Source organism: Lepisosteus oculatus, chromosome 9, assembly GCF_040954835.1.
Source record: "Lepisosteus oculatus isolate fLepOcu1 chromosome 9, fLepOcu1.hap2, whole genome shotgun sequence".
NCBI lineage: Eukaryota > Metazoa > Chordata > Actinopteri > Semionotiformes > Lepisosteidae > Lepisosteus > Lepisosteus oculatus.
In genome coordinates this window covers 19,967,019-20,039,107 of record NC_090704.1, presented here as the reverse complement: position 1 = coordinate 20,039,107, position 72,089 = coordinate 19,967,019, and the positions used below count along the sequence as shown (strand labels likewise).

At 38.8% G+C, this 72,089-nt stretch overlaps 1 protein-coding gene and 1 long non-coding RNA gene across 4 annotated transcripts; one reads left to right on the top strand and one right to left on the bottom strand.

Moving 5' to 3' along the window:
- Positions 1 to 43,212: 43,212 nt before the first annotated feature.
- On the bottom strand, positions 43,213 to 47,929 carry LOC107078408 (uncharacterized). 3 transcript variants are annotated; one of them, XR_001479344.2, is made up of 4 exons: positions 47,822 to 47,929; positions 44,309 to 44,425; positions 43,547 to 43,661; positions 43,213 to 43,364 (listed from the first exon to the last, which is right to left on the bottom strand). It is a non-coding gene; the product is annotated as an uncharacterized lncRNA (long non-coding RNA). The 3 variants fall into 3 exon arrangements; XR_001479345.2 differs by having other exon boundaries at positions 43,547 to 43,658; XR_011190396.1 differs by having other exon boundaries at positions 43,547 to 43,622.
- Positions 47,930 to 48,025: 96 nt separating this feature from the next.
- stil (STIL centriolar assembly protein) lies at positions 48,026 to 71,828 on the top strand. Its single transcript, XM_006634991.3, has 17 exons — positions 48,026 to 48,280; positions 49,377 to 49,471; positions 49,803 to 49,910; positions 50,846 to 50,958; positions 51,545 to 51,732; positions 53,916 to 54,163; positions 54,991 to 55,074; positions 55,794 to 55,880; positions 57,954 to 58,101; positions 60,238 to 60,347; positions 61,305 to 61,419; positions 61,956 to 63,014; positions 64,949 to 65,117; positions 65,960 to 66,152; positions 67,061 to 67,235; positions 68,379 to 68,665; positions 69,288 to 71,828. The coding sequence occupies exons 2-17, from the start codon at positions 49,386 to 49,388 to the stop codon at positions 70,039 to 70,041; spliced, it is 3,924 nt and encodes a 1,307-aa protein (XP_006635054.3). The 5' UTR covers positions 48,026 to 48,280; positions 49,377 to 49,385; the 3' UTR covers positions 70,042 to 71,828.
- The last annotated feature ends 261 nt before the right edge of the window (positions 71,829 to 72,089 follow it).

The window sequence follows — 72,089 nt, the reverse complement described above, 5'->3', positions numbered from 1 at the left end:
GATGCATATTTTTGCACATAACCTTGTTACCTTTTTGTTGTTTTGCACATTGCCTGTTGTTGTTTTTTGCACATTGCCTGTTGTTGTTGTTTTTTTTGCACATCGTCTGTTGTTGTTTTTTCCACACTGCCTGTTGTCTCTGTCTTTCTTTTGCTACACAATTGTGTTGTTGTTGTTGTTTTTCTCTTTGTACTACTTATGTCCGAGAGCTAGCTAAATAGCATTTCGTTATACCATATACCATGTATATGAGTGTAATGACAATAAACTTGAACTTGAACTTGAACATTCATGCTGTGTATTTTCCATCCAACCCCCTCCAGCCTTTACCTGCTTGCTTGGTTCTGACCACCAGGGGAGAGAGGCAGCATGCTGCTGCCTGTTAGGGATTGATGCTGGTCAGGCATGCTAGGTTTCAAAGTGTTCCTTAGGAAGAAGGGGCATCTGAAAGGCTCAAATTTAAAGACCATCCTAATCTTTTATACTGTACTTACTACACCTTTCTCATGAATACTTCTGAGTATAAAGTATAAACGGAAGAATGCTGTATGATGTTTGTAATGTATATGGACAAAAGGCACATAAATGCTTTGAAATTACATTATATGTGTGATACAAAAAGGCTGCTGCTCCCAGGGAAATACAGTATCTGACCACAAAATCTGCAGTCTCACTGCAAGGGTGACTTCTTACATGCTGCTTTCATGATTGAAGCTATGAAACAACTCTCACCTCAGAATCATGCTATATCAAAACACCAGCAGTACTTTGGGGTTATTTTCTGCACCACTACCCTGTCCCCAGGCAGCTCTGAGTATATTTCAATATTCTCAACCTTAAGACAGCACCAAATGATGCCGCAAAGCCTAAAATTGCACAATCCAAAGCCAGAAACTTTTACATTTTAATGTATGGGAGTATGTGCAATGGCTCCTGTGCTGAAAATGAGCCTCAGTATTTGGCCCAGCAGTTGCTTGCTTTGTGAGAGCCAGTACATTTTTACCTAGCTGTAGACAGTGGTAATAAGAAGACAGATTACATTTAAAGCACTGGTGATGATATATCAGAGACAAAATTAGTTTTTCAATCACCCTTCTGGTGTGGCACATCCCATTTTTACCATGCCACTCAAATGGAAGTGCAGCTGCTACTTATTAGCCTTCCTACTCCTCTCAAGATTTGTCCCAAATTGTAAAAGAAAGACATCTCTCTCTTTTTCATAAGATAAAGATGTTACCTCTGGGAAGCTTAGACAGAGAAAATTTTATCTTCACAATTGTTCCTGTTAATGAATACAAATTTGCGCCAATGCTGTATTTCTCCCGAGGGCTAAGAAATACTATCCAGTCTTGGTTACACCAAGTTGCTGCTGTTGCACAGTGATTATTCGCAATGTGTCTCGTTATCTTTGGAGCATGACTCACACTGATGATAACCTCTAAAATGACATAGATCTAATTTGTATTCAGATCACCATAAGTATTTTGAACACCTGAATGGTGGTATCTTGTGATTTTTTTTCCCCGCTTAGGAGATAACTGCTTTTTTCTCGCTGAAAACACAAACACATTTAAAAAACAATAAGATCAAACTGCTTTCTGTCATGTATATTTATATAAAGCTGAGATATAAGTCATACAGACACCCACTCCCATATTTAGTCATCAAGTTAATAGGCACATATTGTGAAGATCACAGACAGACCACAAAAGTAGGGCAAAAGCATTTTAAGTTAGAAAGGCTGTAGGATATATAAAGTTGAACTAAAAATAAGAGACATTATGTTTCTACCTATCCATCCCTTATCAGACAGACACATTTTCTTGGTAACTCATCGCCTAGCCAGGAAACACAGGGCACCAAGGCAACTCATTACTTGTATAGACTACTATAATTCCCAATAATCACTAAATTCTACATCATTTGTGTTCCTTACCCTTGCTTGCCTAACTGCAGATATATGAATACTTAAAAATGTGTGGTACTTGGGTGAAACTGCTTACTGCAATGTTTCTTTCTTTGGATCATATCACCTCATTATTAAAAATGTCACAATCCCCATAGTTGACAGATTGCGGGTGATATCATCTCAAGATATTTACAGTTATAAAACAGGTGCAGTGTGACAAGAAACCTGTGTGAGTCCAAGACAAACACAGGAGCGAAAGCTGCTCATCAGTAGCCTGTGGCTGCTTTACGTTGTCATGGCTGGGCAACAGTCCAAAAGTCATTTGTGACAGAGGAGAGCCTGATTTGCAAAACATGATTGTCAGGAGCTCTGTTTAACACAGGCGTAAAGTTGCCGTGGAGCCAGAAATCACAGAGACAGATCCGCTTCAGGCCTTGGACAGCCTATAATTTACCCAGTGTGGCAAAAAACTCATCAGTAAATGGGTTCTGCTTTGATTTTGTACAGTCATTTGTGAGAAGAGACAGAAATCACAATAGAGGCACATTAAAGACTTATTAAGAATCATAAAGCTTAAATACCTTCACAAACCTGTAACAGTACCTTCTATTTTAAAGAAGAACCCGATGGAACTATTTATATCAGAGTTTAATTTAAATGTGCCAGCAGCTACATCACCCTGCAACTCACAACTGTCAACGTACTGAAGCTAAGCAGGTGTAAGCCTGGTCAGTACCTCAATGAGGAACCTCTGGGAAAATTAAGACTTTTGCTGAAAAAGGTGTTAGTGGGGCCAGTAGGGGGTGTTCACCCTGCATTCCATGTAGGTCCTAATGCCCCAGTATAGTGATAGGGACAATATACTGTAAAAAAAGGCACAGTCCTTCAGATGAGACGTAAAACCAAGGTCCTGACTCTTTGTGGTTATTAAATATCCCAGGGTGTTTCTCAACAAGGGTAAGGGTGTTACCCCAGCGTCCTGGACAAATTTCCCATGATTTTACCAATCATGGCCTCCGAATAATGCCCATCTATGAATTACCTTTATTACTCTGCTCTCTTCCCCACTGATAGCTGATGTGTGGTGAGTGTTCTGGTGCACTATGGCTGTCGTCGCATCATCCAGGTGGGTGCTGCACATAGGTGGTGGTGGAGGATAATCCCCATAACCTGTAAAGCGCTTAGAGTACAGTGTCCAGAAAAGCATAACTATAAGTGTAAGGAATTATTATTATTAGTTTTCCTTTAATAGTGCCAATACAAGTTTGGTTTAGACAATTCTTGATTTCAGGTAATCTTACAGAGAGGAGTTTCCGTCAGATTGCAGTACTTTTTTTAAAACAAAGCTACAGTAGTTGATGTTGATTTAGAAATACATTATCTATTGTTTTTTTTACAAAGCAAAAATAATTTATTTTTTTAATTATAGTCCTTGAATTACAGTTGCACACTCTCTATCCAGTGTAGAAGAATGGACTCAATGCGAAAGAGCTGTAGCTTACTATATGTTGCTGGAAGCTCTTTGGTAAAGTATATCACTAATGTTTTATATGAAGTAAAAACAAATCACTCACTTTCTGGGTCTGGGTTTCACAAAAAGGTTTTCCTGAGAATACCGACAAAAAAATAATTAGTGGCACAAAATCCCAATTACATTGTTGTCATTAAAGAGTGAAATACTGTATATAACAGATTATAGGACACAGAATAAACTCTATTAGTCTGTTCAATAATTTCACTTCAGAGGTACAGAAAGGTACAGTAGATTATACAAAAATGCCTGTTTAACTCTACTTTTAACATAATAGCATGTAAAAGCATAAAAGGTTTTTATGGCTACAGGATAATGGAGGTGATGGCTGCAGCATCTAGTGTATCATTTGTCTGAGTACACTGTGTGAGGCACACAAGTTGGCCCAAGGCAACCAGGCAGGCAGCAGTTTCCATCATAAGCTCTAGGTCCACACCTAATTGTGCAGATGGACATGACATCAGCTGTGGCTGCAATGGTGATTTTCATATTTGCTTTTAATTACCTTTCGGGTATCTTTTCTCTCGCAGGTAATTTTTCACACATAATCACCTACATCAGGACAAGAGGAGAAAGAAATGCCTGTGGTTTCTGGGTGTCATCAGAGCTCAAGTCCTTCAGTAAAAAGAGAATCTCCCAACAACATTTCACACACCTCAATGGTATAAAAAGGACATCTGTAAAGTCACTGTATATACATTAAGTAAATACTTAGAACCAGACTGATCTTTACAACTGGGATGCCATTTGGCAAGCATACAATTCCAATGTACCCTAACCCACTGTGTGGGATTGGGTCCAATGCACCTTCTAATTTTAACTTGGTAATTAAGGAAAGCCATCAACACACTAAAGCTCCCATTGGCATACTTTCCTAAGATCACACACACAAGAGCTTGTTTTTTACTTGAGAAAGAGAACCGTGTCTAAATTTCTGCAGTACTTGAGAGAATTTATGATAACTACAAATATGGTCTTTTTAAGAGCTAGACCTGCCACTCCAAGCTGTATTTGTCCTGCATTTATTCTTAGAAATCCTAGAAATTCATTCTAGAATTGTAGAACAGCTCTTACGTCCCCACTATCCCAAGGTAAACATATAATTCTTTTTTTTTTCTGAGTATTCTACTGCAGATTGAAATTCAAATCATAGATATGCTGTTTATGAATAGTATGTGACACTTGCAAATGGTTTGGCTAGAACTCCTCAGTTAACATACAATACAGAACTCTGATACCTAAGATATTTTCATGTGCGTAAATGGAAATACTCAGATAGTTCATACGAGGCACAACTAAATGTAGCTTATAGAAACAGGATTTAAAATAGAGCTTTATATTAAACATATAAAAAGGATTTAACTTACTGCTGTATGTTTATTTTTGGTCCTTATTTTTCCCTAGCAGGAAACAACAGTAAATTAGAAGAACACATTACCAACAGCAAACTGATAGTGTTTGAACTGTAAAACACACTACATGGAAAATATATTAATTTTATTCAGCAAATTGATCAAATTGATTTCTGTGTAAGGGAACTGGTATATTTGCAGTTTTATTTTTTTAATCTAAAATGGATTAAAAAACTACAGGAGGCATGAGGCATAACATAAACTGAGAATAGTAAAGCACAGTTAAAAGAGAGAAGTCATCCTTGGTTAATAGTCTTCTACATTCTAGGAAAATGATATAGAGAACACAGTGCAAGCACTGATTATTGTATTTTTGCCTCTGGGTTTCTGTAGTGATAAAAACAAGTCTAATAATGAAATGAGCACCAAGGATCTCTTGGCAAAAAGCATTTAGCACAGATATTGTTTTAGAAGGAAAATTCCAAGAAATATTTATTCTAAAATATAATTTGTGGATAATGAAGAGGGAAATGAATAATTACACTGAAATTAAATAACAATTCATAACCAGTAAGATTGCCTGTAAACTTTACACTATGTAAACATTATACTACATTGCAGTTATTGGGTTTTACAGTATTAACCTGGGATGAAATTCAACGTAGGGTTGAATTTAAAAATTTGCTGAGACATTGTTTATTCATTTGAGAATGTTTTACTTGTTAAAAGTATGTGATGTAATTGTTAAAGGATGTGTTGCTGGTAAAACACAGAAGTGCAATGCTATATAGAATTCAAAGGCTGTTAATGTATTAATAAAAAACAAACATATTATTCTGTGTTGATGTGCTGAGCAACATACCTATTCAAAAACATGACTTTACTAAGCCAAAATAGGACAGCAGTAACTATAGTATCAAAACACCTGGTGAGTACCAGTTACAATTCAAATTATCAGGAAGTGAAGGAGGAAGAACTGGCGGTATTTTTGCACGAGTGTCCATAACCCTACAGTTGTGAACTAGCAATGAGGCTGTGGGAATTCACTGAGCACAGGCTGCAACTGAACAGAAAATGTGGAGGAATTTTCATTGTCCTCGTCATTGTCATTGTTCTTCTAAACTGTCATTGTCATTGTCCTTCTAAATATGTCTAAAAATATACCTTCAATTCATAACTGTAACTTACACATTTTTCACATTCTACTTTAAAAATGTTTGATTGTATCTCTTTAAACAGGAGCGGTTTTCTAAAACATTAATTACATGATAGGATCTGGTGCTGTTTCAAGGAGTTACATAATGATAAAGCTGGCAACAGTCTGAAAGAATCACTGTACATCGTTAAATATGCAGGTGATTGCATCATGTGAAAAAGCAAATCATGGCACTTAGCTTTCAAAGTTTATGCAAATCTCTGGAAATAAATATGTATCTGTACAGCAAAAACAAGATTTTCCCTTTAGGAGAAAGTATATACTAATGCATACAAAAATACTTTGTCACTTGAATTAAATGATACCTACATAATACTGTCCTTCAAAACATCCCAGCCCCTGATTCACAAAGCCTCCACCTCACACCGAGGAGAATTCTGCTACACCAAAAGTCCAGCTTCACATCACAGGAGAATTCAAAACTATTGACGTTTCTGGGATATGACATTGCCATAATTGACTAAAACACTAAATATTACACATAGTTAACCTCCCAAGTCATTTATTTAATCATGGTCCACAGGCATGATTTAATTCAAATAATCATTTATTGTTGATGATTATACTGAATCACAAATTGGAAAAATAATTTGATCTCAACTGATAGTTGACACATCCTAATAGATTTATATTTTAGATTTATATCCATTTGCAATGATAATTAATAATGATGCCAAACATTTTAAAAGAGACATCTTGAAATACCAATATGGAGGGAAGGTTTTATAGGGGAAATAGTGAGCTAACCACCGCCCTGCTTCTCTCATTAATATTAATAAAAGGTAATGAGGTATTGAACAAGATATTGTGAAAACAGGCCTCCTTTCAAGTATGTGCTGAGGTGAAAGCTCTTGTCCAAATCCTTAATGAGAGGAGAGAGAAGTGACTTTGACTCTGTTGTTCTGATTGGAAAGGATGAAGGTGTATTGGATTGGGAAGACAGCACAGTGTCACAGATGTTGGAAGGGACGAACAATGGAATGGCAGGAGAGTGAAAAAGACCCACATGCGTAGCGGCGGAGTCATATGGAAACCAATGCCCTCAGGCAGCAGACATGGGGCGACCTGGTACTAGGCGGGTCTCAGGACATCCGAACGTCAATGCTGAGCAAAGGTGAATGAGAGACCCGGAAATATATAGCCCCAGAGAGAGAGACACCAGAAGAACAGCAAAACACAGGAAACTAGGGACAGGACAGAGTAGGAGCGCCCTCTAGCTGTAGAGGGCGTGACACACAGGTTGTCCATTACATCTTGTCAGTTCAGTGAGGTGCAACCATTTACATTATGGGAATGTAACCAGACAGGGCTTACAGGGGAACTGCAACTCTGTTTTTATATTTCAGGGTTACAAAGAATCAGCAGTGATGAGTGCATTTCAAACCACAATAAAAGTAACTTTGTAAAACATCCTATTAACATCACAAAATAGAATAAATTTCCAGGTTTGTGCAGTGCCATGTTCTTCAAATCAGAACGAGGCAACAAAACTTCCAGTGACGTGATGCGGCCCTTTTACATTGGTTTTACATTGCATTGTAAAAACTATTCACTTATTAACTCTGTATGCAAATTTAATATCTGTGCAGTGAAACGTCTGCTGCACAACCTGTACTGTACTTATTTGCTCGTACATCACATTACATTTGTCATTACAGTGACCAGTGAGCAGGAAGGCTGCATCATGTCGCAATTCATGGGAACTTGAAGTGTGAGATAACATGGCGAATTATAGTTCTTTCAAAAAGTTAACGATTTTGATATTCGAAATTTGAATTTTTTTTCTATAGCATCATTGAATTTAGTTTGTTTAAGATTTAATATAACTCTCACAAGTCTGAGAAATTCGGACTGTAGTTCCCCTTTAAGGGAATGCCGTACACTGACAGGCTGAAGGAAGTGAAACATTTTAGTCTTGAGCAGGGACAAGTACAAGGGGTCCTGATACAAGTAATTAAAAGGTCTTGACACATTTATTGCACTGGACATCCTCTGAATGAACCCTAAAATAAGAACCAGAGGGAAGTGGAAAATGTGGAACTGCATTTAAAACTGAAAATAACTTTACCCAAAGGGTTGTGAACAAGCTACCCATTCATGTTGTTGGAAGTTGATACCCTGGCTTTTTTAAAGAAACGGTTGGGTGAGATCAGATGGGCTTGATATGCCGAAAGGCATAATTTGTAACTGTTCTTATGTTCCTTGCATTACATTGCTGAAGTGTTAACATTGCTGTATATTCACAGAACAAACAACAGTTTTCAAAATTACTTTAGTAACAATGGAAGATTTCTTGGGTATACTGAATTCACACTTTTGACCTGCACAAACTGCACCCAAGAGCAAAAGATGCCACTTGAGAACAGTAAACTTAAGTGTATGTATTCTTTCAAACACATAATTATTCATAAAATGATTACACTGATGGTCACAGAGGTATCTCTCACATCATACATAATAATACTAAGTTAAAGATTTATTTCCCATTGGATTATTTAATGTACCATATACATTTAAATACTAAGATGGAAAAATGTTTACTTGAGACTGAGATTGTTCAGTGGCCATTGCACACACACCTGCCCTTTGATGTTCCCCTTCTGGGTACCCAACAGCTTCATTATCTGTCTCAGAGTGCAGGATGCTCTGCCAGTTTGTTAGTGGTCTCAGAGGGAGTGTTGCTAAGCAGCCCAGCCTCATTATCCATCTTGCTGCAACAATGTGGTTCCCACTTTCATGATCTCTTCAACTTTAGACTTTTGCAACATATTTAACCCAATGGTGCTATGAATCACTTTTTAAACTTGGTCAGTGGTATTTCATAATGTCACCCACACCTTCCTTTTGATAGGTTCTGTGTGGCATTGATTTACTGTCTCAATTTAGATAGCCTGAATTTAATTCTGCCATTTGCATGTCCTGTAAATCTTAGCTTAGACCCCAGAAGGTATTTGTCCATATCATGACGTTAGATTTCCTGCCTTGGTTGAGGCTATGTATCAAATTAATCACAAGAATCTTTCAAGCAAAACTAAGTTGGATCTATGAGCCTACTGGTATTTCAGCTGGTAACAGAGAAGGTGTTTTAAAGGGCAACCAAGTTACTCTCTGTTCAGAGAAGAAGTGTATGCACCTTCTGTTATAGTTACCGACAATAGCCTGACATTCCATATCTGCTCTTCTACTCGTATATATTTTAACCAAGTATTAAAATATAAAGGGGATATTTATTAAGAAAATAATGCAATTTTGTCATTAAAAGTTGCAGAGATTATCATTTTGTGTTTTCTAAAGATAATCTTAAATTTAGTTCTAGAAGGTAAATTAACAATTTATTGCATTTACTGTATTTTTAACTCTCAATTTTGTATACATTGAACTACATCAAAAACTTTACATCCACCTGCAGGCATATTACACCGCAGATATACGGACCCTACAGCCCAAGAACAGATCTTTTAGTTTTTGTGGTGGTAGGGACCTATAATTAAAACCCAAACCTCATTGATTGATATGTAAGATCAGTCTATTCCATTTGGTTTTAAGGATATAAATAATCTAAGATTAGCATAAATCTTAAGAGCAGAAAAGGGAGAAGAATAGATCCATGTTGAACAACACTGACATCTAGTGTAATGCTTTGTTTTGTCTCCTGATGATATTCACAGAGAATAAAATGTCTTATTTTTACTAGCATGTAGTAGCTCTAATTATTTTATCAGATGAAACAAGGAGTGTGATTTTTTATAATAACTTATAATCCAAATTTTCTACAGTGTACTAGGGGTCCTTCTCATTTACAATAATGGAATAAAAAAAAATTATATTGATGTTTCTGGATACATTTGCATAAAAGGTGATAATCTAATAAATAGGCATTAAAAAGCTTAGCTGTAAAATAAAATTAATTTAATAAAATACAATAGAAGTTGTTACTTCAAACAACTGATTTTTCGCAAATCCTAGATGCTGTGCTCTATTCCTTCTAATGGGTCTTTCCGTTATTCCTAGTACTACAGAGGTAGGTCAATAAAATGTATTTACTTAAAATGATGCTACCCCATAAGGTCTCTCTATCACTAATTGTCTCTTCCAGAAAAATAGAGTTCTTCACATTTTTTCTCCAGCCTGGTCTACGTGAATGCCTTCAGGTATCAATCATTTGCAAACCTTGTATCATTAAGGTAATAATCACTGTGTGTGTGTAATTCAGCTGCTTGATTTACTAATGATGAGCACCTTATAAAAAAGAGAAACACATTTTTGAGTTCTTATGAGATTATAGAATCATGAAATGTGTTCATTTTAGACTAAATGTCTTTTCGCTTTATGTTCTAAATATACGTGCCCCATGTGGGAACTATGTGTAAAGTATTGTTGAATCACACTGTCACTTTCTCTTTACCCTTACAAAGTAGACATTATTTATGTAGGAACAAGTAATAGGTTTATTCCATGCTGAAAAAAAGAAGAAAGAGAACACAATGTTTCGGCCGTGGAGCCTTCTTCAGGTGTTATTTATGTATGCAATTTAAATGTTGTGTATTTTCCAACTCCACCAGGACAAGCTGACCAAATATTTGCAAAGAGTTCCTTAATAGGAAGCTAATTGATAGGGAAGAAATTGCTTGAGAGAACTGAACTATTTTAAGGTAGGAAATTGACTTTATCCAGGCCAATTACATAAAAACACAGTTCTCATCCTGTATTAAATGCTCTAGTCGTTAGGGTAAGGTGACAAGAATCAATTTGCCGTCATTATAAAAGTTATAAAAGGCAGAAATGTAAACCACTGCATCACCATGCCGTCTGGAAGCATTAATCAAAAGTAATAAATAATCCAATACTGGTGAAAAACTAGAAGCTGAAGTGTGGTGTGGGATTATTTGGAGATTTTGCCTAATGGAGCCAACATGACAAAGAAGTCTGAAAGATATTCAGGGTAAAGGATGCAATACAACAAAATAATTAATACAATATTTAGAAGTATTAAAAAATGAGACAGCTGTGTCTCCAAAACAGCTTAATTGCAATGTTCTATGTTTGATTCAAACCATATGTTAAATAAGCAACACATGGTGGTTATTTTTACTGATATCAGGACTCTTCTGTAGCAATCAGTGTGGAGATATGATAGTATATTCCAGTTGTGGGATCTCATGGTGCTGCAATCCATAACAATGAATCTAACTTTAGAATGTAAAATATATATGAATTAGTCAACAGCTTTTTCAGTTCATCTCCTGACCCATCTGATAATGTCTATACCTGTCAAGAAAGAACCATCCTTTGTTGGTTTCCTTGAAATATTTCATGATATTGTATATGTCATTTCTAAACATCATACCTGTCTTTGAGATATGCTTTTGGATTAAGTTACTGTTGGGGTGAGATGGACAAGACCCAAATTCTAATAATCTACCTACCTGTCTACCAGTACAGAATTCTACCGACTATTTAAACCACAATGGTTATTATTAAGAAAATATGCAGGCCCTGCTTGGCTGTCATTTCCAGTTCATGGACATTAATAATGAATGACCTGGAAAAGTACACAGTGAAAAAATGACACAATCCACAAAATGGCACATTATTCCCAAAGCTACCCTGGGTGATCAACAACTAACTGTTCCAGTGATATTACTGATCCAGTTCACCTTACTGCCCTGGGTAATAAAAAAAACATAAGATGATCACACAAAAACTAAAGAAAAACCAATAATAATCTGAGCAGAACAAGAAAAGCCATTGTGTTCGTTTGAACATTTTGAAAGTAGATGGAACTGTAACGAACAGTTCTTTCCGGACCCTATGCGGACGACACAATCCGAAGAAGTGGGAAACACTAGGAAAAAGTCATGCAGGGATACGTGGCTGAAAACAGGGGGGGCGTGTCCAAAGTGCTCTGGTGCACGGGGAAGGTGTGGCCGAGGCAAACAATCCAAAAGTAATCCATAGAGGGAATCCAAAAACACAAGAAAGTCCAAAGCCAGGAGATCCATCCAAACAAGGAATTAAAAACACGAATCGGCGGACAAGGAACAGGAACAGGAACAGGAACAGAGGTTAAAACCTTAACGGCACCAGGCTCTTCCAGGTCCCGGACTCGCACGGTGAGGAAACCAGATGCAGAGCCAGGCTGAACGTCAGCGCCTGGCATTTAAGGTGGGCTGGGAAAAGGGGTCAGGTGCACAGAATTAAGTCTGAAGTGAAAAAGAGGAAACGATATAATAATCCATATTGTTATTATCTATTCTTTTTCTAACCTCTGTCAAATTTAGGGTGACAGGGGAGTCAAAGTCTACCCTGGCAAGCAACGGGCAAAAGGTCTATCACAGGGCAGACAGACACATGCACACCTAGACCATTTTTCACAAAAACCAATTAAAACAGAGCAACTTAAAGAAACAGATGCGAACATAGGGAGAACATACAAACTCCACACAGATAGCACCCCAATTCCAGAATTTAACCCAGAGCCCCAGCGCTGTGAGGCAGCAATATTAACCACCAAACTACTATGCTGACCATAATACTGTTATTATTTCCATTTTAATTAATAATTGAATTGTTAGCAATGCATTAGTATTATTGCCATTAACATTTTAATAGAATATGATTTGAATCGGGACGACATGGTAGCGCAGTGCTGCCTAGCAGCTTGTGGGTTTGAACATGCATTCTTATATATGTACCCTAAGCTCTGTAGAAAACAAAATTATTTCAAACTGCACAAGGCCTATCAGCAGTCAAATTGACCATACCAAACTTCAACTGAATTTAATTGAATTATGTTCAATTCAAAATAAATGACTTCTTCTTATAGTTCATTCTCAAAGTTTCAATGCGAAACACTAAACATATGTACTAAACTCTACTTGTGTGTGCTCTTGGAGGTTATAGCTTGCACATGATAGGTTTTTCTGGCCTTATTATATATATAATATTATTTGAAGCACAGCATTTTTACCCACAGGATATTACTTAGAAGCTGATATTCAAAAAGAGAGCTTCTGTGAGCTTGAATGCTTTGATTAAAAGAAAATTAAACCTTCAAAATGTAAAATGAAGAGCAAATGTTAAAGTATTTTACATCCAGCTGTTTTGTTATAGTTTAAGTGGCATGCTGCCTGCTGTTGCCCTTCTAACAAGAAAATAGCCAATAATTTAATTGTCATTCTTAATGACAGAAAAATAAGGTAATCAGATGTACTCTGTTCTGTGTCACCTTAACTTAAATTGCTACTCAAGATGTGCATTTCCTAAAAGTATAGTGTAAAGCAGGTATGGAATGATCACAGAGACAGAATAAACTATGAGATTAAATGAAGTATTCCCAAAAATAATCACAGAGACAGAATAAACTATGAGATTAAATGAAGTATTCCCAAAAATCAGATTAAATGATTCAATTTCTGCTGCTTAGATCCCTGTAAAATAAAATGCTAAAAGAAGTTAGAAAAATTACATGGTAGTTCCTTAACATTGTCTCAATGGTTTAAACTGCTTTCTAACATTCATAAACATGCCACTTTCATTCAGAGATATTCCCTTTCTATGTGTCATTTTTTTCCAAACAGGTAATTATCATCAAAATCATTGACTTACTCCTACGTCTGTATGAGGGACAGTAGTTCAACATCTAAAAAAATATTTTCTCGTTTCATTTTATACTTTTCATCATTGCAACAGAATGTTTTCCATCAAGCATATCTTTCATTTTCCATTTTTTGTCAATGATGATAATTATAGAGCTGGTAAAGCATAAAGCAAATAACCTTTTATTGTTGTCTTTCCTATGTACATGACATTTACAATTAAGAAAAAAACACAATCTAGACATATGGCCAAATCCTACAACCCCAGCTGTGAAGCTCCCACCTGGTAGTGCTGTGAAAATCCTCCTTGTCTAACTGAGCTGCACATCAACAGGGAATGTGACCTTTAGATGCATTTTATGTAAGCCTGCTTTCCTCAGCTCTAACTCATTTCTGTTTTGTGAATGAAGGAAATTAGATCTTACTCATGCATGTAAAGTCTATTCAATTAATTCTTCACAAAAATGCGTTCATCAGCCCATGCAAACAGAATAACTGTGTTCTTGGTCTAACCTCTGCTCTGCCTTTACTCTTTTAATCTAGTCATGTTACTTAACCTTACCTTGAAAAAATGTTTAATATATCTTGAATATATGCAAAAAACACAGGAAAAAAGATTCTCCAAGGCATTCCTTCATTTTCCAAAGCTACAACTGAAAAAGAAAACTCCAGATTTTTTAATAAATTGTAAGAAAAAGGAAAATGTTTACACATGATAATGGTCACAATCACATTCGTGCAGTCATTTAATTAGTAATACATATTCATTAGGGATAAATATAGTGATGTCTCAACATTATCACTGAATTAAATTTAGTTATGTCATTTATTCACAGTGTCTAGAAAATCAGTGCATTCAATGAAACCAAGCATGGTGTAACTAATCAAACTGAACTAAAAATGCTTAATCTGCAATCTTTTTTTCAAAAATTGTTTTTTGTGTTTAGGAAAGTTTGAAAAGGATACATTAACCCTTATTTATACGAACAAACTACATACATTTAATGTGAAAGCCCATTATTTTTCTTACTTTACTTCGCTTTATACGATACAGGGTTTCAGGGTGGCCGGAGTCTATCCCCGCAACCAACAGGCACAAGGCAGGATGCATCCTGGACAGGACACCAATCCATCACAGGGCACACCATACTCACACCAGGGCCAATTTTCTCAGAAGCCAATTAACCTACCAGTATGTCTTTGGTCATACCAGAGCACCTAAAAGAAACCCACACGAGCAAAGGAGACCATTAAAAAACCATGCAGATAGCACCCCAGGAACTGAACCAGGGCCACAGTGCTGCAAGGCAGCAATGTTTGCCACTGTGCTACTGTGTCACCCACAAACTCCAAAAACAAAATCCATCAACACAATGTAAGTTATTTTTTTTTCAAGATTAACATCTAAAACCAAACTTACATAAAATATCAGTGAGTTGTATCAGTCCATTTTAAAATAAGTAAAATTAAGTATATGTTGGGAAAATTATAGTTTTTATTAACCAATACAATGAACAGCAAGTAAATTTATCTTGCACGCAGAAAAAACCTTTGAATAGTTCCAGGTTGTAATATTAATCATTAATAAGCTTAGAAAAGCTAATAAGGTTGAATTGTGAGGAACAGTGTTAAACAAAATGAAAATGGAGTTGAGAATAAGAATAATATAGAAAGAAATTAGTAGAATCGTATCTAGCTTAAGTAAAGCGGTGGATGAATGTCAAACCTTTGCACTTTAATATCACCAAAACAGAATCATTCCTCATCTGTTTCTGTGAAATGCTTGCACCTTCACTTGTTTATGGGCATATTATTCTAGCTCAACTAAATGTACGGACTGCAGGTTCCTGTCACGACCACTAACCGGCCCAGACCAGCTCCGAAGAGGTCTAATCAGTCCCAGCAGCTGGGTGTTAATTACAAACGCCGCCGCACGTGTTAATTCTCTTCAGACGTCTTACCGTGCGGCAGGCTGTATTATTTAAGCCGCCCTTACCCGCATATCACTGCTCGGTATTGAGTTCTCTACCTGTGGCTCTATCTAGCGTGTCTTTCCCTTTGCCTTATCGGATTTTCTGACCTCTTCGTTTTGCCTTTGGATTTCATTTCTCGTCTCGCCCCGTGGATTGTTTGCTACCCGTGACTATTTTTGGTATCGACCCTGTTGCTCTTGTTCCAACCACAAACCTGTCTCTCGTTCTGGATTGTTCGCCACCAGTGCCTTTTACTGATCTCGACCTACCTTTCGCCGTCGGATAACGACCCAGCTCCTGGATAGCTCTGTCCGCCTACTCACTGCCCCAGTAATCCTGCATCTTCATCGGATCCTTTTCATCACAACCCAGCCTCGTTACAGTTCCAAGCTCCCACTTGAGTCCCACATTCACAGGGTGGAGATGTTATTCTGTTCCTGATCTGTACACATTACATTACTCTGTGACATTTTTATAGTTGAAAACTTCATAGAGCTCAGAATGCTGCTACCTGACCTCTAATGCTAATTTTAGACAGTATGATCATATTACCCCTTTCCTGATTGATCTTCCCTGGCTTCTTATCCAGTTGAACACAGACTTTTAAATTCAAACCTTGATCCAGAAATGTTTTCACTATTTAGCTCATTTTTAGTCTTGGTTCCTCAAGCTCCAGGTCCTCATCTTTCAGGTCATTAGTCACTTGGTGATTATGCTTTTAGTTTCTGGATTCCTAAACTCTAGATTTCACTGCTTTACAACATTAAGAGCAATGTTTCATAAAATTTGTAAATCTAAACTAAAGCCATTAATGCTTTTAATGTAATTGTAGCACCCCAACCTTTAAATTGTTTTTATTCCTAAATATATTAACTGAAATGCAAGCTAGTTGTTTAATTGCTAGTTGTCTGTATATTTTTACTTTTGGTACATTGGAACATCCTTTTGGAATAATTAATGTATACCTCTAAATAAAAATAATGATGAATAGCCTGTCTATTTATTTAAATGTGGAAAATTCACAGGCTAATTTAACATTTACAGTGTTTTTTTAAATTATTTTTACATCTATTTTAACGTTGTTTGGTTATGAAACTATAGTTTTTCAGTGAAGTAAAATGCATTCAAATGATCTTCTTTGGTTATCATATTTAGATGTGCAAATGTTACCATGATTTTTTCTGAACATTTCGAAGGCGTTGATTGGGGCAGCGCTAGTATTCTTGACAATGAGCAGATGGAGCCCCTTGTAATATGTCAGTCACATATTTGTGCTTTGCATTTGTTCTGATTTAATAAATGAGATGTAGATTTTATTGGAAAGAACAATTAACAGAAAAATGTTTGTTGTCTGAGTAGGAGTTTGGAGGTGTTTTAGAATCTTGTAATGTCTGGTTCAGCTCTTTAACCATTTGTTGGTTAAGAACAGAAATCTGCAATACATAAATAAGTGTTTTCATTTTCTTTACAACAAATATTACAATATTAATATGGAGTCAAATACAAATTTAAACAATATTAGTCTTTTATGCCTGTTTTCTAGTCCTTTGGAGTATTTAGCCATGGCAAATTACAAGATCATATATTGGCAATAACATAAAAAGAATATAATTCATCTTTCTCTTCTAAGACATGTACAGTACTTGTATTCCAAACTAACTATATCTGAAAAATGAAAAAGGTATCTGAAGGTAATTTTGGTATAAGTGCTTTCAGTAATATTTTTTATAATGATAATATGACATATCTAAAGCAAAATACACATTTTAAAAAAAAGCATTTTCTCTAATTTTACTTACATAGTCTTGTCAGAGCTATCATCATGGTATTATAGCTTTAAATCATTGCACATTGCCTCATTAATCTGTACATTATGTGGATACTATTCTAACACAATATGTAATTTGCATTTGCTTTGTCACTACTGTATAATCCTTCTGTCACGTCCTCTACAGCTACAGGGCGCTCCTACTCTGTCCTGTCCCTAGTTTTCTGTGTTTTGCTTGTCCTTCCTGTGTGTTCCTGTCTGGGGCTATATATTTCCAGGTCACGCTTTCCTCCTCGGTCAGCATTGAGGTTCGGATGTCCTGAGACCTGCCTAGCACTAGGTCGCCCCACATCTGTGGTCTGAGGGCATAGGTTTCTTTACGGCATTTCCTGAAGAGCTGAACCCGGGCTAACCCCTGTCCCGCCACCATGCATAGGGTATTTTTTTTGCTCTCTTGCCTTCCGACATCCATGACACCTTCTCACACTTACTTTCAGATGATTCTGGCCTCCTATGTATATCCTTAACAAGACATTGTTCCATGAATGACCAGACTTTTTGCTGTGAAGTTCCACAACTGCTATGGTCTCTTTCTAAGACTATCATAACCCTCTCCTGCTGATGCTTATATATCATATCTGTAAACATTCCAATATATTGTATTTTAATAACAAGAAATGTGGTGCTATTTTTATTGCCTATTGGTTTTTATGAATGTATTTACCCGGCACCCTGTATAGTGTATGCTTGTTTTTAGTTCATACTGAAATCACAGGAATTAACTGAAGATACTATATGTTTGTGATGCTATTTGTCACTCAAAACTTGTTCAGGGGGGCATTAGATGTACTATCGGAACATTTCAGTTTTCTGTTCATCATTTGTGCTCACCATCAGCATCACCAAAAAAATAGTTCTTATAATCTGGTTGCCATTATGAGGTCTTGTTATAAGAAATACAGCCAAGGATACACTTTATGTTCCTGGACTATTTGCTGTATATTCCAGGACTGAAATCTTTGAGTCATTAAATGTTTGTTGTATACTCTATTGCATTTATGTCAGGGAGAAGACCTTCCTTTTCACAGAATATCAGTGTCTGTCACTTGTCTAATGGGATACAAACCTCATCTTTGAAAATAATGACTTCATTTTAATCACTTACTGCTTTACAGAATCTTAAGCAATCAATCACTTTATCACTACAGTTAGATCTTATTCTCAGGTTGAGAGTTGTCGGAGGGCTCTGATACTTCCAAGTAACCTGGCACTGAGTAAACAACACTGTTAATCATGAAGGTCTCCTCTACACTGAAGGAAAATCATTAAAATAGCAAAAGTAGGAACATTAATAATGTATTCCAGTCATTGCTAGTGCAGTCATTACAAAATTGCAATTTCTCACCTAATGCAAGGGTATACTAATAGACTTCAGTTAAAGTAAGAGCATGAAATTTAGAGAAATTACTCATTAGAGCATAAACAAGCTTTGAAACACAAGTCAAAAGTGCAACCAATTGGATTTATCATCAAAGAATTGCTGACCTATGACATGGAAAGGCATTAAAATTAATGCAAATGTAATTTGATGTATCGAGAGGCATTTTATTTTAGTTCAATTTTTTAAAATGCAGCCAGTCTAAATGATAAAAATGCTGACTCTAAACTGAAAAATATACAGTATAAAGGAATATAACATTTGACATTTTTAAGGAGAGAGATTATTGATTTAACATCTAAGAGACTCATTTCATTCATCCATTCATCCATTTTCTAACCGTTTCATCCAATTCAGGGTCATGGAGGAACTAGTAAGCAACACAGGGTTCATCCTGAACAAGACACCAGTCCATCACAGGGCAGATGCAAAAAAGCACACTAACAAATATGGGGAGAAGATTCAAACTCCAAGCAGAGAGCACCTAAGGTATGGAATTCAACCCAGGTTCCCAGCGCTGCATGAGAGTGTTATACTGGGGCTTTAAATTAATGTGCTTGTAAACACCTCTATGTAACACTCATATCACAAGTATAGATGTGTACTATTTTTCACTGATTTTCTTTACAATGAAATGGTAAAAATCAAATGGAGCATTTGTAGCAAATGGAGCAAATGTAAGTAAATGTAAAGAAACAAAAACTATACTAAAGCCAAACTGTTTATTCTTTTAACTTTCACTTGCTTCCCGTTTAAGATCTCTTTAATTCTTTGGAAACAGCGATTGCAGTCTTTCATATGAACACATGTTTGTGGTTGTGTATGGTTTCCTCATATTTTTTTATGCAGTATTTTATTTTGAACATCAAGACAATGCTGAATTTTTCCCTCAAAATTATGGGGACAAATATTTTAATAATCTTCTTATGCTGTGTCGTATCTTAATGCAAAATTGTCCACAACTGTCAACAAACTGACTATAGTTGTGACAGTGGCAGATTCAGATGAACAGTTATTCACAGTGGAAAAAAATACCTGTTTATTAAGCATGATCTTAAAACGTTGGTACCAACTGATCAAGGAATTTAATAATTGAGCTTTAATTTGTTCTAGGAGAACAAGAAAGTGAGAACTATTAAAAACTGGTGACTTATTGTACAAGAGTTTGCTTTGTAACAACTTTACACTGTGTACTGTTATTACCTATGTCCTTCTGAACATTTATTTCCTAAACGCTTTTCTTCAAACTCTTCTTTCAAATAAGTTGTTATAATAAACAGAAAGATGTTATATAAAAAGGAAGGGTCCTAACACAAGGATTCGATCCTATCAAAATAGTGGGGTGTGTGTCAGCACTCCAATACAGGGAAAACAATCCATAATATGATCAATTCATTTTCACAGTGGATAATTACATTTATTGGCTCAACTTGTACTATATAACCATGCTTTATGATTCTACAGTAAATGCTGCTCGTTGTGTTCTACAAGGCATTTATCAAAAATTTGCAACATAATGAGACAAGTTGCACCTATTACTATACATTAATCACTGACTGTCCTAAACACATAACAGTTCTGTGTTCAGCCAGTGTGGGTGCTGTGAATGCAATCTATTGATATGAAAAGATTCTCATCCTCCTTTTATTTATGCACATGGAATAAAAATGAGGCTGGAAGCCACACGTGTTTTAGAAATTACAATTGACTTCACAAAAATTATGTTTGCACATGCCTCTAGTGCATTGCTGGATGTAACACGAAATATGTCAACTGAGATAGTCTCAAGGATTTATAGTCTTTGGATGTCAACCTCATCTGTCTTGTGCAATGTCCAGCAGTACTGCATCAGAGGCACATCATCAGTACCACACTGTTCCATAACACCACTGACATCTTTGGCCATCTATGGTAATTAATTTTACGATGTGCTGCCCTTGTAAAAACTGCTGGAGGTGACCTGACCCATTCTTAAAGGGAACTGTTAATAATAATAATAATAATAATAATAATAATAATAATAATAATAATAATAATTGCTTACACTTAAAAAGCGCTTTTCTGGACACTCCACTCAAAGCACTTTACAGGTAATGGGGACTCCCCTCCACCACCACCAATGTGCAGTATCCACCTGGATGCTGATCAATATTGATAATATTGCTAATATGATCAATATTGTAGTGAAAATATAATATCATGTAGCATCTTTCAAAACGATATATAATGTAGAATTACTCCTTTTTTGTTTATGTTTTTGTTAAGCACAAAATATAACTAAAATGAAAGCTTTTGCTTCCTTTTGAAAAGACTACTCATTTTCTTGTTTTAACTGTTTGCCTGTCCTATATCTTAGTGCTTAGCAAATTAAAACTAATGAAACAGCTATGCTATTTTGCAATAAATCTTTTTTCTATCACTTTTAAAAACACTCATCTGAAAACATTTTACAAGACTTTACAATACATAAGACTTGCAAATGAAGTATGTTTTCTGAAAATGCAAGCTTTTAACACCCCACAGATACACCTTCCAATACTAGAAAGCCACATCTTTCCAACAGTAACTACTGTAAATGAAGTGGTACAAAGAAGCTTTAATTTTAGGATGAATTAATTAACACCTATCACTTTAAACATACCAACCTCTGGTCAGACCAAGAAGGCAATTAAAAGGTGTGAAAATTGGCTTCAAATTCAAAGTTCACTTTAAAAGGTGATTGATTAGGTGTGTGTACCTAATGCTAAAAAAGCTTAATAACATGCTAAAGTGTTATACCACATAAAGCTTACATCCAACAGTGATTAACATCAAAAGACATAAAAAATGTAATGGAATTAAAAATTAAGGAGAGTTGTAGTATAAAAATCATGATACAGGACATAAATGCAGTCTTGGGAAAAGACTATCTTAGGGGATTTAGAGTTTTCACAATCAAAACACACATTTTCTGAAATTATACTCCATGTACTCAAAGCTATAAACACAAAAAGCAAAACCCACACGCAACTAGGCAAGCCACAGAAGTCTCAAACAAAATAAAGCATTCTATTCAAAAACATGTTATCTACCATATATGTGAAACACACAACCCATCAACCCTACAGAGAACTTACTAAACACTGGTGAGATCAATGAAAAACACTATAATAACATTTTCCAGTATTTCTGGTATAGCTTTTCCAATATTATCTCTACAAATCTTGCCCTTGCAATTGTGCTACTGTATTGTGTAAACAGTGTTATGTAGAAAACACACAGAAACAGATTGCATTTGTTATTTTTTATTTTGGAATTTGAACTGACATTCAAAAAACAATAACTAAAAGTAGAACAAGTAGCCCACGTATTGTACTGTACAGTACACAAGAGGTCTTGTATGGCAATCTATACTGTGTGAATTATATAGTAACAAACAAAAAGAAAGTTTATTCTGCCTCAGCAGATGTTGTGTTTGTAAACATCACAGGCTGTGTTTTACCTTGGCAGGCAGCAGACGAAATAAGTCCTGGTAGGTCTCATCCAGCCCTGGCCGGACTCTTCAGTCATGTCTTCACAAGCCTCCTTTATGGCCTGTAGAAGATTAACTTGCTCGTAGGATTTCTGTCATATACTTTTCACCGCCATGCCAAGAAAAATAGGATTCCTCTATGGAGTTCAGGAATGGGAAATATGGGGGAAGGAATAGATTATACCGAATACCGAATACAAATACCGAAGCTGCACAGTCGAAACAGACTGTAGGCACAGTGATTTTACAGTATTCGTTTTTTCAAAGTATACAGTATTTCCAGAAGTATACACTACAATACAGAAAACTCCCCAGATTATTTACATGTACTATAACACATTGGTACTGTGTCCCTCTTGCTCTACTGTAATGCACAGTATTCCACAGTAAAGTACTGTAATTACAATTACTGAGTATGCCATTGATACTGTTCTCTACTTGATGAGCGTCAATTGATATTGTATCTAAATAGAGAACAGCAGGTTGGAGAATACTGCATTGGTTGAACACTTCCAGTACTGTACGTTGGAAAATTACAGTACAGTATTCAAATGTTCCTGAAGATGATTGTAACTTACCTATTTTCATTAATGAATGTCTGAATAATCGAGGCCACAGTAAAGAGGAACAAATTTGGCTGAGCTATCTGCCCAGCTTCCCTCATTGTCAAACCATGGACAAGGACACAATAAATCACAGTTGCATGGATGTCATTTTAGATACTGCTTCCTCTTAGTCTTACTCTTCCTCTGCCCCTCTCATTCTCACCCCTCCTCCCCTTGTGTGTCTTTCAGCCTTTCATGCATCCACTGTTGCAAAACACCTAGAAGGTCACTTGCCACCCTTGGTTTCTGATTGGTGATTGAACAATTAAGCATTTCAGTGTTTTCACTTGAAGGAATGAGCATTGTTGTTTGATGATCAGAGCTCATTACTTTGAATTTTCACACTGAAGTATGTGATTTCATTGATGACAGTTGTGCCTCGTGAGAACTTGTGTGTAGTGTTTTGGGAAGAGGTGACCTAAAATGTCATTTGTGTGTAAAACAAGTGAATTGAGGGTATAATGTTTCTTTTGGGACATGTGCTTTCAGTTTCAGAAATAGTGTTTATAAAAACAGTTTCAGTGTGTAAATGTTTGTGAAAAACTGTAATAACAGAAGGCCCAATCTATCTATCCATCCATTTTCTACCTGCTTCTTCCACTTCAGGTCAGAGGGGAGCCAAAGCCTACCCCAGTAAGGAATAGACACAAGACAGGATGCATCCTGGACAGGTGAAACATACAGGCAGAGACACACATTCACACCTAGGGCCAATTTTCCCAGAAGCCAATTAACCTACCAGTATGATTTTGGACTGTGGGAGGAAACCAGAAAACCTGATGAAGGCTCACACAAAACACACAGAGAATATACTAACTCCATGCACATGCCACCCCACATCCGGAATTGAGCCCAGGGCCCCAGCACTCCAATACCATAATTCTAACCACTGTGCCACCCAGGACCAGTATCCCAAACAACAAATCTCTCTATAGGAATGTATGTAATACCAAGATTTGCAGGCTGTAGATTATGAGAAAAGTAGCATATATATAAGATGTACATCTCTATACATGTTGCCGCTAGGTAGGATAATACAAAAACATAGTAATAATTGCTACATTTATATAGTGCTTTTCTGGACACTCCACTCAAAGCGCTTTACAGGTAATGGGGACTCCCCTCCACCACCACCAATGTGCAACATCCACCTGGATGATGCGACGGCAGCCATTGTGCGCCAGAACACTCACCACACATCAGCTATTAGTGGGGAGGAGAGCAGAGTAATGAAGCCAATTCATAGATAATATTAACTTTTATTCATATGCTAATGACACTCAAATATACATTTCGTTTAAACCTAACTACAACTCGTCTATTATCACTTTAGTTAATTGCATTAACGACTTGGATGTGTGAAAACGTTTTGTTACTCAACTCTGTTAAAACTGAGGTTCTGTTGTTTGGAAGCAACAATACTGATAAGACTACTATAACTTCAGCACTTAACTCAGAAAATTTAAAAATTTGCCTCAAAGACTCAGCACGTAACTTAGGCATCATATTAGACACAAAGCTAATATGTTTGTAAGCATAAATCGTTTAACTCTCATGTTAAAATAGTATCGAAAATATGCTTCCTACAGTTAAGAAATATTGCAAAACTAAGGCAGTTTCTCTCCACTCAAGACAGAGAAATTAATAGATGCACTTGTATACAGCAGTTTAGACTACTGCAATGCCCTACTATCAGGGAGCACCCATCACTCTTTCAGCACCTTACAACGAATTCAGAATGCAGTAGCTAGAATTGTTATTAGGAGCAGAAAGTACAACCATATAACACCTATACTTAGCTCTCTTCATTGGCTTCCTGTCAGGTACTGGGTGGACTTCAAAATCTTTCTCCTTACTTATAAGGCTCTCAGAGGTCAGGCACCTGTTTACCTAATGGAACTTATTAAATCCAAGTCTCCCGCTTAGATCGCAGAATGCAGGTCTTCTTCATATTCCACGCATTAATAAAAAAATAGATGGCGGTAAAGCCTTTAGTTACATGGCCCCTAGTTTATGGAACAGTCTCCCACCCCATGTTCAGGATACTGAGTCAATCTCAGTATTCAAATACAGACTGAAGACCTATTACTTCAGCCTAGCCTACTCACACCTTACATCATAGCATGATGCAACCATGGCTGCTGGAGTTGCTGTACATGTCATCGTGTGTCTCTGTTTTGACCCACCAGGTAGATACATCTGTTCTGACCAAACTATCCTATTCTCCTCCCCAAATGTCCGGATGGTGCCCGGGCTGGGTACCATCTGAGTTGGATGCGGCATCAATGCAATGGATCCAAGAGAGTCATCGTTGATATAGCTATCGTTTAGGAGGACTTTGCTGGTCTACAGAGATCTGCATGGAGTACTAACACACAGAAGGCATGATGGATTGATTAATACCTGTATTCATTTTTTCCTTTTTATTAATTGTATAATGTTAGTATGCCCAAAGGGTTGGGCAGCCAGTTGACCTTGGACCCCAAGAGTTTTTTTTTCTCCTTACTAAGGAGATTTTGGTTCCTCTCCTCCGTTGTCTTCTGGTATTTTCTCTTCTGTATTCACAACATGTATGGTCACTTGCTGTGTTAAGCGCCTTGGGGCAAACTTGTTGTGAAGGGCGCTATATAAAAATAAATTGAATTGAATATGGGAGTTGATCTAGAGCTTTATTGGTGTAAATCCAATTGTACAATGGTGGAATTCCAAGACAACATGTTTGTCTTTTGTAGCTGGAGGCTACACCCTGCTAGCTGAGTGACTTATTGGCTGATTGCCTAATTAACAAGCATGAGGCTTGTGCCTGCATCTCATGCTTGTCAATCAGTGAGTTAGGCACCTTAGGGGAATAATTATTCAAGTCAAATTACCTAATCAAGGCAGGGCAGCAGCCTGACGTGCAACAGAACTGCATATTCTTTGCAGAACTATTTTACACTTTACCATTAAGAAATAATATGCCTAGTAATAGGTTGTAAAATTGGTTGCAAATGTATTTTATTTGAATGTATTTTAAATATAAATGTATTACATATTAGCTAATTACCAAACAAGCTATTTGGGCTGAGAGGCCTCCTCTCATGTTCTTATGATGATATAAGATCTTATTCCACCCTCACACTTTCATGAACATCTTATGCAGCTTAGAATGGCAGCATACAACATGTCCACCTTTCAGGTAGGATGTAATTAGTTTGATTTATCCTTCTCTAGCTCTCTCATGCTGTCTCAGTTCTGCCTCTGACCTCCGTGAATGACATTGCTCCTCTGGGTTTCCTTTCCAAATGCAGGATTGGACACAGTGATCTCCTTAATTATGTAAAGGCAACTATAACATAATACTTCCCTAAGACATAGAGACTGCCTTCACAGTTTATTGAAAAACTGATTTGTTAAGGGTTCCTAATATAGCCCACAATTAAATGAAAATCTCTTGCACTAAAAAAGCTAGGTACTGTATTAGAAAGGGAAGGCATCTCACGTTTTATGTCAATGCAGTCACTATGGTATGTGAGGTAAAAAAAAAACAACCCTTTTAGCTTTCTTGCTCTTTTTGTGGATGAATCCAGTTTCTCAAGGGCTTGTTGAAAGCTTGCCACTGCAGAAGCCAAACTCAAATAAATTACAAATATTACCCTAAAAGAAAATTGGTTGTTGGTTGTGAAATTGTCTCATTTACATGATCATCTGAGCTATTGTATGAGCCACCAGAAGCCCATTCAATTTGGTTATTCTTGTGTATCACAAGCACTGCTCCGCTCTGCCTCACTAGACAGGGAATAACTCTCTTCTGCCACAGCAGAAGTCTACACTATGTACAGTATTTAGGGCAGGGGTTCCTATCCTGGGGTTCAATAAGGGAGTCCAAGGGGTGCAAGAGTTGTGTATAATTTAAACACAGAGATCACCCATTTAATATACTTCCAATGTGACACCATCATAACAGATGAAGAGAGACAATACAGTACATGCACAATGCCACACTACTATATATATATACCATAGTCAATATATGTTTTGTTTCATTGATATACCACACACACATTCTAAGCAAGTGTAACAACTGTCACATATCCAAACTTAAATTAGAACAAAGTTGTGAGCATCTGACTACTACCCATCATCTATCAACATAGATGATAAGTAGTAGATGAATAGTTAATATACTGTAGTGTTAACTTTTCAGGGAATCTACACCCCCTGTAGCAATACATGCAGCCCCAACAGAATAAATGTTACCACAGCTTATAAATGTTAAGCTCTGATTATGTTTTTAGGCTGTTTAATGGCATGATTAACGTACCGAAAACTGAAATATATCAAACTAATCATTTATTACAAAGTTTGAAAACAATGTTTTAATTCAAGATACAAGAATAGTAAATAATTAAATAATTCCAAAACTAAAAAGTAATAAACATTTCAATTGACAAAAAAAATAATATTTTTATATTTTATTATGGAAAATTTTAATATAGCAGATCAACAGTAATAGCACTAGCAAAAATACATCTTCACACCTGAAAGAACAGAAGCCAAATAAGTAGAAATTTTAAGAACCCCTGGTTTTAGTGTTTTTTTTCCCTCATTCTGTAATAACCACACATCTGTGTTTTCTTTTTTGTCTGTCCCAATGTTTCAGCTCTGACAGTGTGTAGGTTCTCTGTTACCACAGGTTTTCATATGAGAATGGCATAACACAGACACTTTTATCACTGGCTCCTTCCTCAGGATTTCTCCACTCAGGAGCTCCTGAAATGATTTTTCAGTGGATATCCCTTTCAATTACAACTTACACTTAATAATAATATGATTTACTGTTCGAAAAACTATTTACATTTCAGTCTTCATTATCAAATATTTAGCTGCTGCTGTTCTCTATATTCTTTCAAGGAGGGCTGTTAGTCAGTCCTCTGTGAGAGATACAGCCTTCAGCTCCAGCACTGCTCCCTCCAGCTGTATGTCAGTTGACACAGCTCTACCTAAAGAGCAATTTCAGTCGTGGTTGACTTCCCTACACTGGTTTTGCACAGACTCTTCTACTATTCTTAATCACACTGACACTCATTCGCTACAGCTGTTGTGCTAAAATAGATGGCAGGAACCTGTAGATCTGATATGAAAAATTATTCTCGGTTCCTCACTCTGTAATGATCTGTACAACCTGATGTACCTACCTTTACCTGTATCGCCCCATCACCATTAATATCCTGGAACACTTAAGTGAAAAACTGAAGCCTGTGGACTCATACTGTAGCTGAGAACAAGATTAAGGAGTGGGATCAGGGGTACTGTTACAGTATGGACCATGCATGCCATCTATAATACTTCTGAACTCAGATGATGTGCATAAAATATTCAGGTGTTATGTGGCATGTATTCATTATAAGTCTGAAGCCTTTGTTTCTTTGTCTGTTACCCTGTAATTATGACACTGTGACTGGTATTTATTTGTTTCATCATTGTTTTCTTTACTATTGATTAGCAGCCCACACTCTGGTAAAGGAATGGACAACCAGTGCAGAGGTTATACTCTTATCCTTTCTCCCATCTCTCACTATCTATTCTTTTTCTTTACTGGTGTGTTTCTATCACTCTTGTGTCACTCACCCAGAAGAGTGTGTGATATTTAACATGAGAGAAAGGAGCTGTTAACACTGGATGTCAAAAGTGTAAGAGCTTGTACTCACTACCTGTCACTACTACTCCACTACTTCTCTCTAACTCTCAGAGCACAGATCTCTCTTATATAATTGTGAGGGTGCATCTAGGAAGCTTTCTTTATCTCCTGACCCTTTCTCTACCAATCCCACTTACTCCTCACTCTCTCTCTCTGACTACCCAGAACCTTAATATAACCCTTATCGACCTGCCTGGGGCCCTGAATCTATTTCTGTTTTTGTCTGTGGATTGACATGATCAAACATCACATGGGTCTTATTACCTAGAACTCCAGGTGTGTCCTCACTCTGTTATACTTAAATATTACAGTGTTTCACAAGACTGAAACTGGTTTTATAAACACAATTTACAAAGCTGAAAGTTCATTTAGCATAATTGTCATCGATGAAATCACATGCATTCATCTGGAAAACACAGCAATTCAAAATAATAAGCTCAAATCATCAATCAATAATGCTCATTCCTCCACGTGAAAACACTGAAATTCTTTATTGTTCAATCACCAATCAAAACCTTAGCATGACTAAAAAGATGGAAAGTGATCTGTTTTGCAACAATGGATTCAAGGAAGACTGAAAGATGTAGAGGGAGAGGAGGGGAAAGAATGAAATGGAGGCAGAGGAAGAGGAAGACCAAGAAGAAGCAGTATCTGAAATGAGATCTGTGCAACTACGATTGACCATGTGTTTTTCCATAGTTTGGCCATTAGTGAAGCTGGGCAGAGAGTCCAGCAAATTTGGACCTCTTCACTGTGACTTTTGACATTTGGACATCCAGAAATAAAAATAGATAAGGCACAACCATCTTCAGGAACATTTGAATAATAAACTGTAATTCTCCAACGTACAGTACAGTACTGGAAGTTTTCAACCAATGCAGTATTCTCGAACCTCCCGTTCTCTACTATCAATTATAAAATATCAATTGACACTGTATCAAAGTAGAGAACAGTATCAATGCCATACCCAGTAATTAAAGTACTGTACTGTGGAATACTGTGCATTCCAGTAGAGCAAGAAGGATACAATATCAATGTGTGACAGTGCTATGAGCACCATCCCCCAGGCCAGGCTGACCATCACGGCTGACCAGGTGAAGAAGGAGCTGAAGAGGCTGCACCAGGGTAAGGCCACAGGACCAGACAACATCTGTCCCTGAGTTCTGAGGGCCTGTGCTGATCAGCTGATCGGAGTGCTCCAGTGACTGTTCAACCTGAGCCTGCACTTGGAGAGAGTCCCTGTGCTCTGGAAGACATCATGCCTGGTCCCGGTACCAAAGAAAGGGCGCCCCTCTGTCCTCAACGGCTACAGACCAGTTGCACTGACTTCTCACGTCATGAAGACACTGGAGAGGCTGGTCTTATCCCACCTGCGAACCCTGGTCAGCTCATCACTGGACACCCTACAGTTCACCTACCAGCCCAATGTTGGTGTGGAGGATGCGATCATCTACATGCTGCAAAGAGCCTACTCACACCTGGACAGGGCTGGCAACACCGTAAATATCATGTTTTTTTACTTCTCCAGTGCCTTCAAAACCATCCAGCCCTTACTTCTAAGGAGGAAGCTGGAGAAGATGCAAGTCGATGCCTCCATGACCTTGTGGATCACTGACTACCTGACAAGCAGACCACAGTCTGTGAGACTTCAGAACTTGTGTCTGAACAGGTAGTGAGTAACACAAGGGGCTCCTCAGGGGACAGTTCTTTCTCTATTCCTCTTCACCCTCTATACTTTGGACTTTAAGTACAACTCAAGTCATGCCACCTGTAGAAGTTCTCAGATGACTCTGCAATTGTGGAATGTATCAAGGGTGGGCAGGAGGAGGAGTACTGAGGACTGGTCAGCAGCTTTGTGGAGTTGTGTGGGGAGAACCACTTGGAACTGAATGTAAAAAGACAAAGGAACTGGTGGTAGATTTCAGGAGGAAAAAGTTCAAACCTACTCCTGTCTACATCCATGGGAGTGGCGTGAAGATGGTGGACTCGTACAAGTACTTGGGAGTACACATCGACGATAGACTGGAATGGTCTAAGAACATCAAGGCCATCTATAAGAAGGGACAGAGCCGACTTTACTTTTTGAGGAGGATCAGGTCCTTCAATGCATGTAGTAAGATGCTACATATGTTCTATCAGTCGGTGGTAGCGAGCGCCATTTTCTACGTAGTGGTATGCTGGGGCCCTGGGATTAGAGCAGTGGATTCTAAAAGGCTGAACAAGCTCATCAGGAGAGCAACCTCTGTCATTGGGTCTGACATAGACCCCTTGGAGGTAGTGGTGTCACGCCCTCTGCAGCCAGAGGGACCTCCTTCTCTGTCCTGTCCCTAGTTTCCGGTCTGCTGTCCTTCCTGTCCCTCTCTTTCCCTTGGGCTATATATTTCCGGGTCTTGCACTCTGTCCTGGCTCAGCTTTGACGTTCGGATGTCCTGAGACCCGCCTAGCACCAGGGCGCCCCACGTCCGCTCCCTGAGGGCATAGGTTTCTATACGGCATTCCTGAACTCTTTGCACTATTGAGCCCGGGCCTTTTTCCCGTCTCGCCGCTACGCATATGGGTCTTTTTCAGCTCTCCTACTCCCCACGGTTGTCCCTTTGGACGTCCGTGACAGTGGCTGAGTGGAGAATGGTGTCCAAACTAGAGGCCATCATGGACAACGTCTCCCATCCCCTCTATGACAGGCTTGTAGAAGTGAAGAGCACGTTCAGCAATAGAATGATTCATCCACGGTGTGACAGGGAGCACTACAGGAGGTCATTCTTGCCTTCTGCCATAAGACTGTACAACGCATCCACCTTGCGTCTGGGCAGAGGCAACATTGACAGTGACCTATTTCTGGACTGAACAGTAAACTGCTACCTCTGTTCTTTTTCTTTTCCCATTTAAAACTGTTTTTTGTGCAATATATGCCAGGGACCCGTGCAATACATTTATATTTATATTTATATCTATATTTACATCTATATTTATATTCATATGTGCAATACGATTTTTCTCCATACTGTTCTGTTCTAGTTTGTTCTTTGAGTGTCCTGGACTGTGAGTAACTCTTTTAGTGCACCCCTCACTGTACTGATTGTATTGTATGTATTGTATTATTATTATTATTATTATTATTATTATTATTATTATTATTATTATTATTATTATTGTATCATTCGTTACACTGTGGCTGTGTTGTCTGTGTTAAGCTGCTGTTGCACTGCAATTTCCCTCACGGGATCAATAAAGTATCTATCTATCTACATGTACATAACCTTGTGAGTTTTCTGTACTGTAATGTATACTTCTGTAAATAAAATATGAAAATAAATAAGTTACAACCATCTTCAAGAACATTTGAACACTGTACTGTAATTCTCCAACCTACAGTAATGTAATTGTACAACCTATGCAGTATTCTCCAACCTCTTGTTCTCTACTTTGCAGTATCAATACCATACCCAGTAATTACAGTACTGTACTGTGGAATACTGTGCTTTACAGTAGAGTAAGAGAGACACAGTATCAATGTGTTACAGTACATGTATCACATGATCTTGAGAGTTTTTATACTTAACTGTATATTTTGAATAGAATTGTACTGTATAACCACCGTAGACTACTGTAATCCCCCCTCCCCCTACCCCCTTTTTTTGGCAGAATTGAGAGATGACCAGTGGGTAATAGTAGACCCCGACTATTTACTGCAGAGCAAGAAACTGCCATTTTCAGCATGGCTCTGCCAAACAATTCCACTTGGCTTCGTTAGATATAAAGTTAAATCATTTAGGACAATCACGTATTTCAAGGAATTGACCAGGTCTGTAGTTCATCCCTTGACCGGATTCTCCAAATGGCCAGAATGCAGATGAAACTACTGTATATTGTGTTCGATTTGAAATAAACACTGATGGGGGTTACAATATGTTTCCATTGTGCTTGTTTTGGTTATTATTTTGTGAATGTCAGTTCAAAATCCAAAATTAAAATAAAAAAACAATCTGTTTCTACAGTACATAACACAATTTACACAATACAGTAGCACTCTGCTGCAAGTGTAGGATTTATAAAGGTAATACTGGAAAGGCTAATTTGATTATAGTGTTTTCATTGATCTCATCAGTAATTAGTGTTTACCCTGTAATAGTTCAGGTGGGTAGCTGCGTCAGCATGCGTAGGCTACAAAGGAACAAGTAGTAGGTTTATTCCATGCTGAAAAAAAGAAGAAAGAAAACACAACATTTCAGCCATGGAGCCTTCTTCAGGTGTGAGAAAGACAAGGCAGTAAGCAAAGGTAATGTAGCGGGAGAACAAAGGCTGGGAGAGAGGAGGAGCGAGAGGCAGGAGTAGGGGACAGTAAGAGAGGCCAATCAAGAGGTATGAAGTCAGAATAGGTGTAGAGAGGTGTGAAATGAAACCTCCAATGAATAGAGAAAATTTAGAAGAAAAGTAGTCTGTCATTAAGAGAAGGGGGAAGGTGTGATCCTAGCTGCAGGATAATTTTGGTTTCTATAGTCTTTCTGATGTATAAGTTCGGAAAACCGTCTTTGAGAACACAGACGGAGAGATTAGAGTGGTCATGGCCATCAGAGGTGAAATGAGAAACAATTGGCTTGGAGAGATCTTTAATCTTCACAGCCCTAACATGTTCTCTGAGGTCTCTGAGTCTCCTTCCTGTTTCTCCAATGTAGATGGCTGGGCATTTACTGCAAGTAAATGTATCGCTTTTAACCTCACCAAATGGAAGAGAAGAGGGCGGAACATTATTGGTCACTGGGCCATTGTAGATGTCCCTGGCCAGCAAGGCCACTGTGTGCTACCATCAGCCACCGTGGGGTCCTCCACTGCCATGCCACCCTGTGCCCATATAACACAGCACATCTGCTGGCTTCCCTCAATGGTCTTCAGGATAATTTATTTCAACAAGAGTGGAGGGAGCCAGGGCAGCCAGAGCAGTCATGCTACATTGTTAGTTGGGACAACGTCAGTTTCCACCGCACTGCTGTGGTGCGCAACTGGTTCACTGACAATCCTAGCTTCTCTAATCTTTTTCTTCCACCCTATTTCCCATTACTCAACCCTATACAGGAGTTTTTCCTGGTGAGGCAGTGGAAGGTATATGACAGAAACCCATATGAGTGGGAAAACCTTATCCACCAATGGAGGAGGCTTGTGGGGACATTATCTTATAGTCTTGCCAGGGGTGGATAAGGCATACCAGGGGCATACCTGTCTGTGGTCAAGTCAGCACACTGTGCACTTCTAAATTCAGGGCTAATTGAGAAGGTCAGTGACAGCAATGGCATTAGTAGCTGCAGTCAGGACCTTCTATTAAATACTGTGCAGGGCCTGTAAACCTGTCTCTTGTATTCACATGGAAATGAACTATAAAATTAAACACTATGTATTCATTGTAGAGAGAAAAATCTCCTCTCTAAAGGAAGTGAATTATTCTGGTAAATATCTGGCTATTCCTGCTCATGGATATTTCACTTTACTATTCACGAAGCTGCTTTACTAAACTAATAACCACTTGTTAAATGTCCTCTTGAATCTATTGCTGTTTTTTCTTCAACGATGTGTTTCATGTTAGACCATTACAAGACCTTATATTCAAACATCCTCTAGCTCTCAATCAACTAATTTAGTAAGAAATCTCTCCATTTTCAGATTTCTGCCTTCCACACTGCCCCTAGAAATTATCTCTCAGATTTTAATTTCTGTACTCCTCTTTCTCACACTCTTTATTTCTACTGAGTCAGTGCTTCATATTCCTGCTCTGCTCATCCTCCCCAAACACACACATGAGAGCCATCAGGCTGTAGACACACCAGACTCCTTGAACATGGACAGAATCACTAAGAAACCTGTAACCTGATACTTGTTAAGTGTTATGTTTGTAACATCAGTTTTACACAAAGAATCTAAATTGAATCCTTAAATTTAATTTTAGTTGCCACTGAAAAGTTGCCTTTTATCGTCTGCTGAATAGTGATGAATAGCCCTAATTTTCACTGCCTGAACAGCTGTTCCTGGTCTGGTCAATGGCAGGAACTGTGAACAGCTGGTCAGAGAAAGCTAAAGTAAGAGAGAAAAATGAGAACAGTTGATAGTGACACTGACTACTATGTTATCATTATGTCAAGGTAATCAATTATTTTTAGACTAGAGTAGAAATTATGGCTTTCAGTATTTGAGCATCTTCAGACACCTGCTCAGCTTTCAAGGTGTTCTAGTTTTCTGGAAATTATGGCATCTCTTCAACACTGCTGCGAGAAGCAGCTCCATGAAATGATCCTGCCACCACCACGCTTGACAGTAGGGATGGTGTCAACTGGGAGATGTTTTGTTTGGCACAAGACCAACACTTTATATATTCAGACCACAAAATGCATTTTTGGCCTCATTTAATCTCAGAACCACGTATTTGCTGTGTCGCTTACTTGCTATCATTTTCACTATCTATTACATGCTTTGTGAACTACTTTTTCATTTATCCCTTCTTTCTTGTTACTAATCCATACAAGCTAGCTTTGTGTAGGAACGTGACAATTGTCGATGCCTGAACACTGACTCCGATCTCAGTTGTAGATCTTTGTGGATCTTTCAAAGTCACCGTTGGCTAACTGAAGCAATTGAGTCAAAGACACATTTTCTAATTCTGAAGCAAAGTTAAACCACGTTGGTTACACAAGAGAGATCATTCCACTGGTTTGGCTGTTGCAAAGGAATTGAAAGGAATTCACGTGGGTCTTCTTTGAAAATTGAATTTATTTATAACATTTCTGCTGTAGCCCCTGGTATGTTAGTTGGTTACTTTCTGAAACTTTAAAGCAGTTTTGTTACAGGTATTATTTTTAAAATAGGTAAATTCTAGTTAATGGATGTCAGCTTACTACTGACCCAAAAGAGGCTGATTTGCTGCTTGTCTTGTACACTCAACTTGTCCAAGTTGTAAAATCAATCAAAGTTGTAAAAGTGACACTAAATTCACATTCAAATACATGTAAAAGTGTCTTTTTTATTCCAAGTACTCATAAAATGGACATTAAACAGCTGAGTCTGTGGACTTTTTATGATGTAGGAAATAGTTTATTAAAAAGTAAAGTACTGTATATGTTACAACAAGTAGAATTTGCCAACACTTCTTTTTTATGTAAGCTGTTATGTGTATGAAAAGGTTAGCGGTGGTTAGCATTGCTGCCCTGAAGTCCTGGGACTCCGGGTTCAATTCTGAAACTGGGGTGCTATCTGTGTGAAGTTTGTATATTCTCCCTATGTCACACCCACAGTCCTGATTACCCTACTTGCGAGTGCGGCGATGGCAAGGAACAGACGGCCGACCACATCCTATACTCCTGCCCTTGCTTCAGATGCCTCGGTAACTTTATCGATTTGGATAATGCCAGCCGCGACTGGCTGAGGCACCTGACTGTGACAATATAACTATGTAACTTCTGCATGTTAAGCTCATACCAATATATATATACCCACAGTCCAGAAATATGCTGGTAGGTTAACTGGCTTCTGGGAAAAAGCCAGGTGTGAGTGTCCATGTGTGTTTGTGTCTGTGTGTGCCCTGTGGGTGTACCCTGCCTTGAGCCCTTTGATTACCGGGAAAGGTGCTGGCTTCCCCATCACTCTGTATTAGATTAAGCTTTTATCTTCTTCCATAATGGATGGATGAAGAAGATATCTGGAGAAAAAAAAAGGTTGTATCACCTCTAAGGTACACAAGAACAATAAATATGGCATCAACTACTATTTTCTTAATAGAAAATGTTTGTGTTATGTACAGTAGATCGGATTTAATGCTGGTGCCACTAGAGGGCAGTGGTAGATAGTTAACATCGTTACATGAAAGCACGGAACTTGTAGAAACGCATAAATCAGCGCGAATTGGTACTCGGGGGAAGGTTAATAAACTTTAAAGCTGGAAATATAATGTCCCAGCATCAGGTTGGTTAAAACATGACAGTAAAACAGTTAGTAAATATTATGCAATGAAAAAATAATACTGTAAAAGTAAGATGGAGCGTTATGTTGTTTTTGATATTGATACTTTGCGTTCATGTGCACCAATTAAAATCGTAATTATTTTTACAAATTATGTTGTATGCAAAATATTATTCTACGCTGTTACTAGTATGATAGCCTTCAATTTTATGTAAAACAGTCAAGGCTACAACTACCGAGAGCGAAAAATAAAAATGAAGAACAAACTATACGCTCTAAACTCGAATGGTGGGGGCAATTCGTGTAACATAAATAGGTATGTATATGTATCGGACAAGTGAGTAGTTCCGAAGGTGCGAAGTTCCAGTATTCTTAATGTTCCGGTGACAAGTTATTCTAAAACATAATTACCCCGATTCCTTAAAACTCTTTGTGAGTGAAGGGTTTTAGAAAGGTGGGGTTGTCAGAGGGTTTAATTGGACTACGTGAACAAACGAATGGCTTGTGTGAGAGACAATAAACGAGAAGCTTTATAACAGAAACATGTCTTCTTTATCAAAACAGAAAAAATACCAAAGATGAAAAACTACCAGAAACATGTCTCATTATCTTATCTACTACAAAAAAACGTAACTTAAATGCCTCTACGCTGCTGAAACTGCATGCTACAGCGATCTCCTACAGTGACTTGCTTCATTGTAAAATCTGTACTGTAGATATTACAATGATTCTATTACGACACAGGGCTGTCCATATCAAACACAGCACTTCTCCATTATCACTAAAGCCCACGTACTGATCTAGACTTCCGCTGCACTCCTCCAATTAAAATTTAAAATCCTAGTGTCGGTCTTGAATGATTATCCGGTTATCCAATGAGCGATTAAACTCCGCGTACAGCGGAGGACGACCGTGGAACTCCTCTAATGAACTCACTCTAGGCTTGCCTTCCGCAGAATGTCTCCAATGAGAAGTTACGTAGAGGGCTTGACTGATATGTCGTTGCCTACGTAACGTTTTATGTTAAGTGTTTCTTTTGCTGTATAGTAGTCGCTTGGTGTAAACAGCGGCAAGGTACCTACATGCAAAATGCAATTATTGAAGTTTCAAAGCGTGATTCTGTGACTCCCTGTATGTAGACTTGTAGTTTAGAATTCAAAGGAGTATTATTTGAGTGGCGAACTATTCTGTACGTGGATTAACAAAAGAACTTCTGCAAAATACATTTTTACTGTGAAATTATCATCTTTAAAAGCTCAAGAAACGAGAGGCCACAAAACCTCCCTTTTCACTTCAGCCTCGGGCTGGTTATACTCTGCCAGATGTTCAATACTTAGGACAGGGGCTGTACAGTAGGCATTTTTCCAACAGCTCTGTTTTTTTTCCTTCAGGGAATAAAACTTTTTATCAAAGTTTTTTTTTTTTATCTGAGGAAAATGAGTAGCAACATAGAAAATGATATAGCAACACATAACGCGACGGGTTCAGCGAGGATAGAGACAGGAACTCAGGCTCTTGTTAACCGAGAACGCGGCGCTCTTTATTAATCGGACGTGCTTCCGGCACAGCAACCGCAACAGAGAGAGAGATAGGCTACAACACGCTGGGGTCCATTCGGGTACAGTTACACAGGTACAGGAAGGTAATTGTGTACATGTATAAAAGGGGTGCAAAACCAGGGAAACTACATGGGTTTGGGCGATCTCGCGATTGTACACCGGTTTCGCCACTGGCCAGCGGCTCTCCCAGTCCCCGCCCTGGCCACCACTACTCCCGTCCGGGCGCAACGCCAGGCGAGAACGCTACAATATTACTCCCCACTGCAAGAGCTGACCCTAACATTGATTAAGCACAGCTGAATATTGTCAATCAGGTTTGCAAACTGCATACCTTCCAGTTCCAATAATCTCTTCTGGCTTTTTGTTTGCCAGGCAAATCTGTGAAATAAAATACAATTATCCAGATATCAGAAATTCTTGCTTAATTACAAAGTGTTGTATTTTATAATTAAAGAGATACAGAGATATAAAGTATTTTGTTTAACAAAGGAATATAAAATCCAGTATTTTCCCAACTAGAGAAAAAAACCAATTAGAGGTCAGTTAAACTAAACAAGGGCTAGTCGGTGAATTTGAATATGAAAATCAAGTCAGAATTAACTAAATATAATGTTATGTTTACAATGAGGCGGCAATCCTGTTGAAAATGGAAAGGATGAAAAAGAAAAATGATCAGGAATAGGCAAATGTGAAGAGATTTTCAAAAACAAACTAGTGCTATTGTTAACAAAAAAGGCCATAGAAGCTACACTGAAGGTATTCAGATTTAAAAAGCTTAATGGGTATGACCAATGAATTACAGTGTTGCCAAAAAAGATGCAATTAACAACAATTACAGTAAAAACATACTATTGCACATTTACATTCAGCATATAAGATGTTATTGTGAGACAGGCTGACTGTTCATTGAGCTGTGACAAGTGATCGTATAACTGGGCTGCTGGCCCAGTTTCCGCTCTCTTCTCCTTGTGGCATTGGCAGCTGTTCTGATTTTGGCAGTTATAGGAGTTCTTGGATTAGATTTTTTAGTTTAGAGAAGAATGTTTGTCTAATCCCCAAGTATTTCTCACAATTAAGCAGAACATATATCGCTGTATCTGTTTCTCCTTTCTGGCAGTGTGAACATAGCCTAGTCTGCCTGTGTCACCATTTGGCCAGACAAAGGTGACTGAGTCTATACTTTCTCAGGGTATGTTTCTCTTTGCTGTCTCTTCCACCAGTAACATACTGAGCTAGGATGTATTGTCTTTTTAGGGTCCCACAGCATTCCCGTTTGTGTTTCCCAGTGGGTAAGGTAGGGTTGTTTGGCTTGTGCTGTGAGTTTGTTGACTTTGATTTGTGCTGTTTAAGTTTTGCTGTCCTGAGGTTTGTTCGTGTTTGGGAGGCTCTTTACTTAGCAGAGCCTTGTGGTGGCAGAGTTCTGGTCACTGATTTTTAAGTGTAACCAAACTTTTATTGCTCTCTCTATATTTATAACTAGTGGGTATTGGCCTAATTTAGCTCTGCACACATTGTTTGTTGTTTTTTATATTAAGTGTAAGCGTGGTCTGTGATTGAACCCCACACGTCACTCCCGTGTAGATAAATAGGTTGGATTACATTTTCATATATGCACAAACAGAATTTTATGGGTGTGATGATATTGTAAAGCCCCTTCTACTGTGTTGAAAACCTTGCATACCTTCTCATTCAGTACCCTCACTGCCAGGTCAAAACTCTCTGATTATCTGATTATCAAACGAAGGTACATATACAGTAGCTGGTTATGTGTTCTAGTATTTTGTTGTTCAGTGTGAAGTGACAACTGACAGATCCTTGAGTAGCAGATCCTTGAGATCTGCCTTTCTTTTGGAAAAAGTAAGGTTGCTGCTGCTGGAAGAGGTGTTAGTGGGGCCAGCAGGGGGTGCTCATCCTGTGGTCCATGTGAGTCCTAATGCCCCATTATACTGACGGGGACACTATACTGTAAACAGGTGCCGTCCTTCGGATGAGATGTAAAACCGAGGTCCTGACTCTTTGTGGACATAAAAAAATCCCAGGGCATTTCTCGAAAAGAGTAGGGGTGTTACCCTGGTGTCCTGGCCAAATTTCCCATGGGCCCTTACCAATCATGGCCTCCTAATAATCCCCATCTATGAATTGGCTTCCTTACTCTGCTCTCCTCCCCACTGATAGCTGATGTGTGGTGAGGGTTCTGGGGCACTATGGCTGCCGTTGCATCATCCAGGTGGATGCTGCACATTGGTGGTGGTGGTGGAGGGGAGTCCCCATTACCTATAAAGCGCTTTGAGTGGAGTCTCCAGAAAAGCACTATATAAGTGTAAGCAATTATTATTATTAAAAACATTTTTTTTGCCATTTTGCCAGGTCTGACAGTATTAGTTTAGCAGTGTCATGTTCTCCTGTAGCCCCTGTTCTGTTAGCAAGAGCAGGTCCAAGTCAGCATCATTGAGCAGACCACAGCTGTGAGGGAACTCTCTTCTTTTGGTTAAAATTTTCACTGTGTGCTTGTTCTCCAAGTACCTAGATTTATTACATCACAGACTTTACTCTATATACAGTACCTCTTAGAAGACGGCTGTAAAATAGTCCTTTGTGCCATTTTGAGTCAAATCCTATTTTAAATCAATAAAACAAATATTTTTTTATTTATTGTTTGTGGACCTGTCTCCATTATTTTTATAAGGGACTATTTGTGTTGCTGTGACTCAGTCTCTTCAGAAGCTATCACAGTGTTAGTGCCATTTTGACACTCTTGTCAGTCTGCCCTGTAATGGGTAAAATGGGATCTCTCTGACGCTTTACTACACCACCTTTTTCGGTAAAGACAAAGACATGAAACATCATCTCACTGTAACAACTACTTGTTATTTTGCCACTTTTACTACAACAGTAAAATACAATGATTATGGGGGAAAAAAGAAAGTTTACCTGAGATAAGAAATTACATATATCTGTAGGGGTTTTGTGCATTTACTGGGACAATTATTAATTGTAGCAGTAAGTCACAAAATTATTCTTCGATGACTATTAGAAAATCGACCTTGCGGAACAACCCAGCAACACACACGGATACTAATTCACGAGAATACATTAATTAATACACAAAATGTGCAAATAAACATAACAGATCTTATAGTGAGGGTTAGCAGAATACAAAAGTTATATATTCAATCACGAAGAGTTACAAATACCATTCATACATACTGCTTTGTTAACTTCTACACTAGATACTCAAAACACATAGGAATTAAATTGACATCAACTGGGATTGAGGTAACAATTGAATTCTTGAGCTGCAATGTAGAATGTTGAATACTCGTCCAATTTATGTGGATTCTGATCTTCTGTAGACAGAAAGGAACAGCGACAGGTCATTGCTGCGTCTAATCAACATCCCCTGGCTCGGTGCCAGGCAGTCCTGGTGCAGCAGGAGGTGTGGGCAGTGACTCCCTGAAGACCTGGCTAGTTAGTCCTGGCTAAGCTAGAAGACTTTGTGCATATGAAAGTGACTCCAGGTCTGAGCAGGTCACACTCTTTAGATGGGAAGAAGACCAGTTTGTTAGTTGTAGCGCTTGTCCTGGATACAAAGATTCAGCTGTCGACAGTTCCGATCATAGTTCACTAGTTGATTAGGCGAGTATTCACGGTGAGTTACCAGCGATTCACTAGGCCTGCTGCTGGGCTAACCTCGGGCAGATCCTTTGTTTATGCGCGGGGAACCTCCGGGTTTTTTTACTTTACAAAGTAAAGTCCTGGCACTCGAACACACTGGCCGTCATGTGATTGTCCGAACTGAGTCTGAGAACATCCTGGAGGGGCGCCCCTTTGGGCCCTGTGCTGCCTCTTTTATCTGGAGAAACTACAGTCATTCATTGGTTGAAAGTTTCACGGGCATTCGAGACCCACTTGGGGTTACCCTGCCCTACCAGTTCCTGATTGCCTGATCAAGGTAGAGGATGAGTAACAACGCTCTCTGACCTTACGGTGGTAAACACTTTGGGATGAGACTCTCCCTTGGAAACTCCCAGACAGAAAGGCCCCAGTGATGACCATTCGTTATGGTGGCTGGAGAATCTCAGCCCTGGGAGTTGTTCCTTATTAGGAAAATCGATCAAACAGAAAAACACCGTAAACCTGAACCACATAGAATGGCCTCTCTGTGTCCAGCACCACAGAGTTCAGGGAGAAAGAGACTGGCAGGAGGACAGCAGACTTAATTCCTGTATTATTAATAAGCGTTATTAATAAGCATTACCGCTATACATCTTAGCAGGTGACATACTACATACTGAATTGGAGGGTTTACAGAGAGTATAGAAACACTTTTATAATTTGAAATATGTTTTATTATGGAAGCAATGATAAAGGTCTACATCTGATACCAGTGATTAAACAGCTGTAGGCACAAGCCCATATTTCCATATTTATAATCAAATTAAATTTGTTTTTCTTTTTCAAAATGTCCCTCTTTCAGAGGAAATCCTCATTTTTAAAGACAAGTTTGATTTTTGCTCTGCGAACCTTATGGAACCCACAGTGAAGTCTGGAAGATTCCTTCCTCCCTGTGTACACTTATCAACCACTGCAGCTGCAGATTAATGGCAGTCTTGCTCTCCCACAGAGCACAGGCCCTTAGTTTGCCAGGCAAATTTCAAAGTTGGCAGAGTCCAGCCCGCAGATCTCTCCAGTAAAGAGTATATCTTTGTGCATGATGGCGTCCTCATCCTGTACTCTGTGACACCAGCTAATCAGGGAAGATACACACTAAAAGATCCGGCATCCAAAATTATTATCAGTATTATCATGGTGAATGTGGAAGATGAGCAGAGCCCTAGGTCTTTGGATGATTACCCACCTTTCCTTCAGAGGTACAAACTGTTGTGCACAACACTGTCTCCTTCAGGTTCGGTTTGAGCTACTAAACAGGGCATAGGTTAAATGGGGAGTTCAAAGAACATTTGGTCAATTGTTTACATGCTGTTAATAAGACCTAATGAAATAAGTTGTTGCAATAAGTGCAATAGAACAGTCCTGTTACAATAGAGGCTCCAGTCCCAGTCCCTTAGACAGTCTTGCTACACTACACTCTAAAGTCACAGTTATTTTCTCAAATAAAGGCACTCTCTTTTTTCATCACACTAGCTGTTTTTATTTTTCTGATTTTTCCCTATTTGTTACTTAACTTTACCATTACAAGGTTTAATTTGTTTCTGTTGGTTTGTGTTTTGTTCTGGAATATTAACACAATAGACCATCCCCTTGGCACCTGGTAGATCTTCTTATCTGGAAGATAAAACAATCATGTCTATAAACAGCCTGAACAACAAGCTTTATAACCTTACAGTATGTGAGAGGTGTGATTCTTTTAAAAAACAAATAAAACTTGTTTCTGTATATTTTGTTTTCTATCTGTAAGAATGTGATATTACAAATGTCACAGACTAGATCGGTTAGGTTGAACTCACTTGGGTTGTGGGAGTGTGGAACAAGCTGCCCAGCCATGTTGTTGAAGCTGATACCCTGGCTTCTTTCAAGAAACAACTGGGGGGTGAGATGCTTCAGTCAGGACAGGATGGTCTACTTTACACAAAGGGAGCAAGCTGCTCAGACAGCGTTATCTGTGGTGCTCTTATTTATAAATTGTACATACATATATAACAGAACAGCTGCTTGCTTCTGAGTTATAACCCATTGTTTCTGTCTGCCTGGAGGCTTGTTACTGACCAATACTAATTTTGAGACTGTCAGGTTTACTCTTTACAATCTTGTCTCCATGCAGCTATACACAAGACTATATCCTAAAGTCTCCAACCCCTGCTCCAGGGCATTTGGATCTAAAGGCTATTCATTGCATTTATGCATATAACTAATAAACTGAACTGACTGGTGTCCTATCAGGTTAGCCCTCTTATTTATTCATCTTACTCCACCTGAGTGATAACCTTTCTAAAGGTTTCTGGGCTCTTTACTCTTGGTTTCCCAGGCTCAGTGACCTATATGTCAAATTATACCACTCCTCTGCAAACTTCTCCAAGCTCATGTACTTTCCATACCATATTGTGTTTTGGTCTTAGTTTTCCTAACCTCCTCCAAGGTTACGCTCATGGTTCTGCTGTCCCTGCTGGATATTCCACAGCCCCCTGCTGGGGAACCAGGGCTATTGTGTTATATTGTCAAGTGTAGTAGCACTCTGTGTTTGTACTGTAATAATAATAATAATTGCTTACACTTATATAGTGCTTTTCTGGACACTCCACTCAAAATGCTTTACAGGTAATGGGGACTCCCCTCCACCAATGTGCAGCCCCACCTGGATGATGTGACCATCACCTGTACCATGTGACCTGTCAGAAAGTGTGGGAAGCAATGACCGAAAGACAGTTAAGAGATGTTTGGGTAAGCACACAATATAAAGTAAGTAAACAATAACTTGGTTGTGTTTCTTACACAGATATCATGGACAGATGATACAAATGCGATCCTCAATAACCAAATCTTGACGTGTTCTCCCTCCAACCAACTCAGTCTCAAAGAGCTTCGCCACTACAGCATCTCTAACCCTTCGCTGGCAGACCCGAAGCATCAGAACATAGACAGCCACTCCCCACTTACAATAGAACTAGGACTGAGGTATCTACTCCCTTCCTCAGTCTACATACTGTACAATCTAACTCTTGTCCCCATGCCTTCTGGGGTGTAGGAACCCTGTGACACCTAACCACCCCTTGTAGGAATTAGAGAGAAGTCTGCTGGTCTCTAGCTCCTACATGGAACTCTCCTTTTGTCTTCCTGCCTCTGTTTTGGCATTAAGTATTCCTTACACCTACTCTAGCACTATGACAATAACCTAATCAAGATCTGCTTTTCTTTTACTCTTGGCTTGGCCAGGGCTCCCAACATGGAGCCATGCTTGAGGAGAACAACCCATTAAGCTCAAGCCCCATCTAGTTCTGCCTTCTTTCAGAGACACCCAGCTTCTCTAATCTGCCATCCTGGATTCTTTATACAGTCTGTCAACCCTTATATCCAAAATCCTTTACATTTGTTCACTTGAGCATATAAACAAATTCCCGCTGGAATCTGTAACCTTTCCATACCAAGCCCTATTAAATCCCACTGACAAATCCCAAAACCCCTCTGGGAGTTGTAACTCACCAATAAATTCAGTAACTGAACAACTGACCAGGGTACTTATCCCCTTTCAGGGTGTGATAAATCCCCTCTAGAATTTATACCTTAATAATGTCACCTAACCCCTTTCTAGGTATGAGAGATAAAATATTACATAGCAGGGTAAACCCTCACTCAGTTGCTCCTGTTTGGGTGGCACAGCTCCACTGCCTTCATTAACTTGCCGATGGTCCGACATGACAGCAACTACTACCTACCTCTCTACATCTTAGTCAGCTGTAATAGTGAGCATCTAACCCAATGGTGCTAGAACTGCGTCCCTACTCAGTCAACCCACTCCTGAGCAGATGCCGTCTATAACCTAAGCTTCTTACTAAGACTCAGGCGTCTTTTCTTTTACTAGCCATACTGATGTTACTGGTTTTCTCTGCCTTATCACCTCTTCTCTACTCTTTCTCTTCCATTCTTATGCTTTCTTTAGATGGGCTCCAGCTCCAGCTGTATGCTATGCTGTGGCATGCATGGACGTCTTAATCTTTACTTCCACATATAAATGTGTTCTCATACCGGTCACCAACAATTTCAGCCTCTTACAAATGGTCCTAGAGAATGTTACTTCCATTCAATTACTATATGTTCCAGTATTTCTTGATAAATGGCTGCCTGTTATCATTCACATGTGCTTTTCTGTTCTAGATATTTTATACAGCTACAATATGCATTACATGTGATAATGATTCAGTGGTGTCCAGATTAACACTCTGGTCAAGGAGTGGGTGTGCCAGTCAGTCATACCCTGGTAAAAATTGAGGTAGTTACAGCTGGTTCTTAATATCATCTTCATATATGTGAAATCTGAAGGAGATCATTGATGAGAGTTGAGATTCAACCATGTAACCCTGTAAAAAGCCTTGTTATTACTTTCAGCCCAGAACTGTGTTTTGAAGAACATTTGTAGCATTACCTTTTCTTAATTATTTCTTATGCTCTATTGTGCAGAGTGTCTTATTAATCTTTTTGCCTTTTTGTTTTTTCTCCTGATATACTGAAGTACTAAATTCTGTCCTTAACAAGCTGAAGTGTGTGCACAGATTGAATGTGCACGAATTATTGATCAGAAATCTTCTGGTCTCATCACTCCAGTGTGGGCATCCCTGGGACCCAGTGGAGTCTGGCATGAAATGTTAAATCTTACTACTAATGTTAAAGGCTATACATGAATTAGAATCTAATTGCATGTGTGATCTTCTTACAAAATCTTCTTACATTCTTTATGAGATCAGATCTTATACAATTTAGCACCTAGGCTGTGGAAAGACCTGAAATTTTAGAAGAAAGAAATATTCACTCAGTACTTCTAAAATAAAAATGAAAGAATTTTTATACTTTGGCTTTTATTTTCTGGTTTTACTACCAATGTTCTCTATAGAATTTAAACATATTCATATTCACTTATTATTATACAGCATATATGTCTGTATACTATATTCTGATCACTTACATTTAAATGGGACTTGAAATATTTTAGAGATTGCCCTTTGAAAATGAAAAGAAAAGTGAAAAGGCTGTGCTGTGCTTCCATGTTGTTCATTTGACTGCAGAACAGAAAGCTGAAGTACTCAAAGTTCTGTCTTGAACTTTATCTAGAATCTATGTGAAGACTGGAATATTGCTGTCCATATTTGCTGTCTAAGCAACATAAGACTTCTTTACACAAAGAGCTGTGGCTGTCTGAAACACTTTGCCCAGCTGTGATGTTAAAGCAGATGCCTGAATCTTTTAAAATACCACTGGATGAGATTTTTAAATACATTTGTAAGCAGCCAAACAAGTAAGTTGTGACCAATGGCTATGACCTCTTTACTTATGTTCTTATAGGGGTGTCATGCCTGGCAGTGTTGTACCCAAAGCCAGAGTTTCCTGCACCTCATTTAGTCGAATTATGTGATTATGCAAAATACAACCATCATCAGCCATTAAAGGTTTTGAAATAATATGAAATGCCCTCATGTGAGAAAAAATAATAAATTGCTTGCAAGGTCATACTGATGCAGAAGACCAGAGCTGCCTGCAGCCCTTCAGAAAGCTCTGTATACTGTGTGTCAGGGATAATGGTAAATACCCTGTTAAACAGCCCTCTAGAGAAGACTTTACACTTAATATAACCAGGGACACAGGGGGGTGCAGTGGTTAGCATGATGGCCTTTCAGCGATTGGGCCTTGAGTTTAATTCAAGACTGAACTGCACTGAGTTTGTAAGTTCTTCTTGTGTTTAAGAGCGTTTCCTCCAAATGTGCATATACTGCCTTGTGCTCATTGCTTCATGGGGTAGAATCCAGTTGCCTCTTAACTCTGTGCTGGATAAAGCAGTTAAAAAACGGATGGATTTGGGTTTGTAAGCCCATTTCATTTTGCACCTTGACACTGTCAGTAGATATGCACAACTAAATAGTTTATTTTGCTTACAACAAAGATAAGTTCAAAGATAAGTCAATCTTTGAACTACCCAAGATGAACAAATTTCACAATCTCGACATGCACATAACCATATTCGTATTATTTCAGTATAACCCTTATTTTAAATCTCTAACAGTGTCTTGGCGTCATACCTGTCAATATAAAAGTAATTGCACGGCCCTACCACTGCGCATGCACTCCTATCAGGCTTGACGGTTGGACCCACCTCATTCGAAAAAACCGGGTGGGCAGGGCGGGCTAAAGCGACAGTTCTGATTGGCTGAATCTCGCGCCGCCGCAGCTTGGAAACAGCGCCAACAATTTACATTTAACTTTTTTTACCCAGAATCCTCCGGGATCTATGCGTTTTGACCTGGGGAGTGTCCCATATGAGAGGAGAAATAAACAATACAAACAACGAAAGGGTGCCGCGTCAAGTACCGCTTTTTACGGATGAGTGGTGGGAAAAGTAAAACCGTGACTTAGTCTCAGGTAAACTGTTTTGTTTGCCACAGAGAGACAGCAACGTTTATTTCGTTGAGGGGCGAATTTCAGCTGGGAGGCACAGTACCCGGGGTGACTGCGGTATGCATAAAATTTAAAAGCAGCAGGTAAGAGCTTTCAGACCTGTCTCACTTCTCTGCAGTTTTTGTCAGCGATGGAAAATGGTTAGTCCGTGGGCGTCTGTTTTGCTTAGATTTTTCATGAAGTAAACGTGTAAGTGTGTTAAAGTTCACGTATTTAACAAGCAAGCACGTTGCCTGTTACACTGACTCATTTTCTGGCTGAAATATCTTCTGTATTGTAACCGATGTAAACGTTAATTGAAGACACTATTGTAGATTAATACTGCGGCTACTAAATACCCGAAGCACCAGAACGAACAACATAACAGCACGGCATCTGCTTTCACGGCTAAGACTAGTCGGTCAGTCACAACAGTTTCAAAGTCTGGATTTAAAGTGGTTAGTCTTTCGACTGGAGGGTCTTGCGAATGTGGGATTGCTACAGGCAGGGGTGTCCCATCCTGGTCCTGGAGGGCGAGTTTATCTGCAGTTTCTCGTTTCACCTCGGCTAATAACGATATAAACCAATTGAATCCTAGCTTAATGGCACCAGTATAACATAGTCATTGATCACTTCGTTTTACTGCTTTAAAGAGACGATTAAAACCTGCAGACACCGGTTATCCAGAACAGGACTTGCCATTTAACTTGCTGGTTAAGACCAATGTGTGTGATTAGTAAGTTTTTAATTAATTATATATTGACAAATCACGCAAATGAAAGTTAAAAATAAAAAATCTTTATTGTAGTACTTGGTTGTCCGCAGCTCTTCTCACTTTCCAAGGATAGCTAATCCTACTATTGTATATATCATTTCTTATTGTTACTTGGTACAAACTGTTTTATATTCATTATTATGACTTTTTGGAAATATTTTGGTACTTGTCAATGGCTAAAGTAAAAGTGTTAAGATTTTTTTCCCGTGAACTGTACAAAATGTGGAGAGAAATAGAGAAGCAAATACACTGTCAGGTTGTGAAAATGCAATACGATGAGCATCCATGATCAGTAATACCGCTAGTAACGTGGATGAGAGGAGGATTGCCAGTTTTAATGGTGATCTGTGGGCAAGTTCTCAGGTGGATCCAGGTGAATAAACTGGACTGTGGCAGACCACTCCCTAAACTCCTCTTGTGCTCAGTTTCAGACAATGAGTATGCCGGTGAATCTCAGGAATGCCCCTCTTCATTTTGTGGAAGGTGCATACTCTAAAATACAACAGCAGAGGATTCCCAGGTAATTTTGTCATTCTAGGTTTGGTTGGATAATCATTGAACTTTCTTCTGAGATATGAAAAAATCACATTAGCTGTCTGTAAATGTTACAAATGAAAGAAGGCTGGCAGTCTGCAGCACTTCGTTTCTTTAAGATCTGCTTGTTATTTCTATTCAGATGTAGCCTATTTTCAAATCCTACTAATTTATTAGAAGGATTTGCAATGGAGAAAACATTATTGAAAAGCCAACTGCCCCTTTGAGTCCATGGTGCCTAGAAAGCCTTTGTGTGATGTGGTGGTTGGAAAATATAAATGGCACTTTTGACACTGTTTCCTCTCTCCTCTTTCCAGGCCATCAGAGAACATGCTGAACCCATTCAGCTTTCCCAAAACCAGAACTGCTCTCTGGGACCCTTCACTGTGTGGAGAAGTCACCAGTTTGCACCTATCTTATTACAGGTGTGCCATTTGCACTTGTCATCCTGAGGTCAGGTGTAAAATGCAAAAGTAGTTGAGCATATGTCAAATAGTAAATGTGACTTACCATATCATCAGCTGTGCACCCCTTGAACTCTTTTGCAACACTATAGCTTTTCAGAGCTGTTCAGAAGCATGTGTATAAGGAAAGCTTGCCATGCTTTTAGGGTTTGGGACATGTTGTGCTGATGTGCATCTGTCTTGTTAACCTGTCCTGTCCTTAGTCTTTTCAGAAGGTGCTTTGTATTGCAGGATCTTTTTTATCATGTTATTTTGTCCTAATTTAACTGTTCCCAATAATAACAGCAGCATTGCTCTTGCCCTAAATGAATGGCCAGGACCTGGTGATGCACAGAGTTAAGTGTTGAAGTGCTTACTGCAAAAGCTCATGCCCCTGGCTTATGGATATGCCTTTAGACCTCGGGGAGGGACTGTGGAAGATCTGGGCATCCTCATTATAAGATACCTCTTCTCTGTAGCAAGACACTATGTGAGAAACAGTTAGATTAGATCACTTTATTAGCCATATACAATTTCTTGCATTAGGAATTTGTCTTTTCGCATACCCCAGCTTGCTCTCCATGAGACACACAGGCACACTGCCAGGGAGAGAGAAGCTTGGGGTAAGAGCACAGGGTCAGCCATTTATACGGTGCCCCTGGAGCAGCTGGGGTTAAGGGTTGCTCAGGGGCCCAACGAGTAAGATTCCTCCGCTGGCAACCTTCCAGTCACAGGTGCAGATCCTTAGCCACAGTGGCACTGTGTTTAACAGTATTAGGGTGTAATAATATGCTGTGTGAGTAGATTAGTTATATCTTCCAAAGGTCAGTTTTATTTATTCTTTAAAGGCTAGGTCTGCTCACTGCTTGTGGTGTTTCATCAAGTCCAAGTTGATTGACTCTATCGTTGTGATCCAGGAATCCAAGACTGCTGGTTGTGGAGAAAGCACTTCGGCTGGCCCATCGCCATGCTAGACAGAGTGATGGATCTTTCTTCTGCTTCCTTCTGGGTTCCATGATGGTCGATGATGGTGAGGGCTTTAGGCAGGTGTCCTTGGTGTAAAGCTAGTGGGAGACAAAATTTTTGAGGACATGCATATGTCAGTCTGCAGACACATTCCTTACGTTATCTGGCATGTTCTGCTCAGTATTTGATAGTATTTGGTTTCTTCTGTTTTCTTATGGAATGTGGGTGAGGGCTTTGCAATGAAAATGAAGTTTACATTCACAAAAGCATGTGAATTGAATATCTTGTCATGTGGTTATACTGTGTATCAAGTAGACTCCTGGATCACAGGACTTTCTCACTGGAAAGCAATATATTCCATAAGTTAGAGGCCACAATTTTTTCTCAAGAGTTCTCCCTTTTGTTTCAGCATCGTGATCTGTTTTGTAAATGAGTTAGAAGCATGGAGTTAGAAAACGTACGGTTAGGATTGTGGTTAATCAGTAGACTATGAAACAGAAAAAAAAGCTTTGCATAGAATGCCTTTTGCCTTTTTATAGTTGTATAATATTCCTAGATATTATAATTTTTAATGTAAAAACTAAAATACTGTTTTTTAGATTTTTCCAACACTGCATATTTGAGCTTGTTAGTTCTGTGTGCTATTTCAGATGAGGAAGGGATCACACTCACCCTGGACCGGTTTGACCCTGGCCGCCAGCTGCAGGGCTCACCTGGGAAAGTGCCCACTGCTTTGTTGCCTGGTGATTTCGTGGTGCCCTGCACAATCAGTACCCAGGGCCCAGCCTTGCCTGACACCGTTGTGCATTCTGCTGAAGACTTCAACATTGCTTTCAAGGTGATTACTAAAACCTATAAGAGCTCACAGGTGTGAAGGAGCTCTTGAGTTTGATTCATCTTGCTTTCTTGCTTATTACATTTTGACTTGAAATATTTCTGGGTTTATCTTTAATGATTTAATTTATTGGAACCACCATGAGTTAAAAAAACAAACAAGATTCTGTTTCAGTATTAAATTCACCTCCTTTCTTCCAAGGTTTATCATATTGTTGAGGTTAAAATTGGGCTAATGGTTACCCCCTGTCCTTCAGGTCTTTGGATACTTCAATCAAAATCTTTTTTTATATCATTCCCCAAAAAGCTTTTTTACCCTGTTTAAGTATGTCCCTTTGAGACAATTTGAATGTTATAAAGTAGCAGTGACAGGCCCTACAAAATAGTGTGTGAAGTAGTGCTCACTTTTTTCTGCTTGGGATTTGTGACAAAGTTCCAAATAAATGCTTTGAGCCTTCGCACAAAGTCTCCAGTGTTTACTCCTGGGATTAGTGAACACCTGTGAGCCCTGCCCTCTGCACTTAGATGCTTCACTCCTGGTTGTGAGGTCTTTTGTGCCCAATGCCAGGGACACCTGTGGGAGGTTTGCTTACCTCTGTGGCCGTTACAGCAGCCTGTCAGTAGCAGATGGTGGGATGACTGAGTGATGATTCTGGTTGATGCAAGTGGGGGCTTTTGAGGTTCAGAAACTTTGATTATTAAAGCTCCTGTATTGTAGGTTGTTTTATCTTAAAATATGGCTGTTTTGAATATGCTATTATACACTGTTTTAGCAATCTCAACAACACCATACTTGGGTATTTTTTTAATGGGTAATATAACATTAACCAGTGTTCAAAATTAGCCTGTATTTCCAAGTATGAAAGAGATCATATCAATGACAAAACCGTGGTAATTTGAGACTTTAATAATACTTTCTAAATATATCCTGGAGGCATCAGTGTGACAGCTTTTATTCTTATTTTGTAAATGATATTTCGGAGTGTTGCACATTACTTCTGAGTTTTTCTTCCACAAGACATCCCTTAAACCAAATCTGCCTTTGACAGTTCTGTTTTTAACTGGGAAATATCAAAGCTTTGCTAATTACCCTCAAGGCTAGAGCTGCTTTTAAGCATGACAGTTGCTGAGAGTTTTGCCACGTCTTTCGCACGGTTTGCTGGTGACATTAATCTCTAACTTTGAGTTAGTTTAACTCATTTGTCTTGTAGTTTACTGGTTTATACAGTGCCTTGCAAAACATTCACCCTCCTGCAAATTTTCCACATTTTGTTACCAAGTTTGCACTTTCCCACAGGATGTTCTGTAAGACTCTTCTGTGTGATAAATTTAAAAACATGCTGATAGCATGTATATTTAGTTTTTTATAAAAATAAGATTGAGTTGAATAAGCATTCAACCATTTTGCTATTGCAACCATAAATTCAGCTGCAAAAGAACAGTTGGAAAGAAAACATGTATTGGTTCTTTTTTTGTGTATAACTGAAGTGGATTAACTTCACTCCAGTAAATGGATCTGTAAGTGTTCTCAATTATATATTGAATTTTAAGCCACAACTTGTATGACATTAGCCATGAAGATCAAGGAGCTTCTGAAACAAATTTTGAACAAAGTTTTAACCCAGACACTACCTAAATCAGATTTCCCTTCCAGATTGAACAGCCAGGGAAAATGAAAAGTGGTGTTAATGATGTTACTGTGAAGCCAGCGGTGATTCTGCATAGTTCTGTGTCTGGGATGTAATTCAGTGTTCATACATTGTTTCATTCCCAACAAATAGCTGTATTTTATGAACAAGAAAGAAGCATTAGTTTAAAAGGTTCTCATCTTAATATCTAGTGAGATACACGGCAGAGAATGTTAAGTCAGATGAGACTTTTGCCAGATCTGCTTCCACCAAGTACATACCTGAGTGGTTGGAGTATTTCGGTGCCTGAGGAAAAATATTCATAATCTTCCCCATGTGAAATTATAAAATGATGCATAAACATTTTATGTTATTCAAAACCTGAATGCTCTAACCGTCTATAATGTAATTGTTCTGTGTTGAATGTGTTCTGTTCTCTGGCTTGTCTGTTGGTTTTCTGTTATGTTGTATCGGGCCTCAGAAAATAAGGTAACTCGATACCTTTATTACTGATAGACTGTAATACTTAGTTTTACTTTTGTTTACTCTTGTATGACAGATGCTTCAGCATTGGTGCAGCAGTAGAGAACCCCTGGACCCCTCCAAGCTCCTGACAATGAGAGCGCACCTGGTTTGTGCAGAGAACATGGATAGTCTGTGTTTCAGGCTTCACTGGGCAGCGGTCACTGTTGCTAACACTCTGGACGCCACTCCCATCAGACCTGTACCAATTATTCCTACAGCCCTGGCCAGGAATCTCACCAGCCCCATGGGCCTCACTCAGGTTCAGAGCACCTGCAAATTTGGGTAAGATGCTTTTGCCATTTTTCTTTCTACACATTTAATGAGAACTCCAATGTTAAACAAATGTGAGTGGTACGAATCCGTAGTACAGAATATTATGGTAGGTGTGTGTTCAAGAAAATTTCTGTAATACCTCTTAGCCAATAATGATAATTGTTCCTCTCAATGTAGCCTTTTTCTTCACAAGGAGTGCCAGCTGCCAGTACAAGAGAGCATCATGTCCATGAACCCACTAAAACACTTGTGTGCAAACATCAGCTTAATGCTGGAAACTGAGGACAGTTTCATAAATTAAGTCAATGGTATTCCATATTTGTTATTTCAAATTTGGGTCCTATGTTCTTGATTGTTTATTATTGTACAGCTGCATTTAACTTTGTGGGAGCAAATAAAATAGGAGTAGCTAATTGGGACAGTACACTTACAGTGATTTTAATTGGGAGCTCTGAAATCTGTGAGCCGTGAAAACTGTGAGAACTGAATTTTGCTAATGGCAGTGAGGCATTAGAGAGGTTTTGGAACATCCATTTGTTATAGCCTTCAAAAATATTGTAGTTTGGTGAAGTTAATGATTAATCTGTTCTGTACTTCCACTTTTAAAGCTTTTGTTGAATTTAATATATTTAAGAGATTCATCATAATGTTCTTTGAATTACTTAATGACTTGTTTTTTCACTGATGTTCTGCTGTTGACTTTAAAGAGAGTTTTATCCTTTCATGTAGGTCTATGTTTCCCTACTGTAAATCCTGCCACATGTTGTACACAATATTTCTGATCCATAAGTAGAAGTAACAAAGTTGTCACTTTATCTTGTTGAATTTGTTTGCAGGTTTCTGACCATGGACCAAACACGTAAACTGCTCCTGTTACTAGAGTCTGATCCCAAAGCATACACTTTGCCGCTGGTAGGCATGTAAGTGTGCCTGTGATCTACTTCTACTTATAATAAAGCTATAGCATTTCCTACAGTTCTTGTTTTGCTGTAGGTAATGAGGTTAATTTCACAGTTAGAAATAAACAGAAGAAAAATGTTTTATCTGTGTGCACTCCTGAGAATCTCCAGAGTCAAAATCTTTTCTCAACATTTCTTAGCCTCTGCTTTTTTTCTTTTGCTTTTCACACCCCAATGCAGTCCTGCACTAAACGTCTTTACTTGGAGTAGCTGTAAGGCCAGTTACACAGTCTTTGTATAGTAAATGTAGTTTTGAACTACATGTTGCTATGTTTTTGATTATGTAATGGACAATTTTCTAACAGCTTTGATAAAAGGACTGATTCCAAGGACCAGCTCTGGTCTTTCCTGGTTAGATCTTTGCTTGTTTGTTCTTGACTTCAAACAGTGTGTGGTTTGCTTTAAAAATAATTTTCGGTTATCTGAATATTTGAAAGCTGTAAGTAAGGGGTGATTACTACATTTTTCACAATTTACTGTTGCATTTAAAATACAATAGTGTTGGTGTCTAAATGTCTACGTTTTCACAAACCTTCCAAAACCTTTTTTGGTTTGTGCTGCAGATAAGTTCAAGTCACCATTTACATGGTTTAATTCCTTTAATTTTACATTTTCTTTAATTGCTTTAGGTAGAGTTGTTGGTATGAGAAAGTGAGTCTGTGCCATGTGTTTTTATGTAGATGGTTGAGTGGAGTGACAAACGTTCAGAGTCCCCAGGTCTGGGTGTGTTGCCTGAGATACCTCTTCAGTTCCTCACTGCATGACAGGTGAGCAGACTGCAGTATCAAGAAAGTGGCTTCTGTTAAGGGCTTAGTTCCCCTGTGAAAAGTAAAACATTCTGCATTCTCTGGCAAGTCTTCAAATAGTCAAGATGAAAACTGAACCAGTTGCAGACAGTTATCAAAGTTTGTTTATAATACCGGCTTAAACACAAAATTAGTACAAGAACGAATGCTGACATTTTACTATCTTTTGTTAATCTCAGATACAGATCAGAATAAATTTATCTGGATAACCTAATACGCTTAACATAAATAGCTTAAATTAATATAGTAAAATAGGGGGACAAATTGTCTGCTTGGAGAACTTTAAATGTACTTGGACTAACACCTCTGCAATATACTACAATTATGTGCTATTTCTGAGTTTATTATGCTTATCCTTACTGCAGATATCCTTATTAATGTGCTTCCTATTTCATGTAGAAAATGCTTAATGTGGCTATTGTAGTAAAATGTTAGTAATCACTGGTGAGAAAAACACTCTTCTCAAGATTGTAACTCAAAATCACTAATGAATTTCATTGCATTGAACCATGTTATTACTTTCTATAACTGAGACTGTATACCTTACAGGGTTTCTTGTATATTGTATGTTATTAAATACCAGTTAAGATGTAGGAAGTGTTAAATTGGATATTAACGTTCTTCATCTGACCTCCATTACTTGTAGCATGGTGCATGCCATCACAAGTTCTTTAGGCCGTCCTGATTTCAAGCAATCATATTAATTGCTTGATTGGTTTTCATTTGCATTCAGCAGTCACATGTTTCAGTATCAAGAAATTCACTGTATCTCTAACTACACGCATGATGTGGCTTGCATCTCAAACAGATCTCAGAGCTGTGCTTCTGAGTTTAGCAAAATGTAAGAATGTAAGAGACTGCAAATAAAGTGAGGTAATCTGATTCATCGTTGGCTATTTTAATAGCTACAGTATGTGAACTACATAGAGGGAGCCTTGTCTTAGATACTCCCAGCTTTTTATGTAAAGAAGAGTTTTATGTTCTTGTTTCTTTTGAGTGACAGTCTGGGATAACCTAATCTATAGGTATCTGATAACTGTTCTGGTACTGTTCTATTTAGTGCCATTCTATGCTTATGTAAGTTACAGGATTTTAAAATGTGTATTTTATTCTGCATATCTTGCTGGAAGCCAATGCAGGGATGTCAACACAAAGTATATACTCTTTGCTTGGCTTTAGTGTGGTTTGTTTCTTATGAGAAATTTAATTTTTTTTAGGGTCAACAACAATGATTCTCTTATACTGTTTTTGGAATTTAATCTGGACAACATCTTAGAGATAAGAAAATTAGGCCAAACACAATTTGTGTTTTAATTTCTCTCAGCTGTGCATTTCTCCCTTTAAAATTATTTTAAGAAACAAAAAATAATTCAAATTTTTAAAGTACAGGGATCTTTTGCTAACTATAGCTTTACCTACTGTTAAATCTTCCTGTATATTGCTTCATCAAGCATGATATGGAGTTTTGTGTATCTGTTTGTAATTTTAATTCATATGCATCCATGTTGAGTGAACAGTCTGTGTGCATCCTACCCATTGGATGTTGTCCAGTTGCTGTTTATTCACCTCTTAAGACAATAACTCTGCCCATGAACATGGCCTTTATGTTTTAACTTGCTTTGTGGTTGAAAACTGGTGAACAGGTGAAGAAGTGTCATGTCCTTAGGAAATAAGTGGTTGATATCATTATGTGAAACCTTATGCTTCAGTTGGGAAGTTAATGTTAGTCCACCGTTAGAACAGTATTGCCTGTGGTATTGTTACAGAATTATTTTGTTAGCAGGGTATTTGGGATGTACAAAATATTTTTGTTGTGTGTAGAATACAAATACCACTATTGATTTCTAATAGTGGGGCTATGAAAGCTGTGGTTCCTCCAATCTCTGTTTTCCAAAAGGCCATATATTAACCAGCTGCATGGTTTTCAAGAACATTAGCTCCACAGTTGGCAAGGGATCCCTATATTTGTTTCAGGTATATTGTTTTAGCCATTCAGTCCAGTGAGGCATTAAGGCCACTATTACTCTGTTACAGAGTGATGTCTGAGGGGGGAGGCTTTCTGGTGGTTCTATATACATCGACTCACCGGTACCCAGAGTTCTACCAGTGCCACCAGTACAATGGCCAGAAGGAGCTGAACTTCCAGCTGCTCAAAAGCACAGAGTTTGTCAACCTTTACAAGGTATGCTCCTCGGTTTACTAACAACTAATCTTATTCTTTAGGCAAAACCTCTTCTGTTCTCTCCTTGTCTGCATTCCTTTCCTTCCTTACAGTTATTTTGCTACACTTCAGGGGTTTGTGTTGACCGTTATATTATACAGTTATATAAATATAGTTTTCTCACTCCCTCAATGCAATAATGAACTGGTTATGAGTTCTGCAATGCAAAACATTTTGCTCAGGTGAATTATATTATGGCTTTAAACTGAAAACAATTAGAAGATAAAGGTTTGCAAGTTAGAGAGAATTCCAGCCATGTTCTAGCACCCAAAGAAGGTAGCTAATTTACTTAAGGATCTCTGGTCATTCCTTTAATTTCAGAAATAAATGAGATGCATAAAGAATGGATTCCAGAGCAGCAATATTTTTTTTTATTTTTTTTACTTAATTGCAATTAACTGAATGCAGTGTACTAACTAGGGATGATTCTGTGGTGAATACACATCTCTGTACTAAGGTAGTACTGTAGGTAAATACAAGCTGCAACAAACTTTACTACTGAAATCGGTGTCCAACTCTGATTGCAACAAACTTGAAGCAATGGATACTGCCTTCTTAATTTTTTTTTTATTTATTCTATAGTACTAAATGGAACACTGGAATTACATGGGAAAGGTTTGTTGGTGTTCGCAGCTTATTGTTACTCTTGAGTGTGTTCACTCTTGAGTGTCACTTGAATCTTTTCTATTTATTGTGATTCCATACTAGTGGTTCTTAGAGGATACAAGGAAAATTAAGGAATGGGGGTACGGTGGGCAAAAATGGAAGAACATATTAGAGAAAACACCCATATTGGGGTCTTCTCAGAAATATTTTTATGACCAGAATGCTGTCCCTTTTCTTTCCTGTTGGCCAATAATAAGATTCGAAATAGCTTATGTTTTCGAGATGGAACAAGTAGTTCATCCCAGTCCACAGCAAGGTTGTGGAGGACTGCACATGACAATGATGCTGCTTGCTGTTACTGGACTGGCACATGGACCAAATGAGAGCAAACCAAAATGCTTTTTGAAAATTCTCTTTCAGAGATGAAAGGCTCTTTCATTGTGGGTTCTTGCTTTTTTGTGACTGTTATATAACAACTCTGTATGATGTGTGTAGGGATGCCAAGCCTTTCAACTTTGTGAACAGCACAGTAAGAGGTACTCTCTGTACATTCGTGGTATTGCCACCACAACGAAGAAAAAGGTAAAAAAAAATGGGAGTGAGGGGTCCATGATTGCAGTTGAGGTGCCAGTAGCTTAATATTCCTTTAGTACGGCTATATTCATGTGACGCAACTCATAACACATTGGTAATTTGTTCTTCTCTTATGCATTAGTATGTCTAAATCATTTATCACTGAAAATTAAAACCACCGTGAACCAAATTCATGACCATAGCAGCTGTACTCTTTTTGTGGAAGTTGATTAGAATATCATATAGTTAGTTTATATATCTGGAGAATTTTCAAATACATCTTTTTTTAAAAAAAACATTAGATTATTAGGAGCATTCTGCAGTGTATATACACAGACTGCAGAGTATATTGTAATGTTAACATTTAGTTACTGGTCCAAATAATTCAAATATTCTAAATGAGAGCTCCATTTAGTACTTCCTTGGTAGCACAAATATGCCTAATCCTTAGCACCACACCAGAATGGGATCAGCTGGTCTCCTGCTTTATTTCACAGGTTTTTCCATTGCAATTGAACACAGAGCTGAGGATGATCCTGAGATAGTACCGTAGTAGGTAGTCCTCATGATATGCTATGCTGCTCTGTATTAAATCTGTTCATTGCAATTGACTAGGTCTTTAATAAACAACTTGGTTGAACATTTATTTAGCCATTTACTTTTCATTGTCTAAACGTTGAAAAGTTTTTCCCCAATATACTTTTTCAGTTCTGCCTTTCATTTATTTTACTAACTGTGTTCAGTAATGTGTAATGCAATATTGGCCAGTAATGACAAATGCAAAATCAAAAGCTGCGTTTTGTAGTGGATCTGACATGTTGAATAATGGCTGTAGTTGTGTTTTTATGTTTTATATGTAAAGAAGCACACACCCCTGGCCTTCATTTGTGATGCTTTCTTTCTTCTCTCTCTTTAAAGGATGTGGAGCCATCTGAGGGACGCCCATTACAGTTTGAGCTTAGTGCTGAGAGCCAGAACAAAGAGAGAGAATTCTTTAAGGAGGTGGCATCTCAGGTTTCTTTTCCCAGGTAGGGTGGGTTGGCTGTGAAGCTAGTTCACGGTATTGCAGTTTGACCATGATGGACCTTCCATAGAAGCATTCTCTAACCATGACTTTAAATGGCAACAGGTCTGAAGTGGAGTGAAAACATTTAGGAATGGAACTGTACCTTGTTTGCAGCCTTTTGACCTATTACAGTAACCAGATGGGCAGATATTAAGTGCTATCTCCTGATTTAGGGTGTGTCACCGGCCAAATGACCAGGTTTGGCTTAAAAGAAAACAAACTCCCACAAAGCTGTCTTCAAATGCAACCAAAACTGGATTTATTGCCATCAAAATAGGGATAACCAAAAAAAACCCACAGGAGTACTCTCCACACCTTTCCTCCAAGTGACCCTCTTCCATACTGAGCACTCCCAGTCCCTTTTATAGCCCTTCCTCTTCTAAGGACCATCCTCTTAAAGGGGCTCGCTCCCATTTTCTTAACAGAGATGGGCAGTTTGCTCAAAATAAAGTATTTAACCATCCAAAAAAAACTTTATACATTTTAACAGAGTCGTGCAACCGTGATATATTCGCTTAAACAAAACACCTAACCTTACATCGGTTATTTATAGATGGCTCACCAGTAACCTTTCCCTTTAAGATCATTTGTGTGATACTACAAACAGGAAAGGTTACTGGTGGCCATTTTGATCAACATAAAACAATACAATACTCCAAATGGGGAAAACACTGCAGTGCTTTTAGGGAAACAACAAAAAGGGTAAGTATCATTCACACTTCATTCGTATCACATACACTCTCTCAAACATACCAGAAGGGTAGGGGGAAGAATTAGAGTATTTCACATTCAGAAAGAAAAAAATAACAAGCACACTGTCACAGGGGGATTCAATAATTCTACCATAACTATAAAGAGAAGTTAATTGTCTCAGTTGAGACTGTAACACTTCCCTGGCCTCCATGTGCTCCTCTGTTAGCTCCAGTACAAGTTCTCCGAAGATGAAGCTTTCTACCAGTGACCATGACTCTGGGGTGGAGGATGAAGATCTGTCTCCCAGACCCTCGCCCAGCCCCCATCCTGTCAGCCAGCAGGTGAGGAGAGAATGTTTCCAAAATACCTCCAGGACAAACACTTGCCTCTCTGAGATGCAGGACATGCTCCGATGTCCTCTGTACTTCTGTTGATTTGATCTGCCTAGTAAACACAGCTAGACCTGTGGTCTATATTGTTCAGATCACATAGTTAAGTAAGATTTGATAGGGATGAATAGTTGATCTCTCCATTTAGCTTAACATTTTTAACATTTTTCTTTAAGCATTTTAGAAGCCAGTTCAAAATCAAACCAAAGATGGATGAATGTTTATCATTTAACTAAATACTTAAAACTGATGTTTATGAATGTTCTTTTTAGATGATATGTAGTTACTGGTAGAGTACATCACTCTGCAGAGTAGCACTGCAGTAATGTTGGGGGAAAAGTATTTATAAAAATTAGCTGAAGAAGCGTACTTCCCTTTTTACTGTTCATAAGCCTTGTTATTCAAATTTAGTTTGCTGCATCAAACTGTATTCTGTTGAATGGTTAAGTTCATTGTGATCTGGAATTAATTCAGAATGTTTTTGACAGCTGCATCGGATTCACCCATCAGTGCCGGAGCTCTCCCTTGTATTAGATGGTAATTTTACTGACGCTAAGAAGGTTATGCCAGAGGCTTCTACAGCTAAAACTCCAAATTCAGATCTCCACCATCTGGTGAAAGGTGGTGCACTTCCACCACTCCAGAGTGTTCACCCTGCTGCAAAACTGTCCAGTCAGGGATCCAACACAAGTCCTGCTCCTGTCAGTAGGCTGGTCACCCCCATGATTCTCCCGTCCAAGGGTTGCAAAGGGCGATTGAGCCCTGCACAAAACCCATCTGTGGCCTGGAAAGACAGCCCCCCAACTCGAAAGAGCTCAAAATCTTCAGCTTCATCATTGTCTTCTGCATCCTCATCTTCCTCAGCCTCTACTCCCAAGAGTGGACCATCGCCTAACACTTCTGTTCACCAGCCCAAGGCACGCTCTCCAGTTTCCACCATGAAGGGCCCTTCACCTGTAGGCAGAGTGGGACAGCCCGGTCCCCAAAGACCACCCTCTCCCTCCTGTACCCTTAGCTACCGTGGTGGGACGCACAGTACTAACTTCCCCAGCCAAACCCCACTCCGCTCAGCCAGCTTCCCATTTTCTGGTCCAAACACTGCTAGCACCTGCAGTTGTCATCATCCGCATGGTCACATAACCTGTTGTCACTCAAATGCCTGGCAGGGCATGTCCAGTGCTGCACCTGGTAGTCCGGGCACCTGCTGCCCCTCTGATGTGTCCCCTCGCGACTGTGGTATCTCTTCCTTCCCACAAGGCAATGGCTGCCAATCCTGTGGCCATTGCGGGCTCATCTGTGTGACGAGCAGTCCCACTGACCACCTGTCGCATGGAAAGTGTTCTCCAGTACGGGATGCCAGTGTTCCTGTGTTGCCATCTACTCAGACAGCCAGTCCATGTAAAGGACAGTGCTGCCTACGACAGCAAAGCTGTGTGGCTCTGCTGCCCTCCTACCCTGCTGAGGACAGTGCTGTGGGACTGTTACCTGCTGATGCCTACAAAATCCTTCTGGAGCAGGATCGGCAGCTAAAGTTACTACAGGCACAGGTCAGTATTGCCTAAGAATGTGATATAGGCATCAGTGTGCTTTCTTTTTTTATAGTACTTAAAACAATTGTATATTCTGATGCAAACACCTGCCTTTCCCAGCCTTTGCCATATGGTGTTTCAGCTCTCATCCTGAAATCCCCTATTGACTGGATGTTGAATTAATACTTGATGAAATACAATTTTTGTTTTCAGCCTCCAGAATTATAAACAAGTTGCTCATAAAAAACTTCCATGTGTTTTGCAGAGGTATTCACTATCTTTCAGTGTTTGATTTACAAGTGATTTGACTTTTTTGAAAGTGAATATTTTTAATCCAAACTTGAATGCTGACTACTATGAAAACTGACTGCTATGGGTATAAAGTTTATGCCAACATCTATAACATTTATAACCTTGTTGTTATAGGAAGTCTTAATAAATACTGTAAACAGGCACCGTCCTTCGGATGAGACGTAAAACCGAGGTCCTGATTCTCTGTGGTCATTAAAAATCCCAGGGTGTTTCTCGACAAGAGTAGCGGTGTTACCCCGGTGTCCTTGCCAAATTTCCCATTGGTCTTTACCAATCATGGCCTCCTAATAATCCCCATCTATGAATTGGCTTCATTACTCTGCTCTCCTCCCCACTGATAGCTGATGTGTGGTGAGCGTTCTGGCCATCATCCAGGTGGATGCTGCACATTGGTGGTGGTGGAGGGGAGTCCCCATAACCTGTAAAGCGCTTTGAGTGGAGTGTCCAGAAACGCGCTATATAAGTGTAAGCTATTATTGTTGTTGTTGTTGTTATTAATTAGTTTAATCTTAAATTTACACACTTTAAATAAAGGTTTAAGACTAGCAACATCACAGTGGTTTGCATTGCTGCCTCACAGACCTGTGGTGTTATCTGCAGTTCATATATTCTCCTCATGTTCATGTGGGTTTCCTCTGGGTGCTCTGGTTTTCTCTCACAGTTCAGAGATATACTTGTAGGTTAATTGGCTTCTGGGAAAATAGCCCTGGTATGAGTGTGTGTCTATGTGCCCTACAATGGAGTGGCTTACCAACCAGGGTGTACCCTGCCTTGTGCCCATTGCTTGCCAGGATAGGCTTTGGCTCCCCTGTGATCCCGTATAAAGTGGTTAGAAAATGGATGAACTAACATCACTCAATTGTTATGACGTGAACATTTAGGCCGCATTTTTCCTTGATTTTATTTTTTTCTTTTCCCTTGTCCTGCTGTGTATCTCCATCGGGGCAGGTTGAGTTTTTTTGTTTTGGTCACGCGTTCCTTGTCTTCCAGATTGGATTTTCCCTAACAGGGTTCAGTCTGGATGCTGCTGTCCCAAGCTGTCTTTCTTTTTCCCCAGGCTGGACCCCAATAAATAGGGATAGTCAAGCCTGGGTGCTGCTGTTCCAAATGGTGCCTTTTCTTTTCCCTGGCTGTACCCTGCTAAATAGTGACAGTCCATGCCAGACACTGCTGTGCAAGTTGTCTATTTTCCTTTTTTTTTCTGTTTGCTAACATCACACCGGTGTCGCTGTGGCTCCTCCCACTCCCACATTGTTGAACTGTCTTCAAAAGTTATCCAGTAGAGTAGAGTAATCTCTCTTTGTGAAACAGCCCCCAGAGGTTTATTTGTGCAGCATAGAATGCTGTTAGTAACCTAGGGTGACTTATTCATTGCACAAGGTAACAAATATTATATTGATTTCTGTAGGCATTGAATATGTTGAGCTTGAACATATTTGTCTGTTGTACCCTTCTGTATTATTTGTAACTTTTATCAAGTGAAGGTGGGATAGGCATGATAGTTTTCTATCATAAATGGCTGAAACTTTCACATTTCTTTCTTGTCTATTTAATTTCAAAGATTGTAAAGACATTCTTTATTCTGTTATCCAACAGTGGCAGTTGGCCTTTGTATTCAGTGTATTTTCTCTTCATCTCAGATTCAGAGGCTGCTAGAGGCTCAGAACAGTCCATCTGGCTCTTCCACTGTGCCCTGCAGGCGCACACCTCCGGAGCAGGCAGAGACGCAGCTGCAGTTTTTGGCCACTGAAACCCAAACAGCCCCTGGGGTGCAGATGAGAAAGAGTGTCAGCATCGCTGTGAGCACAGGTACCAGATAGTCCCTGACCTGAAGTCTTCGGAGCAGTTTAAATGCAGACAGAAATTAATAGCTGCTAAATGGAGCTGTTTCCAGAAAAGGTTTTTGTTTACTGTTTTGGTAAAGATGGTTATTGTTAACACTATTTGAATCCAGTGTAATTACATAAAGGTACCCCATTCATTCATTCTTCTCAGTTGAGCATTTTTAGCTATGTAAAAAGCAATAATATTGCAGAAGTGAATAGGAGATAATAAGGTTGGTCACAAACAAAAGACAGCCATCCTGTCCATCTAGCCCATTTAGTAGTTAGTAGTTAATACATCTTTTCTAGCTGTCTTTTTTGAAAGAAACCAGGATATCAACATCAACCACATGGCTTGTGTCTTTCTCCCGCAACTCTATATAAAGAATCACTCCTGTTCTTGGTTTTAAATGCCTCTCCACGTAGTTTCCACTTGAACTTCACTGTTCATTCTGACTTTCTTTGTCTTTGAGGATTTTTGAGTGTTGGGTGAGGGTGTTGGGTCCCCTTGTAATCTTTTCCATTCAAGACGATTCCATTCTTTTCCATTCGACCGATCATGACAGCCCTAAAATATCCCTGAATTGCCTGTAGTGGTGAGATGGTAATTGCCTCCAGTGACCTGGGTCTCCTGTTAGTTGGTTTTAACTCCCTCGTATTTTGTTTTACATTTTATATATATATAGTTTTTTACTAACCCCCTGTTCTACATTAAACAACAGCTGCTAGTTTTTTTTTGTGAAGGGAGTTAAATGTGATCTGTGACCTGAGCTTCGTCAGCCTGGTGCGTTCATGCAGTATTCCAGAAGCCCTGCCTTGCCATTTCAGGTGCCAGTTTGTTCTGGAGCCCGACTGCAGAGCAACAGGAGGAGCAGCAGTCCGAGTGGCAGGCCCCTGACAAAGCAGCCCTCTCAGTGTCCGGGGAAAGGGGCAGTGAAGCTTTTCCACCTAACGCTGTGAACAACCCCAGCTTTTCAGAGACTGCAGTGCAGGAGGAGGCTCTGGAGTCGAAAATACAGGGGTGGGTCTCTTGTTCTGTAGATTTCTAGCTTCTGGAAGTTCTGTATGGTTTTCAGAAGCTTGCAGTACCCATTGAGGGATCAGTGTGTCTCTCATATATCTCCAGATTGAAAACAAATTTTCAGTCAGGTCTTAGTCTAAAATGAATGCATTCAAACCTTTCCAGTGATTCTGTAATTAAGATTAGTCATGACACTGTTTAAAGGGAAACTGCAACACTTTTTATATTTCGGGTTAGAAATTATCAGCATTTATGAGTGCATTTCAAAGCACAATAAAAGTAAAGTGCACACATTAACTTGTTAAACCTCCAACTTACATTAAAAAATAGACTAAAGTTACACGCCGGTATGTGCAGTGTCATATTGTGCGATTCAGACCAAACTTCTGTCGACGTGAAGCAGTCTTATTACATCGTAAACAAGCAGGCTTGTGAACACATCTCTTTTGATCTAATATTGGTCTTGACTTTGAGACAGTTTTGCTGACAAATGCTACTTGTTAACTTTGCATGCATGTCAAGTTGAAAAATTTCTGAAGTGAAATGTCTGCTATGTAACCTGTACTTAATAGCTTGTACATTGCATTACATTAGACATTATAGTGAGCAGGAAAGGGCCGCATCACATTCCAATCCGCACAAACTCTCCAGCCAGGGATTTGTGACAACATGGCGACTTACAGTACTTTCAAAAAGTTCACAGTTTTGTTGCTTAATTTTAAATTTGTAAAAAGTTGTTATCCTATTATTGAATTTCTTTTGTTACTGAGATTTAATAACTGGTCTGAAAAGCTGGGACTACAGATCCCCTTTAAAAAAGTGATTCAAAGTGGCCCAAGACTGAGGTGAGTTAAACACGCACTAGGGTTGAGAGATTTTCAAAGGTTGTGCTTCACACTGTTGTGCAGCTCTCCATGTGGTGTTGGACCCCTGGCATTATTTCAAAACTCAGTGCTGACTGAGTGTGCCAGCGTGAGTTTCCAGTCTCAGCCAGCAGAGGGGGCCAGCAAACTCCTTCAGGAAAGTCCTCCTGAAGACAACTGCCAGCTGCAGGATGAACAGAAGTTTTATAAAGACTTGCTGGTAAACCCTTTTTTTACATCTAGCAAGAAAAGCTTGAATGTTGCAATAGTTGTGCTGATGAAAATTGTCCTGAGGCCCTAAAAAGTCCATGAGAGGACTGTGTTTGTAGTATGTAGTTTTTGTATTTAACTACATATTGAAAAACATACAAAAGTATGTCTGAATTACAAATGTTTTGTGTACATCATATAGACCTTCACAGTAGCAGTAATTGATTATCTGGTTTCATCCAAACCTTATTTGCTAGATTTGTTTTTGCTACTTTTAAGGTTCTAAAGAAATATTGATACAGAAATGATTTTGTGTAGGAGTAGCCTTTTATAATTATTGTGAAGAAGGCTCTACGGTTGAAACGTTGTGTTCTCTTTCTTCTTTTTTTCAGCATGGAATAAACCTATTACTTGTTCTTTTATAATTATTGTAGATTGTGGTGCAAAAGAGACTCCATAAATGTTAAAGCATTTTGGTGCCTGTCCACTGCAGATCTGTAAATCTCTACTCCTGCTATTCAGACGTGTATTATGTGAGGTCAACTTGATATTCAATAAGTGTCCACAAAAGTGACTATATATCACAGAAGTAGACAGGCTTCAGGAAATCAGACACTTCATGTTTTAGGCATGCCATAAATGTTTAAGAAAATATGGTAGAGGCTGTTCAGTCCATCTAACCTGCTTGGTTGTTTCAGGGATCTCATCCAGCTGTTTCTTGAAAAGGGGTATTTAATAACATGGGAGACTTGTTTATTCCATTCTCCCACAGCCCTTTGGATAAAAAAGTGCCACTTGTTCTTGGTTTTAAATGCATTTCCATGTAGTTCACACTTGTGCCTCAGATTTGAAAGAGATTTGCTGGGTTTACTTTGTTGTTGCTGCCTTTGAGGGTTTTGAATACTTGTATCAAGTCCTCTTGTAATCCTCTCTGTAGAAGACTTACAGGCTAAAAGAACTGAACCTTTTTAGTGTAGGCATTTTCATCCAGTAAAAAAAGTTTTCTTTCTCAGGTCTGCTGATCTGCTTTCCCTTGATGTATGATCTGTATAAGATAAACTACAAGTTACAGTATATCAGCCTTGAGATGCTAAAAATGTAAGCAATGGGCAGTGTCATTCCTCCTGGTAATGTCCTCCTGTTCTTTACCAAGGGCCAGGTGAACAGCCGCCTTCAGACCTCCATCTGTGAGGAAGAGGAGGAGCAGGATAAATGGGGGAACCTCCAGCAGACACCGGGAATTTCCCCAGAGAGACATCCCCCACAGTGCTCTCCTCTACCTCAGAAAAACAGCAAGAAGAACACTTCTGGGACCAGGCAGGCTTCTGACCAGGATCACATCCTTAGTGCAACTCTCAGACAGCTTCAGCAGTTTGGGGTGACGGTAGATCTGGACTCTGTCCGAGGCAAGGTGACCAAGACCAACGTGGAGAGAGCCAGGTAATCTTCTTTGATCTGCATTCTCTCTAATATGTCATGTCACTTGGCTTTCACAGCTGCTGCATGCTGCTCTTCCTTAGTCTTTCAGCACATAAGTCAATTTGCATTTGTATTCTTTATTCATTTTGTATTCAATTTGTATTGAACTCTGTGCCATATTTTATATGTCTTATGTAAAGAATTGTTGTTTTTGTGCTTCAGACCCAGTCAGGAAATGGAAGCAGAAAAATAGATTAACAAAACTGTTTACTTTCAAGTATGTCCCAGCAGACCTTTTGACTGTAAGAGGGATGTATTTCAGTGCTCTGCATGAACACCAGTCTGTGTAAATGCACATAATAAGTGTAAGAGTATGAAGATGTTTTGTTTATGATGAGTGTCAACAAAAATAGTAGCTCTTTATCAGCATCAGCTTGTTTATTTGATTATTGGCTATAGAGGATTGTGGAGGTCTGTGACCTGTTTAGTAGTTTTGATCTAACCATTCCTTGAGGTTAAGAGTGTTTACTAAACGCACGAGTCAGGAAAAGGTCTCCATGTCTTAATACTTATTGTGTTTAGCACTGGCATTTATTGTAGCAAAATCCAGATCCTTTGACTTGTCCTTCTCTTGATTTCTCAGCACATTAGCCTGTATTAACGCTGGGGCAGTCATCCCCAGACTCAGCTACATGTCCTTTGGAAATGTGGGAGCTAGTGACTTTGGTTCCAGTGGTGCAGACTTGAGCCTGGAGGCCAATGCCATTGCTCTGAAATACCTAAGTGACTCCCAGCTGTCCCAGCTCTCAGAGAGGCGGAAGGCAACTTCCAGGGATCCCGTCACAACCAGTGCACTTCTTCCGCCTGGCCCCATGGAGAGGAGCATGTTGGGGCTAAGTGTGATGTCACCCAGCAATATGTCCTTTGCCACGAGGAAGTATATGAAGAGGTATGGACTGATTGAGGCAGATGACAGTAGTGAAGAGGAGGAGGATGGGAAGTCTGTCCTGCTGGAGACTCAGCCTATGACAGGACAGCTGGGCTTCAGAAGTGAGAATCTGGAGAGCAGGACTGACACACAGCACCAGATCAGTACCTCAGGATCATACTGTGGATGGGGAGGAAAAGGGGGACCTGCTTTGAAGGACATTACCAATGATGCTTCGTCCCCCAAGCCTCCAAACCACGACTCTCAGAGCCAGTTGCTAAGGGACCTCCGACCTAAAATGAACCTCTTGGTTACCCAGTGCTCCAGGAACTCTGAGGAGAATGGTGTTCAGCTCTTCCCTGAGAAACTGCAACCAACTTCAACTGAACTTATTGGACACAACACACAGGAATCTGTGGGGAACTTCTTGGATATGAACAGATTACGGCAGCTCCCCAAACTCTTCTGAAAGACAAATCGGTTAGAAAAAATTAACTTTGATCTATAAAAATTAAAATATGCAGCTGTTTACAACTAATGCAAATGGTGTTTACAGTTGTCTTCACATAGTATTCTGTACAACTCATGGTCCTCATTTCTGAGACTTTTTGCACAATGAAATTGGATTACTGTTTTCATTGGGATGTAGCTTACATATCCTAGAAAAAGAAAGTGTCATCTCCATCAGTTCTTTTTGACAGTTTGAGACTAGAAGGGTTTTGAGTTTCATGTTTGAGCAGATTTGTTCATTCTTGCTTCAGCTTTCTGGTGTGGCCTTACAGTACTTTAATATTTTTTTAAAACGAAGTACCTCAGTCAATGTACCAACAAAAATGTGATAATACCTTTTGATGCAAGTACCAACACATAAAATTATCAGCCTGTATGTCCAGGTTGTAAGTGCTCATGATTTTAATTTCAACTTGATATCCTGGATTTAAAAAACAGGACTTTGGTGTTCCCATTAAATTGCCAGTTAATTAATGTAAACATTTTATGTGCTCCTTAGGAAATTCATGTCGTTGCAGCATCTCTGTACAATAGATGTTTGACCTTCACTGTTTATAAATGTGCCATTTAATCTATTTGCAAATGGTATATCTGCTGAGTTCACTTAAGATATCCGTTTCTAACTTATGCAAAAGTTTTGTGTGAATCTATGCTCTTAAATTTCAGGAAGTGGAATATATCATGTGAGCTTTCACAAGTTTTATAATGCCTGTTCAAATTCAAATGTCTTCAAAATTCTATTGTGTGTGTTGGCGTTCAGGGTCTTGTTTATTTGGGTGTTTGTGAGTCTTGCGTGTTTCTTCTGTCCTCTGGAGCAGTGTGAGCCAGACTCCCTGTATGCTGTTCCATCCTACCTGCTGCCTTTTGTAGAACAAAAGACGAATGAAACACCACTGTCCTTGGATATTCCACCACTGGAGTTCATTCTAGCTGAGCTGTAATACATTGAATGCTAAATTGATGATTTGCTTGAACTCGTGTCATTGTTCTTAAAACTACAACTTTATTTTACCTGACCTTTTATAGCTTGTAGTTTGAGTGGGGCATAAAGGCAAATTAGCAAATTGTTTCAAATAAGGATTAATTTGAGCACTTGAGATCTCAGCTGGAACAAAATGTAGGGGTAACAGGCATTGCCAAGACAAAGAGTAGCAATCTCTGCTCTGTACTTTCTGAAAACTACCTCCTTTTAGCTTTCAAAGTAATTGTTGATGCTAACTGTTCTGATGCAGGAATGTAGTTGGAAAAAAGATGGATGCATCATTTGACACACTCCAGTAGGTGGACATCTTAACAGGATTAGATTTTACGTCCAGCAGTAGAATATGTAGCTCTGGAGTATTGTTCTTACAGATCACACAGACATAGCTATCTTGTTTTAAGGAACTGTTAATTTTACAGATTACTGCAATATTCCTCCGGTGGAACATTGTTTTCATAATGCAATAGATGCTTGCATATGCATTGTTATGGTACCTTTAAGAAGATAGCTGGCCTTGAGATAGTACATAATGTTAGGTTGGTTGAAAGCACTCAGAGATGGATGGTGCAATAATTCCAGTCTTTTCCTACCCCTGTTCCAGTCTTTCCTCTCAATCAAGGTGCTGTGACCAAAATCAGTGTTATTTTCTATATATAATTATTTAATATTTCAGGAATGAATTTAAAGTCACCTGCGATGCTTTTTGTTACAAATTGTATATAATTTGTTTTTGTACTTTTTTTAATAAAGACTTGTTTGATTTATCTACAATTTGTTTGATTCATTTAACTATCTGTTCTAGTGTAACTTAGTGCCAGACCAAGTTTAAAGTTATTTACAGACACAAGTTGCACAATATATGGAGCAGACATGATAGTTTGATACCAGTGATTTTTCCTGTGTGCAAGCAGCTATTTACCCAAATTAAAAACAAATATTAGAAATGTCTTTGCTTTTCATTTTAAATTGTATCCAAAGCTGTCTTTGTCAATTAAACCAAAATAAACTCCAGCTATGTACTAAAA

What these genes read in the sequence shown, in the direction of transcription:
- stil (XM_006634991.3), top strand. Translation starts at nt 49,386, where the DNA reads ATGAGTATGCCGGTGAATCTCAGGAATGCCCCTCTTCATTTTGTGGAA. An exon ending in ACTTTGCCGCTGGTAGGCAT is followed by an intron (nt 55,075 to 55,793) that starts GTAAGTGTGCCT and finishes GTTTTTATGTAG; the next exon opens with ATGGTTGAGTGGAGTGACAA. An exon ending in AGTTTGTCAACCTTTACAAG is followed by an intron (nt 58,102 to 60,237) that starts GTATGCTCCTCG and finishes CTCTCTTTAAAG; the next exon opens with GATGTGGAGCCATCTGAGGG.